The sequence below is a fragment of the Gossypium raimondii genome, chromosome 3 (genome assembly GCF_025698545.1).
Source record: "Gossypium raimondii isolate GPD5lz chromosome 3, ASM2569854v1, whole genome shotgun sequence".
Classification (NCBI taxonomy): Eukaryota; Viridiplantae; Streptophyta; class Magnoliopsida; order Malvales; family Malvaceae; genus Gossypium; species Gossypium raimondii.
The window spans coordinates 5,762,796-5,833,474 of record NC_068567.1 but is presented as its reverse complement, the minus strand read 5'-3'; the positions used below and the strand labels follow the sequence as shown (position 1 = coordinate 5,833,474).

The window sequence follows — 70,679 nt, the reverse complement described above, 5'->3', positions numbered from 1 at the left end:
AATCATTCCTCGTACGTAACCAACTCCTAAACCCATTTCCTAGATTTTTGTAGACCGAAAATGATTTTAATAAATCTAACATTTTATTAAAGTGACAAAGCCTTGAGGTGATCCAATCACACCTAATTAAAAAATATTGGTGGCGACTCTATTTCTATTTTATTTTTTAAAAATAAAAAGTTGATTTCCAAAAAGGTTTTGACAACATTTACTTACGAGTATTATAAACATATGATGCGATATACAACCATTTATGAGTCTTATATGAGCTTATGAAAGCTTTAATGCTAACCCGATGTTGAATTAGGACCAATCTATAATGTTTTTAAAATCACGATTTGACGTCGTGACTTTAGGGGATCCTCATTGCAACGTAACATACTTATTTGATTTCATTGTGACAACAAATGCTCAATGTCGCGACGTGACTATTTGTTTGGCATTAATTCAAATTATACCAATTCAAAATGGCCTAACCATTTGGCCAAGCTCACTTTCAACATGTTAAAGACAAAAAAAATCACATTTTAGTACTTTATACACTACCATAAACTTTTCATTCCAACTAATTCATCAAATTGATCATACAATTAAAGAACTAATCTTAACATATAAATCTATTTATATCATTTGATTCATTCAAACCATAAGCCTTATATAGATATGTCACACCCCAAGTTTTTTCTAATTCACGTTTTGGTCGGTTGACTCATGTATGAGCTAGTCAAATTCGTGAGAAATGAATTGTTTCATTTGGCGAAGTTTCTCTTGTAAAATGTTCTACTAGGTTCTGCCATCTTACGGATTTCCTATTCTGCATTTTGCGAGATTTTCCGTTGTGAACCCGCCATTGGCAAGTTCAATTGTGGTGCATAGATCTATTAATTTACAATCCACAATTAGTAAGACAAGTACAGGAAAAGTGTCAAGTCGTATGTAGGAAAGATGTCATTTTACATGACACTTGTAAAGCCTCGTTAATAGTGATTGATTAGTGGAATCATGTGTGCATGTAAAGTTATTAGTTAACCTGTTACAGTGGAATTGCGAGCTCATTCCTATATAAATAGGAAGAAATCTTAACAGAGAAGGACTTTATTTTCCATTTCTCTGTTCATCATTGTTCTTTCAAAAGAAACTTAGTATGTTCTTTGTTGTGTAAAGAAGGTACTAGCTTTCAGCTTGATTAGTAACTTTCAGCTTGATTAGTAACTAACTTTTTCAAGCCAACTGTTGGTAAATTCTTGAGTCCTTCTTTAGTTTAATATTAGGGAATATTAGGGTGGTAGAAACCATTAGTATAGGTTTCTACCGATGGTCGGAGGGAAGGAAACTTCCTTCTGGTTAACGTTTGCATGTTTTCGAAGGAAATAAACTAGCATACATAGTGCATCATCGGATAAACTGAAGAAATCATACAGACACACAAGGTGCATTACTAGACAAGCTGAATCAATTATACTAGCACATAAGGACATCATCAGATAAACTGAAGGAAATGTACTAGCACATAAATGCATCATCAAATGAACTGAACAAAATATACTGGCATATAAGTGCATCATTAGCTAAACTGAAGTATAAACCCATACACAATATAATCCTATCACATGCCAACTATATTCGGCTCTGCCCGAACAATTAATACAATAACCAACTTTTCAATTTCATCACATAGTTTAATTCACATTCCATCATTCTCAATTCATCATCAATTCACCATTCCAACACATCATATAACATGTTTCAACTCAATTTCATACCAATTATCACATATCAATTAAATCATGCTACTTTCTATTTATTCAATTTAGTCTTCTATCTCAATAAACCATATCAATCACCATAATTTAATTCATATAACCATTATATACTCACACCATTACTAAATAATGGAATTTAACATGAATATAATAATTATATCAGTCACAAATCATATAAATACAAACCAGAAGCTCATGTCACTTATCATTGGCGCTCACATTTCCTTTCCCTCTCGACGGCCCGACGTCGTCTTTTGCTACGAATACTAATTCAATAGATAAACAATATAAAAATCCATCCAATTCATATTAAAAGATAAAACCAAAAACATTATGCAATTTATTCAATTTAGTCCCTAAACCCAAGACAAATATAACTTTAAATTTAAAGGTTCAGATTAAAATATGATTTCACATATATTCATTAGGGAACTTCTACATTCTATTCCTATAAATATTTCATAATATTTTTTCATTTTATTCAATTTGGTCCCTAATGTACGGAACTAACAATTAAGCTTTACAATTTAGTCATTTTCATAATCTAAGCTTAATTTCTATCAAATTCACACCAATTTCATCCATTTCTCAACAATGGCAAGTTTCAAAAATTTTAACAATTTCTCAAATTAGTACACGGGCTAGCTAAATCAATCTCCCATGATTTAATTTCCATAAAAAATTACTGGGGACTTACTTCAATTAAATGGTTGAATACTCTAAGCTTCAAAAATGGCATCCCCTTTTTGTTTTTCTTGTTTTGACCGGTTGGAGAAGATGAGTTTTTCATATCTCCATCCACTAATTTCACTTTTATACTAAGTTTATTATATAATTAATCTTTATTAACCTTTAATTAAACTTTTTCTTTTATTTCAAACCTTAATTAATTAGTTTAATCACCATCCATCATCACATTCCACTATCAACTATTCAAAAGCGTTTTATTAACCACTTTAGACCTTTTGATAATTACTATCTAAGTTCCCAAGGCTTTTCTTAATTAAAAATCTATAATGATTAAACTTTTACAATTTAGTCTCCGGGCCTTAACTAATCAGAATTTCGGCTAAATTACATAATTGAATTTCAATTCATATATATAATAACTCCGTAAATAACCCTATTTAATATTTATGGACTCGATTTATAGAAATGAGGCCCCGAAATTACAATTTTCAACACCACTAAATTTTGAGTCGTTACAATTCTCCCCTTCAAGAAATCTCGTCCCTGAAATTTACTTGAAATGTAAACCGGAATATGTACTATTGAATCGATTTCTATTGTTGACTACCCCTCACAACTAAGCCACCATGAGCAATTCTCCAACCTTTAGCTATAGAAGCAGATCCCAGGGTAGCAATAGAAATATCATTAACACTTCTCAGAAAATTTCAAGTGATATGCTCTAAGGATCCGCATTCAAAACATGCTCATTTTTTCTTCTCATATTCACTTTTTTGTTTTCTGCCACAAAGCTTAAAGCTCGGAATACTTACGTCTTTTTTTTTTACTTCTCAACATTGCCAATAGATATTGATGATTGTTTAACCTGGTCTTTCTCGTATTCGACATTTGATGAAACCGATTTTCAAGAACTTTGAGACTCTCTAGCTCGCTTAGGTAGGGGTTGTGAACCTATAGTTTTAACTTTTTTTCTGAATGCTCGAAGAGTCATGTCTTTCTTATCTAGGCCCAAGGTCTGTTCAACCATTTTTGCTCGTTCAGCTAGATCGACAAATTCCTTAAGCTTATGCGAAACCAACTGAACTCGGAGTTGATCTCGTAATCCCCGATGGAATCACTTATGACTCTCCTCTTCTGTGGGCACTAACTTGAGAAAATACTTGCTGAGTCGCAAGAACTCTTGTTCGTAGTCGACTACTAGCATATTCTCTTACTTCAACATCATAAATTCTAGTTTTTTATCTTCCAAATACAATTCACTAATATACTTCTTCTCAAACTCAAACACACAAATGACACACTTTGGCGGTGAACATTCTAATTGTTAGCCACCATTGATAAGCTTCTTCTTTTAGGAGAGATACCACACAAATGACGCACTTCGGTGGTGAACATTCTAATTGTTGCAAGACCCGTTCGATCGGTTTTAACCAAATTTCGACTGAGGATGAATCGACACCTTTCAATCCTTTAAACTTGGTTGCTCTATATTTTTGCAACTCTTTTATCGAGGTCACCGAACTACAGCTACTGGTGCAACTTACGGAGTAGCTCTCGCTACTTTCTAAAGGATTTCTGCTATCGTGCAGAGAAAATTCTTATCATCTTGACCTTTTTGTCAAGGTCTATCAGCTCTATTCTATTGAGCACCGACTGAATCAACGCCAAGTGCCTCGATTTTAATCTTATTCTTACTCTCAACAGAGTGGTTGTTGCTATTTATATCATCATTAACAACGTTCCTCAATTCTTTTTACATCTTTAGCTATAAAATAGAGGAATTTAAAAATCAGCATCGAAATCTCGAGTTAGACTCAACTTGACTTTGGAATATACCTCTAGACTCAACTTCGAGCTCAATTTAGTTTGAGAATAGGCTAAACCTATAGCTTTGATACCAATAAATGTAACATTTGATACCCGATCGTCAAATCTGAGTTATAATATGCCACATTTGTTGCTAGAGAAACTACTATAAATTACTTTCAATTTTTACCATTAACATTTATTTATGAGTACTATAAACATATGATGCAATATACAACTATTTTTGGTCTTATACGAGCTTAAGAAAGCTCTAATATCCATACCGAATAATTCAATATCAGTAACAATTACCATATGCAATATACAATAGATCTCTCAGTATTCAGTCACGTATCAAAAAATCATAGCTTATATAGTCTAATTCAGTACATACGGAGACCCTATAGAAGGCCTACAATCGTTTCAAACGACACATACCGAGGGAAAATCTAATCTTTGGGCCACACGCCTGTGTGGTTTTACACGGCCTAGCACATGGCTTGGTACACATCCGTTTGCATGCCCGTGTGTCTCCTATGGCCTGACAAACACTTGTATCGTCTGGCCGTGTAGTCCTAAATCACAAACCGTGAGTCACACAACCTAGACACACGCCTGTGTAGTCTCTAGTGGCAAACAGTGAGTCACACGGCCTAGACACACGTCTGTGCCTTTAGCCCATGCGTCTCTAATTCGATAGCCTTATTTTTCGGCGTCTAAAATTCGTAAAAACTTGGGTTTTTGATATGTACCTAAAGTAGTTTTGACACAGAAACAACGTAGAGAAATCCTAAAGCCTAAATTAGCCAACCAGAAACAATTAATTGACTAAAACAACGAAATTCGCACAATTTAACACTTACTGAACTATGTCAAAAACTTCAATAGGAAACCTCTAACGAAACTGACACTTACCAACGAATCAACGACACCCACTCGAATTAGACTATTGGGAAACGCTACTTTCAACACGCACGCCTAAAACAAAGAAACTAGGATCGCTTAACGAAGTGAATTCAACCCACTAACACGAAACTATTTCGACCGTACGAAACTGTTGTTTCTTAGAATTCACAACAGAACTACACAATTAACTTTCAATTAACATCACGGAAATTGTACTTACCCAACCAGAACATGTAACAGCCCGGTTTAAACCCTAGTCGGACAGTGGTTTTGGGACCACAAATCCGAATTGGAAAAATATTTTAATATTATTTTTTGTGTCTATTATGTGTGAATTTTCTTGTGTGAAATTTTCGTGTTTTAATTTTATCGTTTAAGTGTCTGATTAAATGAAAGGATTTAATCGCGTAAAATAAAAATTTAAGGGTTAAATTCAAAAGGGCCGAATAATAGTTGTTCTTTTAATGTGAAGGATTTATGTGGCAAATAGACCATTATTAAAGTTAGTGGGTGGCATTTGACAAGAATGACCTTAGCATATATGTTAAATATTATTATTAAAGGTTAATTGGTAAATGAATTATAATGTATATTATAATAAAACAAATGAAAAAAAAAATGTTAGTGGATTGTTCATCCACCCATCACCGAATATTGAAAGAAAAAGAAAGAGTTGAAGCCTTGTTATATTCGGCCTAGGTTGAGCTTGATTGAGGTATGTTTTTAAATCGATTTTTGATAATTTTTATGTTTTTGAGATCGTTGCTTCGTGTTCTTCAAAACCCATGCTTTAATTTTTGGAATTTATGATGATTTTGTGATGTGCAATTAATGATAGTTTGTGGTTTTTGTAGTTTGATGGTAGAAAATAAAAGATATGTGATAGATTATTATGTTTGTTTTTGAATTTTTGATGGATTTGATTATTTTGAGTTAAATTGTAAGAAATATTAAATAGAGACTAGGGAATATTCGGCCAAACTACATTGTGATTAATTTGGAATATTTTGTGTTTTGTGCAATTTGGACTAAATTGTAAAAATGTTAAATATCAGGGGAAAAATGGTAAATTGCCTATTTATGTGTTTTTGGATAAAATTGAATGAAATTATGTTTGAATGAGTTAAATTTGAATGTGTTTAGATCAAGAATTAAAGAAATCGAACTTGGATCGGGGGAAAAATAAAGTCGTCGATTAATCGTTCTGTTCCGGTTTATCGCTATCCAGGGTAAGTTTATAAGCAAATAGGTGTTATAATCTTTAAATAAATATAATATATATATACATGCTGAAATGAAAATATGCACTTATATATTTATATGTGTGTAGCCGAATGTGTTTAAGCTTGGGAAGTAGAAATAGACGTGGATGTGATTTATCAATATTTAGCACTGAGTGTGCGAGTATAGAATAGCTACGGCTATATGCTTGACACTAAGTATGCGAAATTAAATAATGATGTTGAATAACAAGCACTAAGTGTGCGAAACTAAGTAATGATGTTAAATAACGAGCACTAAGTGTGCGAAACCAAATAATTATGTTAATAACGGGCACTAAGTTGCGGAACCGAGATCAATTTGGTTAAATGAGAGAGAGCACTAATTGTGCAACTTTATTATGGCCTTGATAAATTATTTAGCACAAATTGTACTGATTCGATGAATGATAAATGTGACATATATGTATATGTTAGTATAAGTACGTAATAGTTAATTAATATATGCTATTAAAGTTAGTTGGTTATGTCAATTTTGATACAAATTATTTGATGCAAATGAAAGCATGTGTGTGTGGGAAAAGCTTATATTCGGCCAAAGGGGTAAGTATATGTGAAGTCATAATTATGTTCTATATTCATTTATATATGAATGAGTTCATTCGGTAAAGAGTGGGTATATGATTTGAAGATGAAAAAAATAACTATGTTATTATTTAAAGGTATATTCGGCCAAGCTGAAATTGGTTCATAGTTACATATTTGATATTTAAGTTTTGCAAGCTCGAATGTGTATATATATGAATATGATTGCATTGTTCGGTTTTGTTATTGAATTATTAACGTCATTGAATTGTTTAATTGTTTATGACTTACTAAGTTGTGATAGCTTATTGTGTACGTGTGTTTCCTTCGGTTTTATAGATTTTGGAAGCTAGTTACGGGCTCGGGGATCATCAGCGTAGTCAATCACACTATCGTCCGTCCATCGGTACCTATAAAAGTTAAATTTAAAATCTATGGCATGTATAGGCTATACTTCCCTTTTGAATATATTTTGAATGAAGTGTATATATATAATAGGCCATGCGAAAATGGCTTGTTTATTTTGATATGAATGGTTTAATGCTTTGATTAAATATTATGGTTGAAGATTTGGCTATGTTTCGTAAATGGTTGAGACTAATATAAGTGATGTTATGCTTTGGAAGAATTTTGAATTTTGATAATTATGCATACTGGTTGTGATAGACAAGTAAAGTTGATTGATATGATATGATATAAGTATAAGCTATGTTTGAAATCATGGATGGAAATATCTTAATTTTCAGAATTGAGATTGAATTTGAATTATCATTTACTATGTGAAAGTTGTATATTGATTTACTATGAATATAGAGTAGTTGAAATTGGTAAATTGCATAATGAGCATTGTTTATGGACTTGGTCTTGTAAATGACCTTTGATACATTGAGGGATAAATAATACATAGTAAATATATATATATATAGGATCGGCCTTGGTATGTTATGCATGGAATGGTTTGAGTATTGATGAATTTGACATTGGTTAAAGCATAAGTATTTAAGCTTAATTGTATTCGCTAAAGCTTGAGAAATTGGACATATGAATAGTAACTTTATTTATTTGATGAATAAATATTTGTATGCAATTTGACAAGTAGTTTTGAGTGTTTGAATAATAATAAGTGAATATACTATGAAATTGTACAAATGCTTATGGCATATTCGCCCAATGTTTATATTTGCTTGTATTTATAAGGGTTGATATAGGTACATATGTTAAAATATAATGATTACATGTAAAATAGGTGAAATTTTAAATGTGAGTTTTATATACACATTTGTGTCATTGTTGTTTGTAATTGATTTGTTAGTCAAGTAGGCGAAATGAGGTATGACCAAAAGTGGTGTTTGAAATATTCTGCATAATTTTTAATTATGAGTTATGTGTTTACGAATATGATCGATACATGATATGAAATGACTCGTAATAAGTTGATATTACCTTTTTGATTTAAGACTTGGTTGGCTTAGTAGGTTGAATATGTGTACATCTATGATTTTTTGAATTTGAATTTGGGCCGATAATACCTCGTAACCCTATTCTAGCGACGGTTACGGGTGTTACAGAACAGCAGATAAGGAACAGGAAGTTTGGCGACCGATAAAAGAAAATAAAATAAAAACAAGAAAAACGAAAAAGAAAAGAAAAAGAAATTGAAGAAGGGAGAGGAGAAGAGGAAACATTAAAATTTAATGTTTGAAACACCAATCAGAATTTCGATAATAAGAAAAAATATTCTATAGGCCAAGACTTGAACACAAGACCTAAAAGTATACAAAAACTTAACTATTGAACCAACAAGCTCATTATTGATAGAGATTTACACAAAATTAAACTTAAGTCAACAATTCAAATATAAAGGTTAGTTTAGAATAAATAACAAAACTTTCTAAAGACACAACTCGAACCCTAACCTCAAACACATATATAGAGCCTAAAGCCACATATATAAAGATTTAATTACGCTAGCATTTATTAGTCAAACATTTAATGTTTTGAGTGTTACATAACCTGAAGTAAACAAAATTTACTATTTTAGTAGTTTACCCATGTTAAATAAATATTTTATTTTCTGGCAAAAAAATATTTTATTTATATATGATAAAAAGTGAAGATTAAAATATATTTTAAAATTCTTTTGAATAACATTTTTTTTTGCTAAAGAAATTGTTAATTAACCCCAGGTAAAAAATGATTAATTATGCGGATGAGGATTTTGGTAAACTACGAAACGTAAAAGTAGAAGAGATACCCGCCATTTTTGTTATTTTTACGCAAAAAACGTTCATATAAGAAACGAGCTCCAGCCATCAGCCATGAAAAAGCTGCATCCCCGCCCCCCAAAACAAGGGCAAAAAAATATTATAAAAGCCCTCATTTCTAATCTTTCACTCATCCCCCAAATTTTTCAGTTCGAAGATTTTTTTTTTCTTTTTGTGGTTTACAGCTTGAGATCTAAGAGCAAAGACCCTGTTTTTCATTGGGGTTTTTTGTTTGAAGTTCTTTGGTTGTAAACCTGATTTTGTTTTTTAAAATAATACTTGATTTTTAGTTTTGGGTGAATTTTGAATGTAATAATAATATATCTCTTTTTGATTATTTTGGGATAAATTTTTCGTTAGTTTTTTTTGGGTCTTCGGAATTGGAATTTTTGGGGAATGGAGGTTTCGGTAATTAGGAGTTGTTCTCAAGCAACAAACCCTAAAACAGAATTAGGGTTTAGCGATTCAAGGTTTAGTTTCGGGAAATTTAACGAGAAACTATTTTCTCGGAAACCAAACAGTGTTTCGTTTGAGAGTCCATTAAGGAGGGGAAAATCTGGGCTCAGAATAACAGCGCAAGCTGCCCAATCTGATCGCCTTCCTAAATCGAAGTCTTCTACAAAATCAAAAACTGTAAGGTTTTTTTTTTGGTTTCCTTCCATTGTTTCTGCTTTTAAATTATTATTATTTTAAAATATTAATTTAATTTTGAAATTACTAAAATACATTTATTTAAAAGATAATTGATATTTTTATTAAATATTTTTATCTTGTTATATTTTATATAATCTTCTAATAAAATAATTAAAATTATTATTTAAGAATCCAACCCATGATAAATAAATCTATTAAAATATAATAATTATATATTTTAATAAATATTATTTTAATATAAAAATTTTCGTATATTTACTTCTGATAAAATTTAATATATATAATATATATTAAATAAATGGAATTAAAGTAATCACCATATTTTCTACCATGCTGTTGAAATTGACTTAAAACACATTGATAGGTGTTACATTTTTCACTTGTACGTATTCATAAATTTATTCAAACGCAAAGATTTAGAGAGAATTTAGATAAAATTACGATATAAAAAATGATTTTAAGCAAAAATAGTAGATCGATTAAAATATAAATTGAGTTTGAATTTCAACTTAATCCATTCCATCCTTGTTTATACTTTTGCAACTTTTTTTTACTATTTAATTTATATCATATAAAATTAAATATATGATAATAAAATACTACATAGACAAAAAATTTGTTAGTAACCTGCCTAAATTTAAACTTTTAATAAAAAGTCATTTTAAATATTAAATATTAAATTAAAATTAATATAAGCCAACTTATAACTCCTTGAGTTGGTAATTTATAAATATGGATAAATTTGAATAAATTTAAACATATTTAAAGTTGGATTGGGTTTATGCAAATATAAAATCTACTAATATCATTCATAAACCCGGTTCAAACCTGAACTGACCTAATGTATAAACATCTGGTACAAATTTGACATTTTTGGTAGCAACTAAAAAATGTTATCGAGGTTATTCGGTTGTTTCATTTTGCAGCTTAATAGAATAAGATTATTTGCCGGCCTGCCTCTAGATGTTGTGTCTGGTGGTACAGTCAACCAGTTTCGAGCAATATCAGCGGGGCTTAAAGCTTTGAAACTTCTCGGTTTGGAAGGTGTTGAATTGCCTATATGGTGGGGAGTGGTGGAGCATGAGTCGATGGGAAAGTACAACTGGTCTGGCTACCTTACCATTGCCGAGATGGTTCGGAAAGCAGGTCTCAAACTTAACGTAACACTCTGCTTTCACGCTTCCAGTCAACCTAAGATCCCACTTCCCGAGTGGGTACTTGATATTGGGAAAACCAAGTCCAATATCTTCTTCAAGGATCGAGCCGGAAAGCCTTACCGAGGATGTCTTTCACTGGCTGTTGATGAGCTTGCTGTTCTTAACGGGAAGACTCCAATGGAAGTGTATCAGGATTTCTGTGAAAGCTTCAAGTCGGCTTTTTCGGCTTTCATCGGTTCTACGATCACGGTAGTTGGTTTTGCTTGTCAAATAAGGCAATGTCATTAGACCCTGTTTTGATGTTAATGGCTTCTGTATTGTGATTTTGCAGGGAATCACAATGGGTCTCGGACCAGACGGTGAGCTCCGGTATCCATCTCACCGTGGGTTTGCCAAAAGTGGCACAGTTCCGGGAGCTGGGGAGTTCCAATGTTACGACAAAAACATGCTTCACCTTCTTAAGCAACATGCCGAAGCATGCGGAAAGCCAAAGTGGGGACTAGGTGGCCCTCATAATGCGCCTGCTTACAGCGAGTTGCCAACTGCAAACACCTTCTTCAAGGATCATGGTGGATCTTGGGAAAGTCCTTATGGTGATTTCTTCCTTTCTTGGTACTCAAGCCAGCTCATAGCTCATGGAGACCGTCTACTCTCACTTGCCTCTTCGGTTTTCAGTGATAGTGCGGTGAACATTTTCGGGAAAGTCCCGTTGATGCACTCTTGGCATGGAACCCGCTCACATCCTTCTGAGCTCACAGCTGGCTTCTATAACACTGCCACGAGAAAAGGCTACGAAGAAGTTGCAGAGATGTTTGCAAGGAATTCATGCAAAATCATCTTGCCTGGGATGGACCAGTCAGATAAGTACCAGCTTAAGGAATCTCTCTCAAGCCCTGAATCATTACTTGCTGAAATTGGAACAGCTTGCAATAAGCACGGGGTCGGAATTTCCGGCCAGAACTCGACTGTCGGAGCTCCTGATGGTCTTAAGCAGATCAAGAAGAACATGTTGAGTGAGAATCTTAATGACTCATTCATTTTCCAGAGGATTGGAGCTCAATTCTTCGCACCGGAGCATTTCCCTTTGTTCATTGAGTTTGTCCGGAAACTGAACCAACCTGAACTGTATTCAGGCAATCTGCCTACTAAAGAAGGCACCACCACCACCACAGATTCTGTACATACAAGGTCAAATCTGAGCATCCACGTGCAATCAGCTTAAGTAGAGAGGACAATTATGTGTAGATAGCATCCTTGTAAGGTACCAGAAGTCAGAAGATATTGGATTGGAAAAAAAAAAAAATTGTTCCATTTGACTGAGCACTGCAAAGACATAGCTAAGCAAATATTTACAGTATATACACCAATTCTCTTTTAACTATTCCTTTTATAAAATGAAAATCGAATAAATTTTGGATCGATTTTTATTTATTTTTAATTATTATTGCATATGAATATCGGACATAGATATCTTCATTCACAAGCAACCTTAGTGTCAAAGCTGCTGAGGCAGATGGCAAATGCTTGGAATGCAGAGATTGGATACTGGTAATCCATGGTGAATAAATCTTTCCCAACTTTCCCAAATTGAAGTACGATCTTTCGGTTTTCTGGAGAAGCGACCAACTGAAAGTTTTTAACCGAAGCAACTGTCACTCGTCCATGGAAGTTTAAGCACCAACAATGGAGTTGTTCATTCCACCTTGGAGCCTTGTTTATCAACACCAATGCACCATTCTTTTGACCACACAATGATCCTGATGGAAAATTGCCCATGCTAGCTGGTTCTGAATGAGCAATCGGATTTGATTGGAATATGTCCGTATTGCGGCCAGAAAACTCTGACCGGGCTCGAGCTGGCTCTTCGGGTGGGATCGAAGTGGTTGGGATGGTACCCATGATACATTGCATTCTCCTTGGACCCCTAGAAGTCATATAAAATAAATCTGTATCACCTACGCGGACTTAAAAGCAACTTTGGGTACGGATATGTGTTTGACATATGTATGCTTCGGTTTTTTCATATCTGACACGGGTACTCGAAAGGATAGATATGACAAATAGAATAAGAAATCATCAAATCCTTATGTAAAATAACAAAAAACTCTTACCTCGAACCCAAAACTTCCAATTCATATGAAATATGAGCCATGGAATAGTTGACCAAATGGATTTTAGATGAAGCATGTTTCAAATTTGGTAGCCTAGGAGAGTGATTTTTAGCCATCTTTGAACCAGTATGAGCTGATTGACCAGCAAGGATGGTGTACCTGTTCCCTAAATAATTTGATCTTTGCCAAAAAGAAAAAGAAAAACATAAATTTGTTGTCTATAGCTTACATTGCTCAAACTTTTTTTTTTCTTAAAACATCTGTATTCAACCTCCGCGTTTAACACATATCCAGACATGAATATAAGTTGTGAGCTTTCAAAGAGGTATAAATTGAATATATATCCATGTCAGACACGTATTTGTATATGACACTCACATTAGAGTCGAGTAACTACTCACCTCAATTTCCCAACATAAGAACTGCTCCCCCTTGACATATCCTCAGCCCGTAAAGAGATGATATAATCATTGTGTGTAGGACGCTTATGCTTGCGAGCAGCAAGAAGGAACTTCCCATCATCTGTTAGTGCTGCCACAGAGATATGAAAAGACAATTTAGAACATGACACATATCTAACACACACACCCGAATCCGAGTAAGGCAACAACAATAATCTCACCATTAGTTAAACTAAGGTAAAGGCAATATGTGTGAGTGGATCGGTTCCGTTTTATAAAGCAGTGGAGGAGACCATCCTTAGGACCAGGCTGCAAAGAGATTCCAATTACAGAAGATTGAATACTGCTCACCGTGAAATATATAAATTTAAAAATACTTCCATTCATAATATTACTAACAATTTCATTCATCAAAGGACTTTAATCCAATTTATACAGTAAATATAAAAACCTGTTTAACTGATATGGGAAATGTTAATTTTCCTGAAATTTCAGGAAATTTAACAATCTCTTTAACGATAAGCCTCCAACTACTGCAAACACCGGCACAAGCCACCAAATTTTTTCTTTGAGGCCAATGAGTTTCAGAGTCTTCGATCCTTAAAAGAACTTCTCTTATCAATTCCGGCGGCAGTTTGGCCCAGCAGCAGTCCTCACCGTTGCCGTCGCCGTCAACCGCCGCTTGGTCTGGAACTTCCAGTTGGTCTTGAACAACCACCCGGCTTGACCTTAGCCTTGCTATGAACTCCAATGTCATGAATTAAAATTTAAGCTTTAACAACCAGCTTGAAGATTTTTGTTGGTGATAATTGTCTAGCTGTTTATGTTTTGCATGAAAAACTGAGAAGAAAGATATTTTGAGATTTGGATTTGGATTGAAAATTAAAGTTTGGAAATTTTCGAGGTTTTTTTTTTATTTTCTAATTTTTTGTTACGCAGATAATTATATAAAAGCTAAAATAATAAAAGCTTTTCCTTTTTGACATACGAGGGCGTTACAGGTTTTTTTTTATAATATAAGTATTGAATAGGGATGAGTGTTAATTAAAGATTTTGTCATTTTATAGTTGTTTAAAGTATTTGTTACTTTCTCGGCTCGATTTGTACTGATATTTTTATTAATGTAGAAAGACGAGATTTAAGTACATTGAAATCCATTATATTCTTATTTATAGGTTGAAAAATACTTTAGACATTGTGTTAAAATAAATAAAAGAGGTAAACCAATTTTGGGCTCAATTGAAAATTTGTTTCACGTTGAAATTGAATTAGATAATTGTTCTTTTGGGGTTTAAATCTTTTTATTTAAATTAGTCTTTAAATTTGACAATTATTCTCGGATTTGAATTCTTTTTTTTGTTCAATTTTTAAGAAAATATAAGGACTAACTTGGATAAAAAAAATTTAGGCCCTAATATGAGAACAATTGTCAAATTTATGGACTAACTTGAGCCAAAAAAAAATTCAAGCTCCAATTGAAAATAATTGACAAGTTTGAGCCCAAAAAGTGCAATAACCCAAAGTAAAAACATTTATTTAATACAAATAAAACATAAAAAAAATTATGGGTAAACTTAAAAAGCTATAAGTTTACATTTTGGTTATTTAATTCAAAAGGTTACAAAATGGTCATCGGACTATTCGAAATTTTTTATTTAAGTCATTAGGCTGTTTTTTTTTTTAAGTTCGGCTGGAGAACTCTAAGCGACAATTCGACGATTGGCATAATAGATCAGTACCCATTGTAACACCCTAATCCCGAATACGGAGTACTCAAATACTAAGGCGCTACATCAGGTCACTGGATTTCTTATAAAAAGGTCTAAAATTCACCAAATTAATTCCAACAAAAACCCAATCCCAAAATAAATTTATCCATCGCCAACCCAAGTCAACACTTGAAAGTTGACTCGAGAATTTAGGGCCGTTACATCCATTATCAAATAGAAAAGCATACATTAGATCCAAATTGATCTTATAGTTAATATTGGAGATTGGAGATGAAAGTTGTTTGGATTTGGTTAACAGATTCATGACATTCAAAGTTATTTCATGAAGATATATATATATATAGAAGAAAATGAAAGTAGAGTTTTCAATTGGTGTAGTTGGTGCGAGCCAAAAAGTTATACAATAATAATTTTAACAACTCAGTAACTTAAATGAAAACTTTCAAATAGTTCAATGATAATTTTGTAATTTTTTGAAGTTAAATAATTAAAACATAAACCTAATAATAATTTAGTGACCTTAGTGCAATTTATCCAAAAATATTTTAAAAGTACTTTAAAATAAATAATTAAAATATCTGTTAATATTTTAGTCTTTTTATAAAAAAAAAAAAAAAGGGAAGGCAGTTTGTTTTGGGAAAGATCTTTAAGAGGAAAAGTTTTGTCTGGTTTCCTTTTGTAAAAGATTCTTTCTTTAAAATATAATATTCAAACTTTTTCCTTTCACTTGAGTGATTATTTATTCTGTTTGAATAAAAAATTAAAAGCTACTTTAGCATGTTATTAAGTGTTTATTATTATTATTATTATTTTATTATTAATTTACTATACTCTAAATATAAACGACATAATCCTAAATTTATTTATGAAGTTTTACTTTATTAATCATAGAAAGGAAAATAATTCTTATTATTATTTTGCATTTTTTTAAGGTTGTAATAAAATTCATTTAATTTTGGGAAAATATCTTATTCATATAGATAAGACCTTTTAGATATCATAAATGAGAATAGTGGATATACTGTTTAAGATATTTCAGTTCAATTTGAACCATGAAATAATATTATTAATTACTTTTTTTATTCGGCTTAAAGCAAGAGGATTTCCATTTATTTTATTGGTTACAAAAGTTAATTTTTACTTTTTTTTTAAGAAAAGCTACATAAATATAAGAAATTAAACTAATTCCCCTCACGGGACCTCAAACAATTTATTGAACTCATCCCTCCCACGTGGATCCTCAAGCAATTTTAATCTTGTTCTCCTATCTTGAACTATTTTGATAAGGTTATTTGTGACTTCATTTTCTTCTCTAGGAATATGTTGTAATCTCCATTTCCCTATGGATGTCAAGAGCTGGTAAATTTTTTTGACAAAGTAGATTTGGAATCTCTGAATTCTCCATTCCCCTTTTTTTTTTATTCTTTTAAACAATTTATTTTTATTTCTTTATTTTCCTTTTCTTTTCCCCTTTAGTTTTAACAAATAGAAATTATAAAAAAGTACTCAAAAGATATGGGAAGGAGGAAATAAAAATAATAGAAAATAAAAAAGTTAAAAGAACATAAAAAAAATTGGGACTAATGGTATAATTTAACCTAATATTTTTATTTGAAATGATGATTTAGCGTGATGCGTCACTTATCGTTACACCGTTAAAGACAATTAACGGTTCAGTTACTAAAATGTTATAACACATTAACGTAAGTAACTAAAACATAACATTTTAAACATAAATAATTAAAATGTGACATGAAGTAAACAAAGATTTTCTATAAATAAAAATATATACATTCATTCTGATAAGAAATATAAAATATAAAATAAGTTTAAACAAAATAGTATAAATTTTTGTGATCATTATTATTTTTATTAAATTAATAATCAAAAGGTCTATAAATCTTTATCTTAATCCAGCATAATCAATTAAAAATATATTTTTTGGCTACCGAATTAAAATACATAATCAATTAACAAGTTTGGTAATATGTAACTATTGATATTGGACCCACCCTCAATAATATCTCCTCTCTTATCTTTCCCCCAATGCCCTTCTCCTCCTATATTTTCTCAGATATTTAGAAATTAAAATCTTACTAATTTTAATAAAATAAATAAATAAAAATCTCCTTTATAATTGATATATATAGTAAATGTAAATTTTACCGTGGTTTCCCATTGGATTTTAGTCTAAAATTGTTTTAGATGTGTGATGCGTTTACTTATGATCAGTGTAAAAACAGTGGTGATATTAGATACTGTAGTGATACTGTAGCGTAAGACGAAAAGAAAGTTAAATGTATCGCACGGCAAATAAATACCCATCCAAAATGACCCTAAAATTATTTAATTTTTGTACATATATATTTTTGTTATAAGTTGGATCGTGTTTTATAATGAGTGAAATTGTATTTGTATTTGTAACTTAAAAATAAAAATAATATGATTAATTAAATTTAATTATTCGTACATTCATATGGTATTTATATGGTGAATATATTTGAGAGGTCTCTCTATTATAGGGACATGATCAAATTAGTCCCCAACTAGTAAATGGATCAATTTAGTCATTGTATTATTAAAAAGAATTAAATAAATTCAAATTGGATTAAAGTTAACAGATACTGTTTTAAAAATCATTTACTATTTAGCAAAATTAAAATTTTTAAAATTTTTATGGTTCTATAAATAAAATATTTTATTTGGAATTGAACGAAAATTAAATAATAATAATTTTAAGCCATTTTATACAATTAATGTTAAGCTTATAATAATTTAGACTCATTTAATTTTTTAATAATATAAGGACTAAATTAATTCATTTAATAATAAATGGACTATCTTGATGTAGCCCCTATATAACAGGAACTTATGTGACACATGTTACATACTTAGGGAAAAATACCAAAAAAAGCCGTTTTTTTTCAAAATTTACCGAAATGGGCCGATTTTTTGATTATTTACCGGAATGGGTCATTTTCCGGGAAATCGCGTCCACGTCAGCGCGATGTCAGGGTACGTGTCAGGACATCGCGTCCACGTCAGCACGACCTGCTGACGTGGACACAAATCGCGCCTACGAGGACGTGATTTGCTGACGTGGCATGAACAGTTTATGTTTTTAGCTTGGAAAACTTTGAAAAGCCATAACTTTTGGCTCGGTTGTCCGATTGAGACGAATTTTTTTTGATTTCGAATAAATTTTCGAGATCTACGCGTTGAAAAACAGCCGAAGGCGGTTTGCAGTAGTTTTTGTCGAAAAAAATCCTTTTCTGCCCCTAAATTTCGATTTTTTCGGTTTAAAATTGAATTTTGAAACATTCAAATCATTATTTTCCTTATTTATTTGAAGTAAACACCGGATCTTTTTTTACAGAATTGTCTTATATCATCCTGTTATAGGTATAAGTCAGCTCATTCCACTTTTGAGAAGTTCCCTAAAATTTTCCATTTTATTCAATTTAGTCCCTAAAACCTAAATAGTCATATTTTCAAATCTAAGCTTCGTTTTTCAATTCAAATTCAATTTCAACCTTCCATAACATTCAAATATTCTTAAATACAAAAATTTCATGCTAATTTTGAAATAATTACACTTTAGTCCCTATACTCGTAACTAACAAATTATACTTTACAAATTAGTCCCTATTCATCTCTAAGTAGTTTGTCAGCGCGTAGATCTCGAAAATTAATCCATCGTTCTACATAACTAAAAAGATTTTGGTTCCTAAAAAGCACTAAAAGATTCCCCAGTATATTGTACTTTGTTGACTACATGGCAAAAAGTGTTTAAATTCATTATACTTGAACACTTGCACATTATCTATTTATGCAACAACACCGCCTTACATTGTACTAAGTTCCATAAGACCAAAAAAAAAAAACAATAGTACTAACAAAGAGGAAATTGTTATTCATATGTAAACACGTAAAAATATTTAAAAGTACTTAAATGCTAGAGAGCGAACAGAAGGAGGCAACTTAGCCTCGACAGGCACTAGCCTTCATAGGCTTAATGGACACTAATTATGGTGTAAATTTTTTAGGGACAAAGCCTCTTGATTTTTTTGAACCTTGATTAGTTCTAGAAACTCTTTACAGTTTGATTTTTTTTGACTCAGGCACATAGTCTTCAACTTGAGGCATTTTCTGTTGCCATAAAAAAACTAGATGAACACTCTCGAAGACCTAAGTTGCAGTTTGTAGGTAGTTGCCGAAATAAATCAGACGAGGAAAGACTCCAGAATTTGAAAGACAAAGCAGTGCAATTGAACATTCAAGACGATGTGGAATTCCATAAAAACGTGATGTATAGGTAAGAACAATTACGTATAAGTTTAGTTGGATCCTCTCGCTAAATGAAAATCATCCAAAAATTGATGATCAGCAGATAATCAAGTTTGTCTGCATTTGCGTTACTGCAATATATATGTTTTAACTCTTTGTTTGATCGGTTTCATACACTATGCAGGGACTTGGTAAGTCTTTTGGGCGGGTTGTTGCTGGAATCCACTCAATGATAGACGAGCACTTTGGCATTAGTGTTGTAGAGTACATGGCTGCTGGAGCCATACCCATAGGTGAGCTAGCATGGCAACTGATATTATAATTTCTGATTCGAGCTACTTTTGTTTTCCATTTTAAAAATGTTTTTAAAATGATATTCATTTTGCTTGACCCCCTCAGCTCATAATTCTGCTGGCCCGAAAATGGACATTGTTTTAGATGAAGATGGACAACAAACAGGATTTCTTGCTCAAAATGTAGAAGAATATGCAGATGCAGTCATGAAAATCGTGAAGATGCCCGAGTCTGAAAGACTCAAGATAGCTACAGCAGCAAGGAGAAGAGCTAGCAGATTTTCGGAGCAAAGATTTTACGATGATCTCAAAGCCGCAATCCGACCAATTATATGCGGTTCTTCCTAGTTATAGGATTGCATTAGAAGATCACACTGACATAGAAAACAATAGTTATACTTGTTCTTGTTTATTGGGGTTCTTCACCCTTTCGATCCAGTCATTAGAAAAAGCTTAGTTTAGATTTGTCAACAAAATAGATATATTCTTAATTTTGATTTGAAAACATACTTGAAGGAATTGAGGATCATGTTTGGTTCATTGGATTGCTCATTCAATTACTGCCCTATTTAATATTAATTATTTTAAATTATACAAATTCATATAAGAAAATTTATTATCAAGAATTTTATGAAATCATATATTATTATTAAATTATATTTAATAATAATTATTTTAAATTTTATTAAATCATATATTTTATTAAATTATATTCTATTCCATTACGTCTCTATTCCATTACGCCTCTATTCCAATACAGCGAACCAAACGTAACATTTTTAAGAATATTCGAATTTACTCTTTTAACTTCAAGATCTCATGTAAATTTCATGAGAGTAATCAAATCATAAACAAACTTTATAAGAATTTTCACCATTTTTACAAGAAAGAATATGCAAAAGATTTCATAAATCAAATAGACCTAGCCCACGATATTGAGACTTCATCAATATCTTTTGTCTCAAATAATCTCACTTTATAACTTTCACTTTGTCTAGGGGATTATCCCACCGAATACTATGCTTCACCCAAGGCCATAATCACATTAATCATTAATATATCCTAAATCACATCGCATCAAATCACATAGTCAACCTAACAAGAACCTACACTAAATGACAACCCACCTATTAAATAAGAATATGTAAACTAAATATCTCCCATAAAAACCTCTCCACTTCATGACTAGATACCCAAAACCACCAACTATGTACAACCCCCTCTTCTCTTCCACCTTAAATGCCATTAACGACTCTTGGTTTTTCGAGTGAGTTACTTCCAATATTTCAAGAACACATTTTAGTATCAACAAAATTATACAATAAACATTAAATTAAAATAATTTTTAAATATAAAAATACAACAGACCATTGACACATCTAATAAAAATGCATAATAATATTTTTAATCCAATTGTATATACCTAAAAATCTCTACCGACTAGATTTAGGGTGCGGTGCGGTGCGTTTAGCTTACTTTTTATCTCACGCTACAGTATCGCTACAGTATCTAATCTCACCGCCACTACTGTTTTTACACTAACAGCAGATAAACGCACCGCCCATCCAAATTTAGTTACGGTTGCGCTTACGTGAACTGGACCACCACACTTCAGGTTGTTTGTTGTTCAGACAAGGTAAGTTTTTCAGACAGAAAGCGACAGAAAGCAAAAGTAAACAAACAAGTAGTTATTTTAAAATAATAATAATAATTGATTGCTTAGGTCATTTTCGGCATAATTTAAGTCACGTGTTGTTCTCTCTCCGGTTGGAAATTTTCGGTATTATAACAAGTTAACAACTTGCATCTATGTTGTATTTTAGTAATTGTGTTAAATCAGTACCTACAATGATAACATAAATTAATTACTAATAATTACAAAAAGAAAGAGTTGAATTCTTCAATCAATTCCAAATGTTTAAAGATTCAAAGTAAGAATGTTTTAATAAATTAAAAATTAAGTATAAAATTTTAATATTAAATTTTACACTTATTAATTTTATATTATAAAATTGTTTGATATATTAGCACTGAATATAATTATTTTATTTGATAAAATTAATTATTTCACAATTTTAATCTTACTGATATTGTATGATTTATTTTATTTTAATAGTTTTGGATAAAATTAAATATAAAATTTCAATATTTCAATATTTTAAGAAAATAAAGAAATAATTTATTTTAAAAATAAAATCAACTTAATATTTTTCACATTAAGTGATCTACTTACTTAACATATTCAACATTTTTTGTTGAAATTTTTATATTAAGTAAAAAGGTAATATAATTATCAAACGCAATTAAAAATTAAAGGTTGAAAATTTTTCATTTTCAATTAAATGAAAATTTTAATGGTTTATCAAACACGTTCTAAGTTATTATGTTGTTATAAGTGAAGATTTACTAAAATAAGTATTTTGATAATGATTTATGATAAAAAAATTTTGACTTACTTTGTTTTATGATAAGAGTTTTGATGTTTGTAAATCTTGTTTAAACTTGTAATTCAATCTAATTATTTTATAAAACATTATAATAAATATCATAAACCTATAATTATTTCAAAGCAACAATAAAAGAACTCTATCGTTCTGTGGTTCCATGGCAAATGGTTTGTTAGTGCTCAAATTAATAAAACAGAGAAAATTGAATATCAATTTAAATTAAAATGTTTAAATTTAAATTTCATCAAATTTTATTTTAATTTAAATTATAATTAAATATATTTGATTCGATTTTGACATCATATTTGATATATCACAGTTGTCTGATTTAAAGTAGTATATTAAAGCAATAAATAAGAAAGATATTTATTTAGGAGATAAACAATGATAGCGTTAGGAGATTTTTGAAAATTTTATCAATTAAAAAGTGATTTTAATGTTTGATATATTAAATTTTATTCACTTTCTTTGAAATTTAACTTTTCATTTAGAGGTACTTTACCATGAACATGTCGATGTAATTCCCATTATAAAATGTGGAAGAGTTACTTCCTGTGGATTGGAAAATCAAAAAAATATTAAGATAAAATTAACCCTATTTTATATTACTTTAGGATATTAGTCTTATTAATAAATGTAAAAATAAATTATTGCCTACTTCCTTTGACCTACTACTTGATTTTTTATTATTTCAATAAATTTTTCACAAATATTATATATACATAAGTTTTTTTAATTTATTCGAAAGCAAGTTTTATATATACATGATTTCACAAGCATATTATTTTATATTTAGAAAATATATGTAGGACAATTTTGAAATAATTTTGTTTTCAATTAAAATTATAAATTAAAAAACTAAAATTAAAATTATCAATTAAATTTTATTATAAAATTTAAAACATGAATATATAGAAAATATTTAATGAACCAAACATGATAATGCAATATTTACAAGATTTTAATCAATATCTTTCAATTTATATCAAATATTGTAAAATAATTTTCTCAACAATTACATTCACAATAGTTACATTCTAAAGAATCACATTCTATTAAAATCATAACACGAGAAACTCCACTTTCCTTAAGGTGGAGTCCTAAACAAGGATTATGGTAGTTTAATTTATTCAACCCGGTCCAATATTTTTAATAAAAAATTATTTGGAGGTATTTATAAAATATGCAAATATTAATAGAAAAGAGTTTTATACAGTAAATACTAAATAGAACATGTCATAGACAAATGTAATAAAAAATTGCTCATAATATTTTAATCCAATCTACCGACCCTGATTTAAATTTTTAAGAACCGAGTTACACGCTGACGTAAATTCTAGGTAAACTTCTGCAATTAGACCCTATACTTTATGTAATTTATAGTTTTAGTACCTATACTTTAATTTAAGTCCTTGTATTTTTAAATTTTAAAATTTTAGCCTCGACTAAACAGTGGAAGTTAAATTTGTTTGGTTAAAGTATGTTATTAGTCTTGTATTATACGTAAAGTTATAGATTCAATCCATGTTCCTGATTGGATCATTTTTAGTCGCTATAGTTTTGGATTTCAAAATTTTAGTCTTAATGCAAACAACAGTTAGTAAATCTATTAACTAATTTTTTGTGAGCAATATATGGAAATAGTAAACCGACATGGTATTATACATGTGATAATATGTTTTGCACATCAAATTTTGAAAATAACAAAATTTAATAACTACCATTTGGTCGGGCTAAATTTTAAAATTCTAAATTACAAGTATTGAAAATGACTAAATTAAAATACAAGCGCTAAACACACAATTTACATAAAGTATAGAGTCTAATAGGAGAATTTGACCTAAACTCTACTACCATATTTTGAAGTTGTTTGTTGTTCGCACAAAGTCAACAAATTATTTTCATCAAATTTAAGATTTAGTACTTATACTCTAATTTAATTCATTTTGGCCCTATATTTTTGAATTAATTAATTTTAATTTATGTACTTTTCGTTTGAAATTTTAGTCCTAACCAAATGATAGAAGTAAATTTTGTTTGGTTAAATTATGCTATTAGTTATGTACTATGTGTAAAGTTGTAGATTTAATCCATATTCTCTAATTGTATCATTCTCTCGCTTTGTTTCTTGAAGTTCAAATTTTCAATTCTAACGCAAGCAAAATTGTTAACTTCATTAACTTTTTTTTTGAGAAGTAATATGTGGAAATAAGAAGCTGACATGGCATTACCCATGTGATAATAAGTTTATCGCATTTAATTTTGAATATTGTAGGACTTAATGAATTTAACATTTGTCATTTGATCATGACTAAAATTTTAAATTTTAAAAAGTACAAAGATTGAAAATGGCCAAATTAAGTATAGAGAACAACTTATGCATAGTATAGGGACTACTATTGGAATTTTATCAATTTTTTTGTTAGGGATAAAACAATATTTAGTTCTTAAATCTAGCAAGGTTTTCATTTTGGTTTCAGAGTTTTTTTTTTGTCTATATTAGTTTTGGAATTTGATATATTTTCTTAATTTGATCCTTTAACTTGGATTCTATTAAAATATGAGGATATCATCATCTAATTTTTGTGAAATTATATTTCTTTATAGCCTTCATATTTTTAGATTTTATACACAATTTTAGATAATAAAGTGACGACGTGACACAAATTTAAAGTATCACATAATCGTACTTTAATTGAATTCAAATTCAGAAATCAAATTAATTTTTTTTCAAGTTTTAAATTTAATGTGAATAAGAAAATTAAGAATCAAAATTAAAAATTATCAAATGCAAGCAACAAATGTTATTTGAGAGAAATTGTTATATGTACCCTTCCCACCACATCATTTATAGTCTCTTTTAATTATTTAATGAAATTTAAAAAAATTCATACTATAGACACATAATTTTGGTAATTTATTTACTCTATATTAGGGTTAATAAAAAATCTGTTAGTAGTTGGGGTTAGTTGAGGTTTGTTGTAAAGCAGTTGAGTAACAGTTGTTGTCTTTGCTTTAAATACATGTAGTGTGTATGAGAAGAGATATGAAAAGAAAGATATTCTCTTTTCTATGTGGTTTTTTGTTATCTTAGCACTCTGAACCTCAAATTCAGAATTTTGAATCCTAAACCCCAAACTTTAAATCAAAACTCAGACTTAAACCACAAACATAAACCTTAAACCTCAAATCCCAAATTCAAGTTCAAGGTTTAAGATTTAGGTTTAAGGTTTAGTGTTTGAGATTTAGGGTTCAGGGTATAGATTCAGAGTTTAAGTTCAAGGTCTTGAGTTCGGAGTAAAAAAATTACTAAAATTATATGCCAATAATATAAAAAATTATTGAAATACTATTAAATAATTAAAAAGAAATCATGAATAATGTGGTGGGAAGGATTCATCATTTGTGGAGTTGAATTTTTCAATAATTATAATGATAATTTTAAATGTTGTCCAAGCATGACTTTTATTTTATATGGATTATGTTTTCAAACTTGTTTTTCTCAAGTTAATATTTTATCCAAACTTGGAGAAAAAGATATTTAGATTTATTTTAGCTAAAAATTCAATTGATTTTTAGTAGAATATTAGAAAAATATTTAAAAATATCTTCCATTGACACGTTTTGTCGACAAAATCATAACATGCGTACCTTCATTTATTGGCTCCTTTCCTTTCACGTCCCTCTCCGCTATTCTCTACTCAATCAATGAAGATTCAAAAGGAATTATCGAGTGAACCCAATACCACAGCAACAAAACAATCCTGACCATTTACTTACAATACTTTCTCAATCTAGATTATCGTCAACGGTTAAAATCGTTTTAGGACTTTAAACTGTCTTTTCAAAAGGTCTATTGTACAATTCTGTCTTTTTCCCATCTCTTTGCTTTCCTTTCACTGTCTGCATTGTAGTACTCTGTTATTTTTCTCTGTGATTCACTCATTTATTTTTCCTTTAAGGAAATAAAATATTTCAATTTAAAAAAATTATTCAGCATTTCTTTGCTTAAGTTCTTCCGAATCAGGTTCGGATTGGAGTTTAATGATCCAAATGCTTTATATTCTCAGTTCACAGTTTTGAGATTCGGAACTCGAGTTGAGGTGAGTTGGATTCCGACTCGGTTTCTGTAATATTTTAAGCTTCAACTTAAGCCGTCAAATTAACTCTGTTTGGCTGGCAAGAAAAACTGGAGGAAAAGGAAAATAAGATGCGTTTTCGTTTCTCTGAGGTTTATTTCTGTAAGTTTGAATTATTTCTTCTTCTTCTTTTTTTTTTTTTTGCTTTCTTTCCCTTTTGTTTAACGCTGAAACTTACGGATTTTGAATCTCAATTTCTTACTTTCATTCCCTATTTCTCAGCAGCCAAACTCGAAGCTTTGAAAATATGAGCTATCTTTAATTGACTGTTCCACGCTTCAACTCCGTTTTTTATTTTTTGAATTTTCTACAGATTTTCGGTGAGGTTAGCATCTGGAACTAGAAAATTCAGCATTTCTTTGCTTACGTTCTCCCGAGTCAGGTTCCGGTTGAAGTTTTATGATCCATATCCGTCTTATTCTTAGTTTACAGTTTTGAGATTCAGAACTCGAGTTGAGGTGAGTTGGATTCTGACTCTGTTTCTATTTTTTTTAAGCTTTTAACTTGAGCTGTCGAGTTAACTCTTTTGGCTGGCAATTAAAAGAGGAGGAAAAAGAAAAGGAAAATTATATATGTTTTAGCTTCTTTGACTTTGAGGTTTATTTCTGTAAGTTTGAATTATTATTATTATTATTATTATTATTATTATTATTATTTTGCTTTCTTTTCCTGAAACTTACGGATCTTGAATCTCAATCCCTGTTTCTCAGCAACCAAACTAGAAACTTAAGAGAATGAGCTATTGTTAATTAACTGATCCAAAGCTTCAACTATATATATATTTTTATTTTGAACAGATTTTCAGTGAGGTTGGCAGCTGAAACTGGAAGTCTCTGGAACGAGAGTTTTCGGATCCAAAATCAAATACTTAAGGGAAATTGAATAATAACAATAATAAAATCAAGCTCTAAGTTATTATATAGTTAAATTCTAGCTCGCACTTCAAAATAACAGATTCGTGATTATTAGTGGTATACCATGGCGATCGGGATCTTAAACTCTCTTTTAGCCTCTGATCATAGCTCCATAGTTTCAATGAACTTATTCGTGGCGCTTCTTTGCGGTTGTATTGTGATTGGTCATTTACTAGAGGAAAGCAGATGGATGAACGAGTCCATTACTGCTCTTGTCATTGTAAGTTGCACTTTTGCATATTTACATATATATATATATGTATTATATTGCTCAAGAGGAAAAAGGCATTAATTTTCATAATTTTGGTTTTCTTTGATGGCAGGGGGTGTGCACTGGAGTTGTAATTTTGCTTACAACGGGAGGAAAAAGCTCTCACCTGTTAGTTTTCAGTGAAGACTTGTTCTTCATTTATTTGCTTCCTCCTATTATTTTTAATGCGGGGTAAGTTATTGATGTTTGCAGTTAATCTCTATTTATATTTGTTTTCCATTTACTTTATGAGGACATTTAGGTTGCCCTTAGTTAAAGTGCATTAACTTTTTTTTTCTTGGGTTTTACTTTCAATTTTGTTTAGGTTCTTGTACGGAGATAATACTTGAAAGGAAAATGTTAAATCTTTGCCTGATTATTCGTACTTAATGAAAAAAAAATACAATTAATACATTTTTATCTTCAATTTAATAAAAATGATGCATTAAATGCAAAAAGAGTTCCTAAAATAGCAATTAAGGAATCATCAACTGTACCTATAGGCTTTGAGTAACCCGGTCCTACTTAAAACAACAATGATTGATTTTTTTTTCTTCTTTTTACCAGATTCCAAGTGAAGAAGAAGCAATTTTTCCGCAACTTTATGACTATCATGCTGTTTGGTGCAGTTGGTACTTTAATATCATTTGGCATCATATCTGCAGGTATGTTTAATGTTTTGATAACTTTTGTATGTTTCAACTCATTATTGGGTTAGTTCAAGGTGGATGGTTTATGAAATACATTGTTTTCAAATTATTGGTAAAAATTTGGGAAAGGTGCTCTGATTTTATAAGTTCTGTAGAAGTGCAATGTATGTTGCTCCGACTCTTCATTTTTCTTGAAGTTACCCTTGTTTGACACCTGTGTTCGACATATATCCACATGAGTATAGGGATATAACCATCCAGAAAAACTTAAAAGTATTGACCAAATCCATTTCAAACATATACACGTCTAACATTCACACCTGAATCTAAGTAACATAACTTGTGATTATAGTCATTGTTGGCTGCACAAACATGCACATTTAGTGACAAGCACACATACTGAATTACTAGCTGATTGGCCTTATCTCTTAGAGTAAGGTTTTATTTCTATGGTTAAAAAAAAATTACTAATTGCTAATTTTTTCCCTAATATCTACTATTTCTTTTCTTATTTACTGGGAGCTAGGTGCCATACAGTTTTTCAAGGAATTGCATATTGGTGATCTGCAGATAGGGGACTATCTTGGTGACATTCATGCCTCGCTAACTCCTTTTCCTATATATTGTTGAATTTTATGTTTGTCTTTTGCTAATTCTCCTCACTACTCTGAACTGCAGCAATTGGGGCAATATTTTCTGCAACAGATTCTGTTTGCACTTTGCAAGTATGTATGTTCGAGATCTAGGTTCCCATTAAAATTGTTAAACAGTAACTGCGCCAATCAATTTATCCTCTGCTTGTTTGTCTCAGGTTCTTAATCAGGACGAGACACCTTTGTTGTACAGTCTGGTTTTTGGGGAGGGAGTTGTGAATGATGCCACATCAGTGGTTCTTTTCAATGCAATCCAGAGCTTTGACCTTACTCACATCAACTCTACCATTGCCTTGAAATTTGTCGGAAATTTTTTTTATTTGTTCATCTCAAGTACTTTGCTAGGAGTTGTGGTGAGGCTTTCTTTCTATTCTCAGTTTTAAAATACCCTTGATTGTGGTTGGATATTATTCCTAGTGATCATTTTTGTTTATCTTCTACAGACTGGACTGCTCAGTGCTTTCATTATTAAAAAGCTGTATTTCGGAAGGTTTGTATTAAAGTCCAATTTTCATATGTTTGCCTCATTTAACTAGCCGAGGATAAAAGCACAGTGCACTTGAACTTGCTCAACCGTAATCTATGTTTCTCATACTCGAGTGTGAGTGTCAGATATGGACATGTGTACAGCATGGGGATATTGAACTTTTTTCTAAGTTTTTCTATATATTAATAGGATTTTTGGAAGGCCATATTCTCATGTCTATATATATGGGACATGGGTGGTCACTTTCAATAGTGGTGTTAATTTTACATAATAATGAAGGCAAGGAGTTCTGGTTTGTTTACTATACGGTCTTCATATCATTTTTCTTCTTGCAAAAACAGGCATTCAACTGATCGCGAGGTTGCTCTTATGATCCTCATGGCTTACCTCTCATACATGCTCGCTGAAGTAAGGTTTCTTAGAACTTGCAGGCCTCCTTGTCAATGACTGTTTTTCTTTTCTATTAATGACAATATTGGAACGTTTGTCTTGCAGCTTTTCTATTTAAGCGGAATTCTTACAGTATTCTTTTGTGGGATTGTTATGTCTCACTATACATGGCATAATGTTACAGAAAGTTCAAGAGTGACAACAAAGTATGTTCAATCTCCAAAATCTGTTATTTTGAACTGTTAAATCAGTTTTCCACCTGCCAACCTTTCATGTTATCGTATCTCATCACTCCCGCATATTATTGCAGGCATGCTTTTGCTACTCTATCATTTGTTGCTGAGATCTTTATCTTCCTCTATGTTGGTATGGATGCTTTGGACATCGAGAAGTGGAGAGTTATCAGTGATAGGTGAGGCCAATAATACACTGTTTTTATATCTTACTATTAACTCAAAATTCATATTTTTCTATTACGAGTTAACAGAACTTTTTTTTCTCAGCCCCGGAAAATCAGTTGGGGTGAGTTCGATTCTACTGGGCTTGATTCTTGTTGGAAGAGCAGCCTTTGTTTTCCCCTTGTCGTTCATATCCAACTTGACAAAGAAAGCTCCTCATGAGAAAATTGAATTCAAACAGCAAGTATGTGTTTCGAACCATTCTAACACATATCTTTCGTAGGCTCGGGATCAATAAATTTTTACCTCTCTGTGGACTTATATTTTGCAGGTTACCATTTGGTGGGCTGGTCTTATGCGCGGTGCTGTCTCAATGGCACTTGCTTATAATCAGGTATAATGATTCAACTTGTTTTTTCTTTCATGTAATCCAACATTATATATCATTAGTAGGATCTTTCAATACACAGAAGTACTCCTAAGTCTTATATACAATCTTTCAGGGCAAAATAATAGATTTTAACTTATTTAAATTTATATACAGTTAAATTCTATATAAAATATTCAATCGATAATTTAAGGGTTCTGACAGAAAACTTGTGTATAATTGCAAATTTTTTGTTTTCTTCCTGAATTTGCAGGACTAGTAAAGAAAAAAATGTGTAATGACGAGTCTAATATTCGTTCTTTTGCAGTTTACTAGTTTAGGGCATACTCAAGTGCGAGGGAATGCGATGATGATAACCAGCACAATCACGGTTGTTCTTTTCAGCACAGTGGTAAGACATAAGTCATCCCTTTAATTATTCGATAGATCTTGATTATGACCTCTTACCTTTGTTCTCATACCTCCAATTTTTTACCAAACACCACAGTTTTCAAATTGCAAGGAAGGTTGTAAATGAGACATTTATGTTTGTAAGCTACTTGGGTTGACTAGAAAAATATTCTAGTTTAGTTTGAACATCGTTGAGTCAAGCACAAGCTGTCGAGTAAGCCAAACTGAGTATCTTAATGCTTTACCTGAGTGGCTCACAAGCTTAATTGAACATTCTTTTTAGATAATTCTTAATTCAAACTTAAGCTTGAGCATAAATAAATTGAGTTCTACGTTGAGGATAGGAATTGAGCTTGTTTTTAACTTGGTGAACAAGGTAGATTGTCTAATCAAGCCAACTTGGTTGTTTGAGTTTTAGCTCGAATTATGGTTGAATTTTAAAAGCGAAACTCAATAAAGGTTGAGCCATGTTTTGGGCTCTAAATTTGGAGCTGAATTCTGCTCAGCTCGGTCATAGCTCTAATTGTAGCATGGCAGTCGTAATGTGCTTTTAACTGTTGCACTTCATTCCACATCTCTTTTATGTTTCCTTTTACTCGAGGAGGTAAAATAAATATAGTAGAAATTTGGAACTCAATTAAGTTTATGTTTGTTGAAACTATGCAGGTTTTCGGATTGATGACTAAACCATTAGTTAGGATCTTGCTTCCTTCTCCAAAACATCTCTCGAGAATGCTTTCGTCCGAGCCAACTACTCCTAAATCATTCTTCCTACCACTTCTCAACAATGGGCAAGGATCTGAGGCTGAACAAGGCAACCGAAGCGTGATCCGGCCGTCCAGCTTAAGAATGCTCTTGACCACTCCTTCCCACACCGTGCACTATTATTGGAGAAAATTCGATGATGCCTTCATGCGACCTGTATTCGGTGGAAGGGGTTTCGTACCATTTGTTCCCGGATCACCCACTGAACAAAACGGTCCTCAGTGGCAATGAAAAAGGAACTCGAAGCTGATATGGCAGGTACAAGAAGTCTAGAATGCTATACCGATTTCCTAAAATCATGGCGAACCCGGCTCAACAGCTGGACATTTCAGTGTGAAGTTTTGTGTTAATATTAGTGAGAGTTTTGCAGGTTGATTAGAACAGCAATTTTGTCCAGCACTAGCTGATTATTAATTTTGATTGTATATTTATTGTTGTCTCAATGGTGAGAGTATTCTCTTGATGTCATGTTGTTTGCTTTTAGAGTTCTATTTATTATGTATAACATTACTCTGTTACTTTGTGTACCTAAAATCCTATGAGAATTAAGAACTCAGAGAGTTAAGAAATTGGATTATACCAATCCTTGGACATAAATTCGTAATGATATAAAATATTTTTATATTATTTTGAATAATGTTTTGGGCTTTTGGCCGACTAAGAAACCGTTAATTTTAGTAAGACAAAAATGTTATCTTGTGGACTGACTCGCGTCACTCAATGATATTAAAAATACTAACATGAAAAACTGAATTGAATTTTTAAAAAATTATCAATTACATAATAAAAATACATGTAAGTGTAATAATCATAAATTTTTAAAATTTATAAATATATTATAAATTATAAGGGTAAGGATAAAATTCAAAACAAGTGATATATATAATAAATGAATGGTTAAAATATGTTCCAACTTCAGATATTTTTATGCATTTGAAATTTAATCGTTCTATTTTTATTTTCAGGAATTTAATTTTGTTACTTTTTAATTTTAAAATTTAGATTTAATTGTTGGCACTGCTAAAGTTCTTTTGTTAAATTCACTAATTTGACATTTTGAAATGAAAAAAGTACTACTTTAATAATCGTATAACAAGAAAATGACATTATAATGACCGAATTTAATAGAAAAATTGTAACAGTGTTAATAATTAGACTTATGCTTTTAAATAAAGAATAAGACTAAATTGTATTAAATAAAAGTAAAAGAACTAAATTCCAAATGTATAAAAGCTCAAAACTCAAAAGATATTTTAATTTAAATGAAATTCAAGGTGAAATTTTCAAATTTATATTTTCAAACATTATACTAAAAATAGCTCTTACTAATAAAATAATATCTCAAAATAAAACCAAACTTGAAATTCACAACAACAAAAATAGATATAAAAATTGTTGCCTTTTAATGTAATAAGCAACATGCTAGAAATATTGTTGTATAGTTGCTTAAAATTTTATTAGTAACTAACATAAATAAAATGGTTGCTTATGCAACTTAACTTTTGTGTTACGTAATTGTTGCCTCAATAATATATATAATTTCGTCATATAAATATTTTAACATAAGAATTAATGAACCTTACTCTTTTGTTATCTCTAATGCACCTAACTATTAATATATAATACATCCAATTACACATTAATACATAGATAATAATTAAGCACCTAAAACAACTGTTAATTAATACACACATATATAGCTATACAAACATATATTAATTAATCATTAATGCAAAATAATATTAACTATGGTTTTCAAAATATAATTCTCTAGTTTTCAATAAAGATCATCTAACTAAAATTTATTTTATATATATAAATGAATATAAAGCTCTTACATAATAATATTAATTCATGAAATGAGTTGCATACAATTTTACATAAATTTTAAAATGTAACTAGACCACTAGTCTATAAAGATAAATAAATAAGAATATGTGTTAATTTATTAATTAACTCATTAATGTAGTAGCAAGGGAGTTGTTTCCAATGCCTAACTCCAAGTTCACACACTATACAACAGTTTCTCCCTCCACTTCAGAAAACAGAAATCGAAATCATAGTACTCATCTTATAATATTATTATATAAATAAGTAGTCGTTTTGCAATTATTAATTATTCTTTTTCTACAAAAAAAAAAACATTGCAACTATTGAAAAACGTTTTATGGTTTTAAAATAATGTTGAAAGATATTTTACAAAAACGTTACAATAACTATGAAAAGCATTATCTTGCATTTAACTAGATAAAAAACTGTTACTTAAAACATCAATTGCAACATTAAAATAAACCATTGTTTTTGAGTTTAAGCAACAGTGACACTGACACCATAATCACGAAACTATTGCATAAATTGTATTTTTCTTTTAAATAAATAAATGTTGCATTGAAGTATAAAATTTAAAGCAAAAATTCGCTGTTTAGACAACACATACACAACTACCATAAAATTATTTCATAACGAAACAATTTACAGAACCCAACCTAATATATTCGTATACAGTTGACTAATAAATAAGATTTGACAAAAGAAATGCAAAAAAATAAAGGCTCAACAGTTTCTTTTTCGAATAAAGCATTGAAGGAACGAAAAGAACTTAAATTGAATATATGATATTATATCAATTATCCAACAAAAAGAAAAAGATATTATATCAATGATGGTACGAAACGAAGCATGCATGGTTTATACATTTGCAGGCCAAGAGCAGTACTTAACAAAATATAACTCACCTCTCTAACATGGATTATTTTGACCCTCCAGAACTCCATAAATATGTTCCATGTCGTTTCATCATTGCCTGTAACGCGCAAGTAAATCTCAGAATGTATTAATCTATAAAGGATAGCATTCAAAAAAAGAGCAGAAATTATGATAAAGGGAAAGAGCAATATTACATAAATGAAATTGAAAAGTGAACCGATCAAATTTTCGGTTTTCATTTTAATCAGTTCAACCAAATTAGTTTTTTAATGTTTAAACATGAACGTAATGTAAAATAACTATCATATAATTGTCGGACTGAACATAACATTGGTTCCCTGTCAACCAGTCCGGTACCGTTTATCCTTGCGAAAGAAATTCAGCATGACTAGCTATTCATAGAAGTGATATACCTGAAATGAAGTTCAAATGCGACGAGGCAGCCGCTGCAACTCCGAGAAAACAACGGAAGCAACATTAGCCAATCCAGGTATACTGGAGCTTTTCAACTCAGAAACGATGCCTTGAATCCGTGTAATTTCAGCTGCAGATATTGATAGTATCATAGCATGTGATAAGTATTGCCTACAAGAATAACCAACAGCCTGCAGTAACCGGTTCAAGAGCAAGTGAGAGATGCCCTTGCTGCGCCAGGACTCGAGGATTGAACCAGCCTTTGAGAGATTAGTTAGGAACCCAGTTGTGGCTTCCCTTGGAGCTGCCTTGAGCAATAAGACAACACATTCAGAGGCTACATCAGCAATGTTCGGTTCATGAGATGCACTTAAATCCAATAGCACTCCAACATTGCTGCCAAAGTCCATTATATCTCTAATGCATTGCTGCTGATTGACTGAGCCACTTGACTCGAATGAACCATCAAGTAACTGTGTGGGTTCTTTTGTGTAAACGAAACCATTTCCACTAGAGCGGAGAAGAAAAGCCTTAAACAAGCCAAGAGTTGGCTCAAGAAAGTCTTCCATATCCTTTGCACATACAAGCTCCAAAAGATTACCAATTTTTCGAACCACTTTTAGCTGCGAAAGTAACTTGGAATCCATCTCAGGAGCAGAAGCCAGAGCTAAACACAGTTTGACATTGTTTACATTTGCATTTGTTAGATCGCCAAGCAAAAATCCAAAACATTTTGAGACCATTTTCGGATCTAAAATATCAGGGATTTTGATATAATCAAACTCAATTAGCATCACTAGAAGCTTCTGTGCATACATGGGAATGGGATCCTCATCTTCAATCAAGGTGGGATAGAGTGGAAGAAAATGAGAATTAGATATCAATCTTAGATCCTCTGAACTTTGATCTTTTAATGAAGGTTCATTCAAGAAGATGACCATCACATCGAACATGATTTTCAGGCACAAAAATCTGGCATTACCATCTTTGTTGCCCTTGTAAAGAACAGCAAGACTAGGAAGAATTCCTTGGGTAAAAATATTAGGGCTTTCAAGAATTACAGGAGATTCCTCAAGTATGGATTCCAGAACTCGTAACAATGTTATTTGGAAATCATCCCGTCCCTGGTCAATGAAAAAGATGACCGGTATTAGTATTTGTAAGGAATATTTGTCTTACTGATATATTGTAAGGAATATTTGTCTTACTGATATTTTCTTTATTTTCGACATAACTATCCAACAGTCACACCAAGTCCAAATAATTATATTATGTGCACTAAAATAAAGAAAATGATCTGAAAAATTTATAATCAGTGATGAGAACAAAGGATGGCTCAGATAAAACTACTTACTTGAAATGGTGTCTCAACAACTTGGATAAGATTTGCCAACTGCCGCAAGATCTGATGAGTCACCAATCTGCTTTTAAATGATGAACTCTCAATAAGATGAAGAACTACAGGGAACAAATTAACATTATTCTTTGCAGCAGCACGACTGGTAAGGGCAGAGTTCTGCCCATGTCGTCGTCCTCCCATCATTTGCTGGATATCTCCGGTTATACTATCAAGTAAGCCGGGAACTGTAGATGCCACTTCATGAAGAAATGAATCTAGACATTGCTGTAGATAGTTATCCTTCTCTTTTGCCAATCTGTCCACTGTGTGGAGTAACCTTGCATTGCAAAAGAATTGCAGTAACCATCTCTTACCATTCTTACAAAGAAGAGCCACTGAAAGAAGTGCTTTGCCCCGTAGGGTTTCAGTTCCTTGTTCTATGAGAGACACTAGGCTAGGCACCAGATTCTTGTCCTCTACCAACGGTTGAAGGTACCTTCCTATATTTGAGAACAAATGGCTCCCAAGCAGTACCATATTTAGAAGATTTAAGCAGATTTGCTGCTCGCGCGGACTGCCCTTGTTAAGAGCAGATGCAATATCCTTGAGTGAAAGTTTATCTATAACAGATTGAGTGATATGGGGATTGAAACGAACAAGGCGGACCAAACAAGACCCTGCAGTTAGCCTCATGCTCTCTTGCTTCCCCACAGCCCTGTAAATGTAGCACAGGTTACTAATCACGTCCTGGCTGGTGAAACGAGATGCCCAATATCCTCCTTGGCTGCAAATGTTTTCAATTGTCCTAACTGCATAAAGCTGAGTCATATCATCCTCTCCTTTACGTAAAACTGATGACACCAATGAAACCAATGAATTTGGGACCTGCCAATAAAGAGGAGAATAATGGAACATATATGAAAATCAGCAGGGAAAGAAACAAATAGGCATTACATCAATACTGGCAGTTTCTGACTTGTTTAAAACATGAAACCTTGAAAGCAACATCATTAAAAATCAAGATTCCACTTATCAGGTTTACCATCTAAAAAGTTAGAGCAATGGCATATGAAACAGACCTGCCAGCCAGATACAGGCTTGTTGTTTTTTGATGGAGATTCAAGTGGGTTGTTATCTTTTGCTTGCTCATTTTGAGTGGAAATATAGAACAGTAATTCACCTAAAGCAGCCATAGAAAATCTTCTAACTTTTTCCTGGTAGTCTCTAAGACCATCACTAAGTGCAATTAAAATTCCTGAATTTGACAAATCATCTTCAATGAAAGTAGAATGTCGGATCAGCAAGCCAATCAGTGAAGCAAGTTGTACACGGAAAGCAGAAGTCTTGGACAGCCTGAGCATTTTGACAAGCATGAGCATTATCGGACCATTAGTCAAGATATTGGCTGCTTCTGCGTTATTACTAAGCATCTCAAGGTATCTAATCACATTTTGCTTCTCACCGGTGCCAGCACTTCCAAATATTGATATGATTCTATTGTTGAGTGCATCCAATTTTTCCTTCGACATTCTTACAAAATCAGACGGATGCAATGCCTCAAATGGTAGTGAAGGAAGTGCCTCTGACATTTTATCAGATTTTCTGCTTGGCATTACAGGTCTTACAGAAAGATCAGAAGTATGCCAGAGAACTTTGGAGATACTATTGGATGTTTTTGACCATTCAGACTCAAGGGCAGCCCCTGGACTTTCCTTAATTCTCTGGTTTCTGTGTTGAGAACTGACACTAGGTGGGGTTGCAGCCACTTCAACATGATCTGAAGATGATTCCTGATCACATGTTTTTGATTCATCAGAGGCAGGCAAATTACTCCCAGCTTGGCTGTCTGCTCTGTCAACGTTATTATCCCCCAATTCCACTTTGAATTGTTCCTGATTCTGACTTGAAATCTTCTCTTCAGTCGTACAAGTGGGGACATCTGACCCATCTGATTCATCATGCACTTCCTCTTCAGTGTTCTCATCAAAATCAAGTTCCATATCGGTGTTCTCAATTTTAACTTCAGATTCATTCTCAGAGCTATTAGGGACAGGCCTCCGGTAATTTTCCTTCTCATTCTCCTTCTGTAAGTTTGTTTTGGCTATTCTAGATAATCTCAAGAGATTCACACGCTTAATAGCACTAGAATGATCTTTATGCTTCTCCTCCGCTCCTCTGCCAGAAGCCTTTGGTTGAGTTTTACGGCCAACTGGTGTACCCTTAACTGGTGTCTCATGACCTCTTGAACCCGCCAGAGAATTCTCATCTTTCCTTGAAGCCCCCTTTGGATCTTTTTCCCTATATATAGGAGGGGTCTTGCTTTGAGAAGATCGGTCACCATTACGCTCTGAGAGACATGGTTTAGCATATAACTCAATCATGTTTTCAAAAGCGGGCTGAGGTGGTAAAGATACTTGAGAAAATTTATTCCTCCAAAAGGCATGCACACAAAGCTCAGGCCACTTTATTCTCTCAGCTGGATCTTTAATCAGAAGAGAATTAACAATATTGACAAAAGAAGGGCTTGGACTTCCTTCAAGTGGAGGAGGCGGATCTGAGAGGATGGATTTTACAAGTTGAGTGAACTCCCTGCCAACAAAAGGAGGCTTTCCTGCATAACACTCGTATAGCACACAACCTAGTGCCCAAAAATCAGATGCATAAGAATGGACACCTCCATCCTCAAACAATTCAGGAGCCATATAACAGGGAGTTCCGCGTTTTGCTTGTGGCAGCTAAGCAGTAGAAAGCAGAACAATGAACAAGTTAGAAACAAGAAAAAGAAAGGTAAAAGGATTACTTAAAGAACTTGATTAAATTGGCAATTTAATTCTGTCTTGGGTGCACAGAATGTTACAATGGTTACATGAACCTACCATGGAAGAAGGCGTTTTAGATATATCACTCAACTTTCTTGCAAGTGCAAAGTCACATAGCTGCATCAAATTAATACACAAATGTGAAAGCTCAATTGCGTAGGAAGTAGGATGATAGCAACTCGATCTTATGAAAAAGTTATTTTATGCTGAATAGGTACCTTTGTATGCCCATTCTCATCCAAAAGGATGTTTGATGGTTTTAAATCACAGTAAATGATTCCTTTTGAATGTAAATATCTAATAACAACAACCAACATTTCCATTAGTAATTCACAAAAGCTATATTACTCCAACTTTTTTTTTTTTTTGAAATATCTATATTCGACACATTTACAAACATGTATATAGAGATATGGCATTCCAAGGACCCTCCTAATACATAAAAAAATCTTGAAAGAAGTTGAAAGTAATCCTTTTGGACTCATACATATCCAACACCCACATTTGAATCTGAGTAACATAGAGAGATAAAAAGATTAAAAGACATACAAGACACTAACTGCAAATTGAATAGGAAATAGAACATATATTCTTACTGCAAAGCTTTGACAAGATCATAGGCCAAGAAATGAATTGAATCTTCTGGCAGCTTACCATCCTGAAATTCATCATTAAAAAGATTGAAAATGTAACCCAAACGTATATTTCTAAACAAGCATACCCACATTCGAGATCCTTGAATCTGTCTCAGTTAATCAGACCAATAAAATTTCACAGTTGCTTTCATGCTTTAAAAGAAATGAAAAACAGGAGGTAACCTGTAAGTACCTGCCGTAACAAGGTCATGAGATCTCCACCGGTACAGAATTCCAAAACCAACCACAAATGTGCAGAAGTTTCGTACCTTGACACACAAGTAACGAAATTGAGAAATTTTGAAAATATGCCAAAAATTTAGAAGTAAAGATCTAAATTGGAAAATAAACATACCATGAGTGAAACTTAAGTATATTTGGATCATTTAAAGAGTGAAGTATCCTAACCTGAAAATATATGGAAAAGATCATGTAAAAACAGTAAAATATAAGCTAATGTTGTATTAGCATTAGTAATTAAACATTAGTATTGTGGTTAAACTATTACACACACACACACAAAGAAACCAGCTCTCGCTTCTATAAAGATCATAAATAATAAAATTTCAGGCTAAAATTACATAAATGGCATCTTAATTTTCAATCTTAGTAATAAATCATTCAAATCAGCTCAATTTTTTTAAAAAGAAAAACTCGATGTTATTCTTGCTGAACTTTGCTCCGCTGTGAATTAAGCATAAATATCGAGGTTACAAAATTATCTCAAATATTCAAAAGAAAAAAAAAAACAGCTCTAACATCCATAAAGGTCATACATAGTATAAGTACAAGCTAAAATCAAATCAATAACATCTAAATTTTCAATATTAGTAATTGATCATTCCAATCATATCAAAAAATTCGAAAAAAAGAAGTCGATGTTACTTCTTGAAGAACTTTGCTCCGCTGTGATTTCTCGACACTTTTGATTGCAAAATACTCAATCGTCTTCTTCTTCCGTCCTTTATACACACTCTAACAAAAACATTGAGATTAAGAAAAAGAAAATGAAGTAAAATAAGCGATGAAAAATTTTGTCGAAATCTGAGAGAAATGAGGAGATATTACCGAATATTTTCCACGACCGATGGCTTCGTAGATGTGATAATGGTTCATGGTGAAGATGTTAGGGTTCTGATTCGAAAATTGAAAGAGCTGAGGAGGGTGTTTTGGGAATAATATTTTGTTGGGAGCTTTCTGAAAAAAAGAAGATAGCGAGACTCTTGAGAAACCCAAATTTTGGCTTTAGCGTCTTATCAGATGAAGAGAGAGAGAGAAAAAAAAAGATAAAAAAAGAAGGAACTGTGAAATGAGCGGGAAATTAATTTAAATTGAAAATCAAAAGAACGAAAAAAAGTTATGTAAATGTCGGGCTTACGTGGCGGATCAAATCGAAATCACGTGATTTAAACGTGACAAGCGTTGTCCTAAGTGTGTCTTAAACTAAATTCAGGGAAAAAAGCAACATTTACCCCTAAACTTTGCAATTCTTTAATTTAGTTTTTGAATTTTTTTTGTTCACATTAGTTCTGAAATTTTCTCCCATGTGACGACGTAACACTCTGATATTATGTCACGCTATCACAAGGACTAAAATAGAAAAATTTTGTTAAATTCAATGATTAATGTGAATTAAAAAATTTAAAGACCAAATTAAAAAATTATTAAATTTAAAATTTAAATGTTGTCTTATCCTAAATTTTAATCTTTAGACCATAATATTTAAGCTCCAAACGTTCAAGTTCAACTTAAAGTTTCTTTAAATTAATATATGGATGAATTTTTTATATTTTAATTTTTAGTAGAATAAATCACCTTTAAACGAATACATTAAGACAACACATTAACTCTTCATAGAATCAATATAATACGTTTGAATTAAATTCTGCACTGAACATGAGGTTCTTCAAACAATTAGACTCTTGTGAAACATGTGACAGTAAACTTAATTATACAGTTTATGACTACGTTCTAAACTTTAGAAATATTTTTAAAATTTAATGTTAGTAAGTTGGTGATACGTATTAGAGTGCATATTATTAACAAAACTTTATTTTCAAACTAATGGAGTTGAAAATTACTAAATAACAAAACTTTATTAAAAGAGTGAAGTAAGTAATTTAATTAATTTCAATAATAAATTAAAAAAAACTCCCTAAAGATTTAAACTTGGTGCACAAAGTTTTAAAATTTTAATTTATCAACCCACCCAAAACTTTATTAACAGGATTATTTATATTTTTATTACTTTATCGATAGTTATTAAATTTTGAAAAAAATAAAAAGTAAGTGTATCAAGTGATTACAATATAAACGTAAAATATATCATAAGTTTATGTATTATTCAATTATGAAATTTAATTCTTATATTTTATTTTAATAATTTAATTTCTATACTTTTTATATTTTAAAAATCAATTCTAATTATTAACATTATTAAATTTATTATTGAAGGAAAAAATACTCACTTAGTAATAATATAACTAAAATAACATTATAATAAATCTGAATTTAATAAAATAATTTAAAAATATTAATATTAATTTAATATAAACTTTAAATTTTAAAAAGTATAAAGACATATGGCATTAACTTTAAACAAAAATAAAACAATATTGGCTAGAAATTGAAACACCCGTAAGAAAAAAATTTAATTTATGATAAAGTAAAACAATAAAAAGTTGTTAATGCAATGTCGGTAGTGATTACAATGGTTGAGGGTACCTTAAACATTTAGGTTCCAAGTATTATCATGCATAAATAACATGTGTCGATTCACACACATAATATTTTAAGTTGAAATATTATTTATAATGGTTTAGGTTTAGATATATTTTAATTTTAATTAATTGTTTTTGTATTGAATTGATTTTAAATAGAGTGGTAGGTATATATCTAATATATTTGCATATATACTAAAGTAATATAAAGACATAAATTTGGCAAATTGTATTTATTGGCATTGTTATATATTTGTCATTTGGCACCATAAAATTAAGACACTTGAAATCTAAATAAATAACTGGTAACTTTACATATTTACACTAATAAAAAACACATTATTTCTCCTATTTTAATCAATGGTCGAAGGTTCGATTATTATCTTTAAGTATAGAGTAATTTTAAAACTCGTGGTCAAGATTCACCTCTTAATAGATTGGCGCAATAAAAATTGAAATTACCTTAAATATTCAATTTTGATTTTTAATAATGATTATTACTTAGGAAAGGTATTGTATAAAATATCAAATCTATGGTATTAGTCAAAAGTACAAAAGGATATTATTGATGTAATAAGAACTAAAATTATGGGTTATTTTGTTTATATGTAAGAAGTTTTACGGAAAAATATTTTCTGCATTTTCCCGTGTTTGTTTCACAAAAAATAACTTGGTCAACGAAAAATGACTTACAGATCAACGTAAAATAAGTCATTTTTCCTGTAAAATAGCTTACTCTTTTGAAAAGTGTAAGTCATTTTCCGAAAAAGAGTTCCTCTATAATTAAATTTATTTTTATATCAAAATTAACTTAAATCAAGCTTAATATTATTATATTGATAATAAATTTTATTTTTATTTTTAAAATATTAAAATAATATATAATATTTTTCAATATTATTAAACATACATATTTAATTTAATTAGTTATATTTAGTCATGTAATAAATTTATTAAATTAATAAATTATTTAATATTTCAATTTTGTTTTAATAGTAAAATTTAAAAATAATGATTTTAAATAATATTCATCACATATTATTGAAATTATTCAATATTAATATTTTAATAATAAATATATTAATAATAAATGTTATGTAGTATAAATGTTAAAATATGTCATAAGTCCATGTATTTTTAAAACTTTGTACTTTTATTTTCAATAATTTAGTCCTCTACTTTTCATATTTGAAAATTAAATCCATTTGTTGATATTGTTATGTTTTTTTTTGACAATTTTGTTGATGTCACGTTTTTAAATAAAAATACCCACTTGATAGTCACGTAACTAAAAAATGATGTTGTGATGAAATTGAATATAACAAAATATTTTTAATATATTAAAAACAATATAAAATATAAATTTATAGATAGAAAATAAACTCAAATAAATAATAAAAATATAAGAAAATATCAAATGTATGCTTGTTTTTGAAAACAACTTTTATGAAACATTTTAAAAATTTGTCAAACAATAGAAAATATTTTACACAAATTCATCCAAATACCAAAAAATATAATTTTTCCAAAATCATTTTTGAAAGTCATTTTCCACAAAATTTACATTGAATATACAAATTTAATATAATTTTAGGATTTGAAATCAGTCAAAACCATTCCTGTATACACATTAAATTTATTATGTTCGTCATATTTTAGAAATATACGTGGAAGAAGATGTTAATATTAACGATTCATGTTCAATTTGAATCTCTATCAACAAATTTCAACTTCATTTAAATATTTTAAAACTGGAATAGATGTTTACCCATTATTTTAAATAATTTAATATATCTGTTTCTACTTATTTCAACGCAATTTAGTGTAAATAACGTGAGATGGTACAATTAGGTTCAGTAATAGAAACTTAAGCTTTTTCAAATTTTATATTGTAACCAAAATTCATAATTTAATTTAAGTCCGTGCATCACACGAGATAGACAAATTGGTTAGCATTATAAAAAAGTGAAAATCTATACAAAAATATGTATTTAAAAATCAAATAAAATTTTAGTTAAAACGGTAAAATTGAGGTTTTAAGATTATGGTGGCTTAAATTTGAAGTCCCAATATGCAATTTTCTAGATTTATTTTAGGTTGCTCTTAACAATTCTATATTAGAAAACACCTAATCGTATCTCTATTATTTTCTAAAAATAAAATTTGCTTAAATTTTAAGTGAATTTATGTCTCATTAACTACTAACACTAATTTAATAAAAATTACAAATAAATATAGATATCCACAACGAGTAAGAAGTGAAAAAAGAGAGGACAAAAATACATGAAACGTGGATAGTTTTATAATTTGTAAAATATGAAATTATTAACAATATATTTGAAATTTCATGCTAATATTTTTTTTTATTTTATATAAAACAAACAAAGGTTTTCTTTAATTTAAATATCAAATATCACTTATAATCTCAAACACAAGTAACCACTTTACAATAATATAGATAAACATCTGAAGCCATCAACTGATAAGTATTGTCATCTGAATCGAACTATACCGACTGGACTAAAAATCGGTTTAGAGAAAGGTATTAGATTGGTTAACTTAAAAATCGACACCAACTAGATGAATCGAACTAAAATTTGATTGAATCGAGTATTTAATTGGTTGAATCTATTTTAAAAATATTTTTTAATAATTTATTTAGCCGAATTGAATGAACTACCGAACTAGACAAATTAGTTGGACCGCTAAATCGATAACTTGATCAGTTCAATAATTGGTTCGATTTTGAAAAACTTACCAACAAATAATTGGAAGAGGTGAAATTAGACTTCCTCCCCCAAGCATTTGGATGAGATTTTAATCCTGAAATCATAATTGTTGACAGAACTTTATTTGAATATCATTCCGACCCGAATACAACTAGACTCAAACCATAAAACGAACAACAACTCCTGCCAAATATTTATGTATATATAAGCACAATATTCTTCTTCCCTTTTTCCACAACTGTCCTTAATTTGGTTGCTATTGTCACAATTACTCCACTTACCCCCCAATTGATTATCTTTTGTCACAATTGCCCTCAATTAATTAAGTCTTTACCAAATTACCCTCAATTATTTCCCCTTCTTTTATTTTCTAAATTACCCCTTCGTTTGCTCTTATTTTCTAAATTACTTCTTTCACATATAAATTTTAAGATACGTATAAGATGTGACAGAAATACAATTTGTATTTCTTCGGATTATGATGAATTTAGAAATTAAAACAAATACCTTCAGGAAAAAAAAAACCCTAAACTAAATTCTAGTTATATTGTCAACTAGTTATTGATAATAGTGGTAAATGAATTGCATTTCTAAGTTCAACCAATAAACGATACCTTCCCCTTATCTAGAGGTGCCAATTGGACAGGTCTAGATCAGGTTGTTTCGGGTTTAAATTTGTTCAGATTTAGATCTATTTAGGTACAATTTTTTTCTAGTTCAAGTTGTTTTGAGTTTGATCTCGAATTTAGTTTAAGTTTATTTTATATTAATATATAAATATTTATTAGATCTAAAACATCTAAATTAGAGAATAAATAATCCGTATAAATTTATATTACAATAATTAGAAGCCAAATGCAATAACAAATAATTAAAGAAAACAACTTGAAAATTAAGTACTAATATCACAAACTTTTTGTTTGTGTGATGTGTGGTAATCTCATTTTCAAGAAAAATATTTGAATAAAATTAATAACTGATTTTTTTTATAAAAATATTTAATCATAGTTGGATTATTTTTTAATTATTAAAATTGGATTCTGGCCTAGATCAATCTCAAGTTTGAGTTTTTTTTTAAGTTTGAATTTTCGACTTTTTAATTAAATCTAGTTTAAATAAATTTAGGTTCAGGTGCTAAGACTCAAACTCATTTTGCCACCTCTACCCTTGCCCCTAATAAAATTTTTTTCCTATTCATGATCTAATGAAGTTAAACAGTTAAAAGTTGATTAAGTCGATTAAGACCTAAATTGACAAGTTAACTTGGTTACGTCTATTAAGACCTAATTCGGCCATTTAACTGATTTAAGTATCAACTTTTCGATTTTTTTAGTTGAATCAACCGAATTAACCGATTGCTCTCTCTTAATTCGATCGATACAAAGAACAATCCTAATACTGAAAATTTTTGAAAATACAAGGGCATTTTAGTAAATCACATCCCAAAAATGCCCCTGAAGTTGACCAGAATCACAATTATGTCCAGATTTGAAACACAAAAACAGTGGCAATTGAGAAATTAAGTCATACTCAGATACTTTGTGTTCTTCCCCAAATCCGTAGTCCCCTCCCCGGTTCCTGTCTCGCTCTCAAAGCCCTAAATTTTTTTCCTTTTTTTTTTTTTTTTTGTTGTTGAGACTTTTCTCTCTTCCCTTTTGGAATTCTTAAAACAGGCAAGTTCCCTTTCCCTGCTTCTTCACTTCATCGGTTTTTCAAGTTTTAGGGTTTGTGTTTTTTTAAAAAAAAACTTGACTTACGTTATTCTGCGTTTTGCGTCACCGAAATGTTGATACGTTTTCTTGGTCGTTTATGTTTGTTAGTGGGTCTTATGGATTTGGTTTATTTTTGTTTTCATAAACGTTGGTTCTTTTCTGGGGGGGGGGTAGAATTTAGGATTTAATTTGGGTTTTAGGTTTACATTCCTGTTTAGTTGTTTTACGGGTTTGAAATTTCTTAACAACTAGGGTTTTAGGTTTTAATGCGAGAAAGATAGAGGGAATTTATTTGGTTTTCTCTTATCATGGTAACAATGTCAAAGGAAATGATTACTTTATAACTCGTATTGATATGCATGGTTTTGTAATTTTCGTTTTGTCATTGAATTATTCTTATTCTTTGGTGTGTTCCATGGACTATGGTCTCGGTTTGGTTTTTTTTTTTAAGTTTCAATGTGATGATATTTTCGAGATATTTAGTTATAATTTCCGGCGTGAAATTTGGTTTGGTTGGTTTTTGTTAATGACAATTATAAAGACTTATTTCTTTGAAGCCTTTAATTGAAAAAGTTGAACATTTAATTACTTATACTGTGGTATTATCTTTTAAATTCATGTCAGAGAGTGCTACAAGTACATTGTTTTTTTTACCCCTTTTAGTTTATGCTTAATTTTTCGTAGAGACTTTACACGACTGAATTCATGCACGCAAATAAAATTTTCTATGTTAAATGTGACATTGGTTATGATATATAATATTTTGATTTCTTGGGATTCCTGGATTTGTCAAATTGGGTTCTTAATTGTTGTAAATAAACTATTACAGGGCCCATGAGGAGGTGGGAGATGAGTTTCTTGTCCGATGGATGAGAGATCATCCATCTCGGAGGACGAGTACTGGATTCTGTTGTAATTTAATTAAACTAGCTTATCAAAGCAAACGTTAGTACTTTTGTGTCTGAAGCGTATTCAACCATCTCCAGTCTGGATTTTATTGGTGATGGAATGCAACAAGGAAGAGGCCCTAAGGGCCAAAGGCATCGCGGAGAAGAAGATGCAGAATCAGGATTTTTCAGGGGCTCTTAAAGTTGCAATCAAGGCCCAACAACTTTTCCAGGAGCTGGAGAATATTTCTCAAATGATAATGGTGTGTGATGTACATTGTGCTGCTGAGAAACCATTGTTTGGTAATGAGAAGGACTGGTATGCCATACTTAAGGTTGAGCCGACAGCTGATGAGGCTACAATCAAGAAGCAGTATAGAAAATTTGCCCTGCAACTTCACCCGGATAAGAATAAGTTTCCTGGTGCTGAAGCTGCTTTTAAGTTGATTGGGGATGCTCAAAGGACTCTTTTGGATCAAGGCAAAAGATCTGCACATGACATGAAACGCAGAGTGACTGTTAATAGACCGGCTCCAGCAGCAGCATGTCGTCCCCCGCAGAATCCAAGTTGGCACCCATACCCGGCTACTCAAAATAATTTCCATACCAACTTTTCTGGAATGAATTCTCAACAGCAGCGACAACCAACTCAAGCAGGGGTCTCTAATGGCCAGCGCACTTTCTGGACCAAGTGTCCGTACTGTACAGTTAGGTACCAGTATTATACAGAAGTACTTAACAGATCTCTTCGTTGTCAAGCTTGCCACAAGAACTTCGTTGCGTATGATTCAGGTGCAGTTCCGCAGGCGAGTAACGTGACTCAGTCAAATTTACCTCGACAAGGAGTTGCGCATAATCAGAATGCTTCCAGAGTTGATCCAGGAACTCAGAGGAAGTTTAATTCTGAGAGTGTTTTTACATCCTTTACTCCTAAGGCAGCTGGTACTTCAGATGCCAGAACTGAAAAAGTGAACGGGAAAAGAGGAAGGAAGCAAACTGTTGAATCCAGTGAAAGCTGTGACAGTGAAAGCAGCCTTGAGTCTGAGGAGGATGAGGTGATTGATGGCAATGGTGAAGTTTTATCTAAAAAGAAGTTTGATTCTCAAGGAGAGCAGAATGTGCGGAGATCTGAGAGGCGTAAGCAACATGTTTCTTACAAGGAAAATTTAAGTGATGATGAGGACACGGTAAATCCTGCTAAAAGGGCCAAGGGAAGTGAATTGCCCTCTGAAACTGAAGAAACAGGTAATGAAGATGAAGCGAAGAACCACAAAGTGGGTAAACGTTTTGAGGCAAGCCAATCCAATGGTAAGAAGGAAAGTGGGAAAGGAGATGATCTTAAGAAAACTAGGGAAGCTTCTGCTGATGGTGTTAAGGGAAATTCAAACCCCACCATTGATGATCCTGTGTCGGATACAAGTTGCAAAGAAACAAAAGAGTCGGAGGTTTTTGCATACCCTGATCCTGAGTTTAATGACTTCGACAAAGAGAAGAAAGAAGGGTGTTTTGCAGTGGGGCAGATTTGGGCATTGTACGATACACAGGATGCCATGCCTAGATTCTATGCTCGGATCAGAAAAGTCTTCTACTCTGGGTTCAAGGTGAGGATCACGTGGCTAGAACCAGATCCAGATGATGAGAATGCAGTACGATGGGTTAGTGAAGGTTTACCTGTTTCTTGTGGTAGGTTCAAGCATGGGGAGCCTGAGAGCATTGAAGATCGTCTTATGTTTTCCCATTTGATAAGTTGGGAAAAAGGACCATATAGAGATACCTATAAGATATATCCAAGAAAAGGAGAGGTTTGGGCCCTTTTTAAGAACTGGAATGTCAACCGGAAGTCGAGGACCGAGAAACATGGATATGAATTTGTTGAGATCTTATCAGAGAATGGTGAAGGTGTAGGTATACATGTTGCTTACTTGACTAAGGTCAAAGGCTTTGTGAGTGTCTTCTGTCCAATGAGTAAGGATGGAGTTAATACAATTCTAATTCCGCCCAATGAACTACTCAGGTTTTCTCACAAGGTTCCATCCTTTGTGCTGACCGGTAAAGAGAGAAAGGGGGTGCCAAAAGGTTCTTTTGAACTTGATCCAGCTTCTTTACCTGAAGAAGTTTTTGTTCCCAAGGGCTTGAAGGAGGAAGGTGATGGCAGAGATCCTAGTGTTTCAGAAATGGAGGATCCAATGGCAGGATCAAATGATCCTGATCCTTCAACTTCGGCTCCAAAATCCTTTGAAATTCCAGAATCAGAATTCTACGATTTCGACGCTGACAAAACCGAGGAGAAGTTCCGTGTTGGTCAGATCTGGGCACTGTATGGTGATGAGGATGGCTTGCCAAAGTATTATGGTGAGATCAAGAAAGTCGAGTCCTCCCCTGTTTTCAAAGTACATGTGAGATGGCTTTTTTCTTGCCCATTAGAAACCACGACTCAGTGGCAAGATTCAGACATGCCAACTTGTTGCGGTAGATTCGGGATTAGAAGGGGTTCCCAGACCTACACCTCCACTGATTCCTTTTCTCATTTGTTAAAAGCCGAGCCTACAGATACGAAGGGCAAATACAACATCATACCTAGAAAAGGTGAGGTATGGGGATTGTATCGGAACTGGACCCCCAATATCAAATGTTCCGACTTGGAGAACTGGGAATATGACATAGTGCAGGTTTTGGAGGAAACTTATTTCCTCATCAAGGTTGTAGTTTTAGATCGCGTCGAAGGCTTCAATTCTGTTTTCAAGCCCCGAGTAAAAGGAGGATCAAATGTTACAATCGAAATCCCTCGGGTGGATCAGATTCGGTTCTCTCATCAGATTCCGTATTTCCAGCTAACTCATGAGAGAAAGGGCAGCCTAAGAGGATGTTTGGAGCTAGATCCTGCAGCACTGCCACCACATTATTTTTCGTTCTAGCATTTTGAGTAGCAAGATTATTAAGTTTAATGCCGTCGGTTTTTGTTCCTTACATTTTATATGTGTACTTTACATGATGATGATAATGCTTTTTCAGGACAGTGGTTCTAAAACAGGACAAGTTTGGTTAATGTCTTTTAACTACTTTAGGTGTAACTGGATGCTTATGTTCTTTAATCTCATTGAATCTTGTTTTTGCTATACCAGAAAATGTAACATCAAATATGATCTGGTAATTGCAGATCAGTTGCTTTTATGTCCAGTTACTGTTTGAACATTTTTCAGTGTTGTTGAAATTGAACTGGTGTATTGGATTGAATTGGAAATCCATGATTTAACTAGCTTGGTAGTATGAAATGATAAAAGTATAGTTGAATTTATGTTTAGTTATGTTAATTATTTATTATATTTAAACAAATTTAATATTAAAATTGTTTTTTAAAGCAAATAAGTTTAATCGATACAATTAAAACGATGTGTTTAATTAAAAGTAGTAGTTAAATTAATTTAATCAAATGATGTGTTTAATTATATTTTTACCACATTTCACGCTCTGTTGTGACACGTGATGGCTTTACCTAAAAAAATCGGGGTGGTTAACTTTAATGGTCAACGATTAAAGTTAATGGTTAAAGGATTTTTTTGATGCATTTTATAATTTTTTTTGTAATATTTATAAAATTTTACAATTTTTTATTCTTTTATGGTTTTTATAATTTTTAATAAATTTTTAATATTTTTTAAAATTTACTAATTTTTATAACTTTTATTTATTTTTATTTATTATAATTTTTTTGCCACCTGTCACGCTGTGGTTGTGACACGATATAACTTTAACTGAAAAAAATTAGGAACAGTTAACTTTAACGGTCAACTGTTAAAGTTAATGGTCAAATAACATTTTTGATGTATTTTAACAGTTTAAGTACCCGACTGAATGTAAAAAAAAAGAGCAATGACTTAATTGTTCTTTTTTAAAAGTTTGAGGGTCTTTTTGATGCATCTTGACAGTTCAAGTACTCAACTAAGTGCAAAAGAAAGAAGAAGCAAGAGTTTAGTTACCTTTTTTGAAAAAGTTTGCGGATTTTTTTGATGCATTTTGAAATTTTAAGTACTCAATTGAGTGCAAAAAAAAACAGGGGCTTAATTGCTTTTTCTGAAAAAGTCTGAGGGTTTTTTTGATGCATTTTGAAAGTTCAAGTACCCAATTGAGTGCGAAGAAAAAAAGAGAAAGAAAAAGTAAGGGCTTAACTGTTTTTTTAGGGCTTTTTACACCCTTAAGCGTTTAAGTAAGTGTCATTTTAATTTGGATAATAAGTACTTATTTTTTTGTATAATGTTTTCGTTTTAAATATGACGAATTAGAGTCGTCATTTGTTATGACGGTCAAATTTGTGACACCGATATTGGATTCGATTTTGTACCAGCCTAATCTATAGAATTGACATTCAACCGGAGCATAAAATTGAACGAGCTTCAGTCAATAATTAAAAGGAAAGTGTTGACTTCAAACTGGAGGAAAATCACGAGCTTGAAATATAGATATCTAATGTCACTAAACCCTATTAGATATCATATATTTGAGGTCAAGGGTGACATGGATGTCGAGGTGAAGCTCAATAGGCATTGCTTTAGTGAAAATGTTATACTAGAGTTGTATGTCCATTTTGTCGATGTTGAGGAAAGTGGTCCGAGTTCAACAACAGTTCTAGTAAATTTATTTTGGGAACAAGAAGTAGAAAGTTGAACCACACAGTTGTGCAATGGTTTCATAGTGTTGTTACAAAGCTCCTATCAAGAAATAGCAGAATCATCAATGGGAAGACATTCATTAATTTTAGCCCTCGATTTCAACTTTGGCGTATAGTCGGGGTTAGTTGGTAACGCGAACTTGGAAACCTAACATGAGATTCTGTGAGTGCTTTTGATTTCAACTTCCGAATGCTGATGTTCTATGTTAGAAACACTTATGCGGGTATGCCATCAAGTTACACTAGTGGACAATCTGCAAGTAGTGTTGGTTTTAACATAAGGTTTACAAGAACAAATTATATACTCCCTACAACCTACACCGGTGAAGGGACATGCAATTGGATTGATAACGAAAAGGGACCTAAGAACAAAGAGAACGAATATAGAGTTGAGAATGAAAAGGGATTTGAAACCAATGATGATTCAATCCGAGAGTCAGGGCTGGATAGTTTGGAAATTGCCTTATTTTCTGAACCAGAGGCTATTCCTACTTAAGCAGAAGGGAGTGGTTCTAACTGTGAAGGTTCAAACAAGGTTGGAAGAACCCGTCCAGATTTTACAACATATACACCTCCACCTCACATGCTTAATGTCGGCTTTGATGCTGAAGGTGGGTTAGAATTTCCAAAACTTCCTCATAGAAGAATGAGCCATGCTAGTTCTTCTACAAATTTTGACAATTTACAAGTTGGAACGAAGTTTTCCTCCAAAGATGCTTTTGTTGCTGTAGTGAAATGGTATAGCATACAACGTGGGGTCAACTTCCATGTTATAAAATATTGAGTCGAAAAATATGAGGCCAAGTGCGCAATGCATGACAGTAGATGCCCATGAAAAATCATGACATCTCTGAAAAAGAAGACGTGGTTGTAGACAACAAAGAAATATAACGATCCACGTACTTGTGTTTACGTCATAAGATCATTTGAAATTGGATTCTAACCTGATATCTGATATTGTCTTACGTATGGTGAAATACTTGTGTTGTTGCAAGTATGTCATAAAATCATTCGAAATTGGATTCTGACATGATTTTTGACATTATCTTACCTATGGTGAAAGCGAGTTTTAAGATTCCAGTGCCGATTTTGATTGCCAATATCCGTAGTTAATACGATTACACTGTATTGTACTACAATGCATGGGTTGTAAAACAGAAGACTATGAACATGATGCATAAGGGGTGAGATAAATCATATAATGATTTGTGGAAATGATGTAAGGTACTGAATTAGTACGTACTAGGTACTGTTTTTGATCTGCAAATGGAACCTGTGTATAATAACAGTCTAATGGCCCAAGGGAAAAATAATTTTCCATTGTTTTTTTTTACATTCAAGCAAGTGGAAAAATATTTGGATAGATAAAAGGCAACCACATTTGGTGTGAGGAAGTGATGAAAAGTATTATAGAAATTGCAGAAAGAGCAAACTCTATATCTGTAATGTGTCACTCACGCCCAAATAAAATATTTCAGGTTACGAAGTTCCATAAACCCAGCGAAGGTTATTATTAGGGGATTGTACCATGTATACCTGAGACACATGACTTGTGATTATGGGATATTTCAAACACTTCGCTTTCTATACGCGCATACAATTGTTGCATGCACTTCGACACATCTGGACTGCATGAGCTATGCTGATGAAGTGTACAAACTAAAATGCATATATAAGGTATGAAAATCTGAGTTTCCACCGGTCCCAAACGAAAGTACGTGGCGGCCTACTTCGAGTATTTCATTCGAGTTGCTACTAGATATTGCGTTGTGTTGAAAGCCAAAAAATCAAACGAATTCTAGTCAAGTACGCAACAATATGGATATTCTGGAGAAGATAGACCAACGGAGGTTATGCGGTTATTGTAAGAACCCTAGGCATAGTAAGACAACATGTCTACACTTGAAGGGAACACTGAGAAGATGACCGAATTAAAAAAAATTATTCATTTTTTATAGACATACGAAAACAAACAATTTGCTCATTTTTTCATTTTTGGGTAAATTATAAATAAGTATATTTTTAGTGTAAAAATACAATAGAATACAATATAAACAATTTTTTTAATTTTTTTCTTAAATTGTAAATAAGTATATTATTGATTTAAAAAAATAAACAAACACTTTTTTGATAAAATGTGAATTAGTATATTATGGATGGAAAATTTTAATACAAACTAAATGATGATTTACATGACAAAAATTTAAAATGAAAAAATAATCTCTGTTGTTGGCCCAAATGTGTGCCATAAATCGGTGGATGTTGGTTACGAGGAGGATTTCTTCATGGTTGGAGTTTCAGCTCATCATTATCATCTTCACTTCCATCTCCATCTCTACCTTGATCTTCATATTCATCTCCAACACTGTCTTCATATTCATCTTGTTCTTTCATGCTAGGATGCATTTGCATCCTAGGTTCCCATCGTATATCGTTAGTGGTATTAATAAGGGTTACAAAGATGACCCACCTCTAAAGAACAGTGATATTGGGAGTGTTTGCGAATCGGCGGAGAAGTATATGGTGTTGAATAACCCAATTGTGGACAGAATGCTGGAATCATATGCGATGGTGGATACATTGATGTTGTTGACAATAGTGACGTGTAATATGCTCTTAGGGATGGAGGTGGTGCAAAAAATATTCCTAGAGAAGGTGTTCATACATGATATGATGGTGCATAATGTGGTGTTTGTGTGAAAAATATGAGGTTAGTAAAAGCATTAGAAAAATATGAACCATATTGATCAGGAGGTGGTGTACCTATCTGTATAGTATTTGGGGTTGGAGTTGATGATGATGAAATCGACACATGTACTCTCGATCGTGGCCTCATGTGGGGTCGTGTTAGCCTTATACGATGAATTTGTCTACTCCTTTCTATTGGAAAAATCCGGTTTGAAAATGATTTTCTTGTACAGCGAAAAATTAAAATTTTGAAAACCGACTCGATTTGTGATATTTATAGCAATAAACCTTGAACCGAAATCATATTTGTGTTTTTAGATAAGCGGATTCTTAATGTTTTTTGACTTTCAACAAAATAATTTTCTCCGTTATTCTCGTACCACAAGCTAGTTCGAGTGTGGACTCGAACCAATCAAATTAAAACACAGAACTAAAATTTTTTTTCTTTACTTTTAGGGTGAAAATGAAAATTCTCTCTTCAAAATAGAAACAGACAAAATTGCTATCCCAGAAATATATATAATAGTTGAGAATAAATTCTCTCTATTTTTCGGTAGAGTAACAATATTTTCAAGTTATGTCAATAGCTCTACTGTTGTCATCTATTTATAAGGAGAGAAGGTAAAATCATTGTTGAACTGTAGATGATTATTTCAAATAGAAAAACAACTTCCTAGTCCAACTAGGAGAGGGAGGGGCTAATAGGGTGTGCTTTCCCTTATATGTATTATAATGGGGATTCAGACCTCTCATTGTATTGAGTCCAATTATATGTGCTTTCTAGACTTTTAACTCAATACTTTATAATTTAATCTAACCCAATACATATTTTTCTATTTTCTAAAATAAAAATCAATTTTCCAATTAAATAATTTTCTAATCCCAATTTTACCCCTGATAAAATTATGACAATGTCACCCCTAGTAAAATTTTTAATAATATATATTTAATATTTCACAACTCAACTTGTTTATTATGATCGAATAGTTTATTTTCATTTTTGAGTTCTAAACAACTCAAAAACATAAACTCATTCTATAAGTAATCCATGTACATTTGCAAATGAATCATTTCTCATTTCCATTTTGAGAAAACCAAATTCATTTCTAAATGATCCTATTTTTCATTTCGGAGAAAACCATAATCATTTCTGAATGTTTTCCATTTCTCTATTTCTATTCATCTTGTTTATTTAGATTCAAGCACACAATTCGTTTTTAATTTCAACGAGCTAGCGGAGGGATCGATTGGGCATATGCAATTAGGTCTCAAATGATTTATAAATGAATTTCGACTTTTCGCCTATTAATTATAAACCCATTTAGTCACGAAGTCATTCCACTATAGTATCATGATTGAACTCTCCTTAACGACATACCATTACGAATGCATGAACTTAGTGCTCGTACAATATCATTGTCATAAGTGTGTTACCCTCATAGGATATCCTTAATCTCTTTGGGATAATATCTGCTATCCCAATATGATCCTATTTTATCTCATGGTAACAATTACATCTTCTTTAATGAAAAGTCAATTACTTTTAAATAGTAATCAAGTCGATCATCACAAAGACGAATGACTCATGGGAACGTTTACTTTTCATCAACCATGTGATGCCTATGAGAGGATATCATTTACCCATGTCATTTACTGCAGAAATCGTACGCCTAACGCACCAACTTTCGGTTCTTTATCTTTTCGAGCTTAGGCTTTTACTTACTTAAAAGTGTATGAGTCACACATACATAATCTACTATCCACTTAAGATTTAGGTATGCCACACTATGAACGTCACAAGTGAATAAATCTGTAAACGGATTCATGATCTATTCTTCTTGGGTCTAGTCTGATTTACTGTCAGTCCAATCAGTCACATCTGTTTTTATCTTCTGGGAGTTATTCACTCCAATGATCAAAACAAGATATCTCCCCAATTGGATTTGATAGACGACATATTAGTCTTTCAATCGGCTTGCTCATTTCTGATTAGACTAATGACATGTTTAGGTTCATCTATTAATACAAGCTGTCTTTTTGTATTACGATCTAACCACGTAATACCGCTTAGTACCAGTTAAACATTAGACAACCAATAAGCAACATTTGCTTCCATTTTGATTTGCATGCAAAAATAATGTAAGGACAATATACAAAGTATTAATGTAATTTATGAATAATTTTATTAACGAATCTATTCGGAAAAATTACAAGCGTACTTAGATGAAAATACTATACTTAGGGCACCAGATCTAACATTCTCCTCCTCCAGCTATAAATATGGCTTATTGTGAAATCTAAACTATATTATGTAATCCGAAGACGTCGCCAAATTTGGTCAGACAATTGGTTCGCTCATAAGTATGAAATCAACCTATGTTCCCAGATGTAGATATATTTGGCATGAAATTTAGACTATTCTTCATCGGTTCTCCACTGTAAGTCGATCTTGTGAAGTTCATTGAGCTCTTGGGGTGATGGCGAAATACTTTGTACAAACCCAAAATGGCACATCACTCGATCATATTTGTGTATCTCAACCATTGCAAAAACTATCAATGACATTTTGAAATGCCAAATATTGTGATTCGCCAAAAATTTAGTCGGGATGCATTCTCAAATTTTCGGATTAGAGTATGACATCTATTCAAACTACACTACAAAATTATAAATTTTATTACGTACTTAATATTAGATTTTAAATTCTTACGTAAATATTATATAATTGAAAAATTCAAACTAACCTTAGCTTTTGATCGTTGATCTAACAACAGCTGTATATCTCCGAGGTCGTTTGGTATACCCACATAACTCGCGTCATTATTCTATTTTCTCAAATAATATATTATTTAAAAAATATAATAATGAAAAAATAATATGATAATTATATTATTAACTGAATCTTACTTTATTACGAGTGAGAATTGATAAGGGAAATTTACTCGGAGACGTAAAAATGGTAAGTGGTATTATGCCCATGACTGAATAAGGAGTATATAACTACTGATTTTAATTTTGTGCTTTTGTTGCCCAACACATCTCTCGATACAATATAGTCAAGACAACTAATCCCAAATGAGTCACCCGACTTCTTTTAAGTCGACTAGTTGTAGGAGCCACCTTAAATGTACTAGATTTTGAGATTTATCTAGCATTAGATGACCCCTGATTAACCTCAGTGCGAATGCTTGAGCGAATTGTTGCCTTTCAATCGCATTAGAGGAGTTGTCGAGATGTGAGAAATTATATTCTAACCATTTAATTTTTATCCGACTACCACTAAACTTGACCGACACCTTGCCTAATAGTTAGTAGCAAATTCCGCTCCAATCGTTAATGCGTACTACTTCGTAACGACTGACCCATCAATCGAGTTGTAATACTACATCATTGAGTGTAATTGTACATTCACCGCACGAAATATGAAATATGTGTGACTTGGGTCTCCATTTTTTCAGCAAAGTGCTAATAAGTGCGGGCTCCAATTTGGTTCCTCCGAGCATACGAGATACGTGCAAGAATCCCGCTTCTTCCAAGTGTTTTTCAATAACGCGCGGTGCCCTTGCACTTAAATTGTGTATATACGTCTCGATAATCCGACATTTAGTCTAATTATATAAATATAAAAAAATTTAAAATATTAATAATATTAACAAGTTAAGAATTATATTAATTAAAATAATTGAGAGAATAGATGAATAAGAGCCTAAGAGGGAGCCTAAGAGGCAAGCGACATTCTCAATACCTTTCCTAATTTAACTAAAATAATAATTAATTTTTTTCTTTTAAATATTTTCATCACATAATTTTTTTGTTCAGTCAGGGTGTTATTATTATAATTATTATTTACAAATAAACTGGAAAAGCAAAATGAATATTCATTCTGTCGCTCACTTTGCAACACTCAACACAACAATAAAAGCTAATGTTAAAATATGGTGTTGAATTGTCTCCCCCCTTTTTTCCCTAACGTGAAAAGTGTGCTTTTTAGGGATTTGATGTCGTTTTGGCTTTTCTTTAACAAATTGACAGATGAATTGAAGTGAAAAATGGGCAGTATTGGAGACACGAAAGGGGAATTCAAACCCTCTGATATTAACCCAAGCACCGATTTTGCAGATGGCGAGACTCAGCCTTTTGAATTTGACTCACAGTTTCCCGTCTCTCCATTTTGTGGTATGTTATCTTAATCTTTGACTTTTCACTTAATATTCTAGTATTAGTTATTTACGCTTTAAACCATGCGAAATTAATGTGAATTATTGGTTTGGAAAAAAAAAAGGTTACAGAGATGATAATGAGGATGATGATGAATTAAACTATCCACAAGATACGGTTCCTTTAGATGATAATAATGTAGCAGTCGAGGATGGTTTAGAGATCCAAATTCTAAACCTTGGTGAGGAAACTCAAGTGTTGGACTTTGGTGGCGAAACACAAGTGTTGGATGATTTAGATTGCTGTGAAAATATAGAGACCCAATTGTTGGATGCATTTGATGTCAGTGTTGTTCTTGATAGTGAAGGTGAAGGAACCGATGGAACTGAGGTTTTCGATGATGGTGATGAGGTCTCAGATGATGAGGTTGTAATTGGAGATTGTGGTCGATCAATTGGCCATGAGGAGAAGGAATCTTTAGAGCAATGTAGAGCATCAACCGATGAATGCAGGAGTTCGGGTTTGTTATTCTCCGAGTTTTGGCTAATATTGTTGTATTGGCTATGAATTTCTGTATGTTATGTATGCCAGGAAGTTGATCTTGTTGTCTGAACTGAAGTTATGGTGTTGTGCTTGTGTTTCTTCAGGAATCCATGTTCCTACAGCAACACCAGATGTCAAAGCTGTGTCGGAAGGGAAACCTGGTATGTTTTCTATGGCCTGTTCATGGTTGGGAATGCATGACTTTCTCGATACTTTGTGGCTCTATTTAAATCAACTCCTCGTTGTTGTCTTAGGTGATTACTTTGACAATTTGATTAGCGGTCCAATAAACTTTGAAGCACTTCTGCTTATCCTTTGTGTTCGTCCTGCATATGTCTTCGTAAAATTTGTTTGCAAGATTAAACTACCATCATTAGTCAATGCCCTTAGGAAAATTGCTGTGATAAGTTCTTTTTTTCATTGAATGTGATGACGAGTTCCAGATGTTGATAAATTAACATTCTCTTTTGAAAGCACTTCTTAGAGCAATTTATTTTCTGTAGTTAATTCGCATTTGCAAGCATTATCGTTTCATCTTTAAATATTATAGGATGGCAGGAACAAATGATTGGTCAATTGTATTAGGTACGTGGTCTTTCAATTTCTCGATTAATGTAGCTTGTTTTCCGTAGGATCTGTCCAAAGGTTTACTTCAGTTCGTGCAGCGTCCCTGCGGGCCTCTGGTCTTGCAGCTCGTAATGCGGCATTACGGGAAATGAACAACGAATCTTGTTCTAACCAGACAGATAGCCGGTTTTCAAACCAGTGCACAGTCGATAGTAAGGGTTTAAATCTGAAAGTTGTGGAGAACATTAGTCAGCGACAAGATCAGAACTCGATCAATTTCAGGATTGGTTGTCCAACTGCAAGAAAACTTTTTGCTGAGGATTGTTTTACTGAAAATAAAGAACTTTCTAGGAACAGTGAAGTTGCGGATGCAAGAGAAGATTTGCTTGAGGCTCCTGATTGCGATGGTCCATTAGCAGGTTTAAGTTATATAGACTCTCAAGAACCTGGGGAGTTATCACAAGCTAATGCACTTGATTTCGTGGAAAGATTTGTAAATGACAAATTGATGGAACTTGATAACGAAGTTGATTTTGGAAAGAGTACAGGGGGAAATTCGAAACTTATTTCGTGTGCAAAAGGGCTGCAAAGTTTGGCCAAGAGAACTATCGAAAGAAGCACTGCCGGTGAAGCAGGGAATTTTGAATGGGATGATTTTCGGGAGGACGAAGGAGGGGGTGACATCTATCGGAGAATGAAGGAAGAATTCTATGGTAATAGAAGCCAAGCACGGAAATCTTCTACCAACCTACGGAAGCCTAAAGGAAAGAAACTAAATGAATCTTGTAATGTAGACCAACCAAAGTCCGGTGATAAAAGGATGGTTCATTCTGAGTCAAAATTATTGTTGTGCAAGTTGAAAGATAATGACATGACCTTACAAGAAGGTCAAATGAATTTTAGAAAAAATCTTTCCAATGAGTTTGATGAACAGTTTAACTCAGATTCCTCGAGAGGACAATTGGAACCTACTGGGGCTAAGACAGGTGCTGCTGAAGAACTAAATGATGTAGGTTTTGACACCCAGATTGCTGCTGAAGCTATAGAAGCCTTATTCAATGGGGAGGCGGCTACTGAACCAAAAGCTAATCAAGGTGTCCAAAGCATATCTAAGGGCTCCTCTAAAGCTTCATTTAGAGGAAAAGCGGGAAAGAGAATTTCTTCTACATCCAGAAAGGGTGTTTCTTGTTCTGATGCTACTCGATTTACAAGACAATCCAAGAGAAGTAAGTTGAATGAAGATTCTTCAGTTTTGCTGGAGAAACATTCCAAGAATGTCAGGAAGGAATCCTCGGTCACAACTCCAGTCAGTGATTCTAAAAAAGGTAGAAAACGGATTAAAGAGGTTGATTTCCTTCAAGAAAGTAGAATTGGGAGTACGGATGTTAAGTTATCTGGAATGTCAAATGCTAATGGGCAGCTTTCTATATTGCATTCTGATCAATCTGGAGAACATGGAAATGGAAATGGAAATGTCAAATTAAGTATCGATGTTCATTTGGAACTGATTTCTAAGAGTATTGGCAATCATGTACCAAGTTATCCCAGAGAAAGAAGATCCTCTCGGAAAATGCCTGTTGGCCTTGGTGAGTCTGATAAAATGGAAGCACAGTCCCGAAAACCTGCTCAGCCTGATGACAATGGAAAACCAACTGCTATGCAGAAAAGGTCGAGAGGGAACAATAGAAGCACATGCATTCCATCATCCACTAGGAGGACTGCACGATCATCTGTGAATACTTGCCCACTTCCGTATTTTTCAGACCAGAATTCAGAAGGGAAATTGTCTCGTCAAAGTTTGGATAAACAGGGTTCAGATGCGGATGAACTTAATTGCAATTTTTCTGACAAGAATGGGAGAATGATATCAAAAAGAAAAATTGGGCCCAAGGCAGCAAAGGCAATCACACATGCTGGTGGAAATCCTGATGCAATTTCTTTGTCAAATGCAGAAAATTTAACCGTGAATGTTGATTCTGATAAATCACCAAAAGAGAAATCGAGATCACCTGGTTCTCTATGCACTACTCCAACTAACCATCTGACACCCATCAATGCTGCATCGCCTGTTTGTATGGGTGAAGAATATTATAAAATGTCATGCAAGAAGAACCTGTTAAAAGCTTCACTTATTAAAGAACTCAGAAGTTTATGCCCGAATGAGGCTGAACCAATTTCCCCTTTGAAAGATATGAGGAAAAGAAGGAATTTGGCCGATGTTCGAGTCTTGTTCAGCAACCACCTAGATGAGGATATACTTAAACAGCAGAAAAAGGTACTAGCTTTTTTGTTATTTCGTTAGACCTGTAAAGCTATAAATGCTCGTTTAACTATATCTTATTTCTCGATTTTGTCATCAGATCTTGGCCCGCCTAGGTATTCATGAGGCATCAACTATTTTAGATGCGACGCACTTTATAACCGATAAATTTGTCCGCACTAGGAATATGTTAGAAGCGATTGCTTCTGGCAAATCAGTTGTCTCACATTTATGGCTTGAAAGCATCGGACAAGTTAATATTCACATCGATGAAGAAGCTTATATATTGAGGGATATCAAAAAAGAGAAAGAGCTTGGCTTTTGCATGCCGGTTTCTTTAGCACGTGCACGCAAGCGGCCCTTATTACAGGTGAGGTTTTCTAGGTTTACCTATTGCATTGGTCTTTTGTTCCATCTCGATTTTCACACAATAGTGGAAGCTATGCAGGGCCGAAGAGTTTTAATCACCCCAAAAACAAAGCCAGGTAAAGAAACAATCTCACGATTGGTGACTGCAGTTCATGGTCAGGTATTTGGGCAGTTCCCTCAGAAATACATATCCATGGATGTTTTATCATGAGAATTTATTTCCTCTTCTATGTTTAATCAACAATTCCAGGCAATTGAGAGAACTGGCAAATCCTCTATGAAGGATGACAAAATCCCAGATGATTTGTTGGTTCTATCATGTGAAGAAGATTACGAAATTTGTGTTCCTTTCCTTGAAAAAGGTTATAAGGTTTCTTAAATTAGCTCCGTCTTCTTTTTTCTTGTAAAACTCAGTTTTTATTCAAATTTCTCACTATTATGCTTTCAGGGGCAGCCGTTTACAGTTCAGAGCTGCTACTGAATGGAATAGTTACTCAGAAGCTGGATTACCAAAGGTTCGTATTATATCATCATGAAATATTGTTCTCTTTGATTCTTTCATTATGCTTTTGTTACAATGGAGCATGGCTTTTAATTATTATTTTGCTCTGACTCTTTTTTTTTTTAAAGTACTCGTGTTTGATACATATCCGGACATAGTTATTAGGATCTAAACCCTCCAAAACATGACATACATGTGTACCATGTAACATAGTCAGATACAGAAATTCTTGATCTGGACCCAAAAGGTTGTCAAGATAATTGTGCTAGCGATTTTATCTGATGATTTCTTCCTAGTGGGTTTTCTTCATTGTTCCATATCGGCTATAAGAGATGATGAGCTTTTTTCTTTCGTAACATATATGCATTTATCGGCAGGCATCGTCTCTTCGAAGATCATGTTAGACGAACCCGATCGACCGTATGGATGAAGAAAGACAATAAGTTCCACCCTGTGACAAAAGCTTAAATGAAGCTTTCTGGTTTCTTACTTTTGTTTCTAGCTTCCTCTGAATTTTCGTCGTGTGTTTTCCGATTTCTTCGGCACATCGTTTTTGTAGGCGTCAAATTTAGAACACACGGTGATCTGTACATGTCTTAGAAGTAGTTTAGCTGTGTAAATGCTTAAGATGTATGTTTCATTTTCTTTTCTCTTCAATTTTGTTCATAAATTTGACATCATGTTATATTTTGGTGTTTATTTGCTGATCCATGTACTTGGGGTCAAGCAAATCGGTTCAAGCCACCACCTTCCAGGGAGATAGTGTTTGAGTTTCAACATTTACAATATTTTTCTTCAAGTTGCATATATATATATATATATTTAAAATAAGTAATAGTGTAAAACATGACGTAATATAAAAGAATACATCAAATATTCTAAATATAAAATATTTTAAACATAATGCAAAAAATAATATTTTAAACATAATTATGACTCAATAGGATAGAATGCTTACAATGAAAAGATATGAATTGTCGTTTTGTTTTTGTTTTTTTTCAATTTTAATAATGGTTTTTATAATTTAATAATATATATATATCGACTCAATAAACCAACCTTACACTACTTAATCCTATATTTATTGATTTAACAAATTAATCTTATTTAGTGCAAGGATTCTTGAGTATAATAATCCCTTGCAATGCTTACAACAATGATATTCGAGGGTCAAGAATTGTATCCATAATCATAGAATTATTTAACAATATTTATAAAAAAATGTCAATATGAATTCATATAATGTATTTTTAATAAAATTTTTAAGGATAATCGAGGAATTATGGGTTGATTTAATGGCTTCAATTAATATGATAAATTAAATATTTTTATATCTTACATTCTACAATTTTAGAAAATAAGTAAAAATAAATTTTAAAAAATTTAATTCTAAAGAATATATTAAATATGCTATTTTTTCCAGAAAAAGAAAAAAAAAATTTTACAATTTTTTTAATATGTAAAAATTGAAAACATTTTAATTTTTCGTTTCTCTTTCTGTTTACAGCTTAGTCCCAACATCGCTGATTTAGAGGCCCAGCTCGTCAATTCATTAGCATCGCCGACGAGGGATCAATCGTCGTCGGCGGCGGCGGCGCAGCCTCAATTTGCAGTTTCTGGTTTCCGAGATTACTCCTGTTCAATCCTCTTTCTCAAAGCCACACAAGGTCACTTCAATTTTCCTTTTAAACTTCTTTTTTAATGATTTGAAGTTTTAGTGAAGTATTAGATATCAGTGTTCGTAGTTTTATATTTCTATACTTAGTACAATTTAGCTGGATCAGAAATTAAGTCTTTTGTTATTTTGAACATCTAACTAAGCAGAGAAGAAACTATTTGCAGCTAAAAGAAAAAATGGCAATGAAGTTTCTTGATTGGTATTTGAAGATTGCAATTGGGTCAGCTATAATTGGAGGTTCCATGGAGTTATTCATGATCAAGACTGGCTTCTGTGTGAGAACTCTCCATTTCCCCCCATTTCATTTATGCATTTTATGATTTTGTTCTTCAAAACCCTAGAAAGGGTAGTTATTGTTTTTTCCTTTCTTCGGTTGCTTTTGAACTTGTCTTTGAGATTCATAAAATTCCGGTTGAATGTCTGATACATGTATCCAGCTTATTTTAATATATTCGGAGGATTATATCCTATATAATGTCGGAATTTTTGTAAAAATAATGAGTAGGAGCAACACCCGATATTAGTTTCATGTTATCATTGTTAATTGGTGGATTTTTCTTGGAGTTACTTTGATTGTCTCAAATCTTAATGCCAATCAAATAAACTTTTAGACTCCATTGGTGATTTTCTTTTGATCATTTTCAAAGTTTTCTCTTTGTAGTGTATGGTTAATTTTAAATTCTAGGTCATATAAATGGATATCGAAAGCCGGTTTCATCTGTGAAATCGTAAATATGGATCTAATATTCTTATTTCCAAGTGCTAATTTCTTAAATTTATGTTAAGAGCAGGGCTAATTTCATAGTCTTAATAAGATAAAGCAGTGTCTTACTGCTATTAGCCTATGATTGTATGATTAGTGACAACAAGCATTAGTGAATGTTAGTCTCGATGGATGCTTAATGATAGGTTGAAATAGATCTGGTTTGAACTGTTATCTTCAATCCTTACTAATCAACATAGAGGAAGCTGGATAAGGTATCTAACTAGGTCGAGGAAACATAAGGGCTCGACTATGGCCAGCAAATGGTTGTACAAACCACTTGGTATGTTTGTAATGCCATGTTGATGTGTTTTGTGTATTACTCTTGATTGAACCTTTACTTTTCTTATGTTGTAGATGACAAAGTGACTGTTCTAGAGTCGGAGAAGCGAGCTTGGGAGAATTCCCCTGAAGCTCAGGCAATGAGAGAAGCTCTTAATCCTTGGAGAAATCATGATGCACAAGAAAGAAAAAGTTCCTAATGGAGGCCACCTGTAGGGACAGATTCTTGATGCTGTTTGATTTGTTTTGAATAATAGATGTACCTGGCAAGAAGTTTGACGCACAACTAAATATGTTCACTGGCATTGATAACGAACTGATCCTTCCGAGTTTTGATCCCTTGTCTGAAATTATTTCTGTTAGAAATTTTCTTACTACCTGTCTTGTAGGTTAGTTTTATTTATTGATAGGCTAAATTTTGGAATGAATCATGAAGGTTGATTTCCGCTTTCTTCATATTTTTGGCTATGATCTTTATCTGAGAGACTACTTATACTACTTTGTTTGGTTTCTTTTGTTCGTACTTAGATTCAGCATGTGTTTGACACAAGTATGTTCGATTTTTTCTGACACTGATCCCCGAATCTTGAGTAACCGTTAGTCAATTACCATAGTTAAGAACATTACAATCTATTTTCAGCAAGAGAGTTGGCAATGGCATCCATAGACTATGAGACAATTATAACTAACCAAGGAAAAGAACATTGAAAAAAATACATCCTTGCACTTCTGTTTATGTATAAACATTGCATGGCTGTATAATTTAACTTCTTGTTGCAAGTAAAACTACTTAGCTTAGCTGGTTCATGTAAATGTCAGGGTTCAACTCACATGTGTCTGCCCGAGCATGAGGCTCACACAACAGGTTCAGTACATGGATATGGGTTACAGGTTTCTTGACATTAGGACTGACCCACTAACTGAAGTGTTCTAGAAGGTTTTGGAAGACAACTTACCTAGAGTTTCTAGAAGCCTAGATGCCAAGTCATATATAGTTCTACATCCTATTTAGTTTTGAGCTTCCTAGGAATCTATGGTCCAGAGATTAAGTTTCTTTCTAGAGGTTCTGTAGATTAAGTGTTATATCTTCCGTACACTTGTAACGATATGGGTTAAGGGGATTCAACTATAAATAACTAACGGTCTTCCGGTCCTCGTTCAAGCAGTTACTGGATTGAGACACAGTCACCCTTAAGAGAATGCCGACATGATCATGTTACAGTGCAAAGTAGGAATTTCTTCTAGACAAGTATGTGATTATGAAGGTGTAGTGTGTTTTTTTTTTCAAGTGGACAATGAATACTCGTTTGTTTCTTTTGGTATTGTCTCTCAAAAGGTGTCTAGTCATGGTTTGTTGGTTGCTTGTGGCATCGTGTTTGTGTTTGCCTGTGTATTTTGTTTTGTTAAAATCGTGTTTAAAATATCCTTTTAAAAATATTTTGTATTATTATATAAATACTAACCATTTCTTTTGAAAGCTGCATAATGATTTATTTGGTCTTCCAACTTAAAAAAAAGTTATTTTAGCATTCTATTTAGGTTTTCGACTTTTTTAGCTCTTAAAATTTGAGTTTTTTTGTTAAATCATCCCAAAATGAATGAAATGAATAAAAACTATTTTATAAATTAAAATCATTAAAATTATTTAAAATATAACTTTTAAATATTTTTAAAATTTTAAACAATTAATTAAATGCTGATATGTTATGTATGTGGCAATCTATATATAGGTTACGTTAGCAAAATTAATAAATGTTAGCTTTTCCATCATTTTAGATGATCCGCAAAAATACAAATTCAAAAGCTAAAAGAGGCGAAAAATAAATGGAGGGCAAAAATGATTTTTTTTATAAAGTTGGAGTGCAAAAAATGTCATTATAACTTGAAATAATAACCCCTAAGTTGTGGTCTATTGGTTGATGGTTCCTCTATCTTAAGAATAGTCTAGGTTCGAATTATCGTTGAACATGCTTATCTTCTTGCAAAGATGATCATCATTATAACCCAAATAAAAGAAGATCGAGAATTTACCCATATAAACAAAATTAAAATTTAATTTTATTTAATTTATACTTAATTTTAATTTTTAACTATGCAAAAATAAATATATTTTGTTTAAAATAACTTTTTTAAAGAAATTTTGTAGAAGGATTTGAAAATTTATGTCCAAAGGTCATTAAACCGAATTTATTAAGTTAAAATAAAATCTACAAAATTCTATGAATCTGATGTTTGTGGATGTTCGTCGGTAGAACCCAATAGCTAATATATTAACTGTTTTGTGAAGTATTTCAGCCACCTTTATATTGATTTCAACATTATCTTCACTTTTATTATTAAAATCATGGTTCGATGGCCCCAAAAAAGTTGTTTTTGCGATCTAATAATTTTAATTTCTCTAGAACATTGTTCGATAATGCCAAATATTTTTTTTTGAAAAAAAATAGTTTATTAATTTGTATATTTTATTTTTAGTGTCGGATCTAGAAATATAATTTAGGGTAGAGACTAAGTCAGAAATTTGGGGGGCGAGAATTAAATTATACAATTTTATTATAGTAAAAATGTAATTTTACTATTTTAATAAGTCAAAGTACAATTTTATCATTACTAATTTAAAATTTTATAAATTATAAAGAACTTAAATGAAAGTTTTTCTATTTTAGGGGGGCCGAAGTCCCTGCCAAACCTGTTAGATTCACCCCTTATTGGGGGATAACGGTTCATTCGGATCGGTTTTGTAAATAATAACGATTTTTCTTGTGATTCAAAAACCAAACTGAATTGAATAAATTTAAGTTTTAACGAAACCGAACTCGAACCAAACATTATGGTTTGATTTTTCCAAATTTTTGTTCTGACTCTAATTTTTAAGTCAAAACATAAATTAAAATTAAAATTTTATTAGAATAATATTCGGTTATATTAAACAAAATAACTAAAATACAAGCAATAGGCTGAGTCATCCTAGCATCATATTAGTAGAAGATTTACAAAGTGAACTGAAGCAGAGAAGATTTGCAGTAAGTTGGAAATTTGGTTTCATTGAATAGGGTGGAAATAGACAGGTTTGGAAGTGATTAATTAGTGGATTATAACCTTGTTTAATGGAGATGGTCAATAAGATAATCCTATATCTTTAAATAAAATTGGATTGCCTCACTTATTAGGCAAGAACATATGTTCCAAGTGGATTTGCTTCACCTAACAAAAAAACCCAGGGTTCTGTTCCCTTTGGACTTTTTGACGGTAAGAAGGACGACAAAAGTGGAAACGTGGGTCGTCACCTCTTCCAGATGATAGTAGGTAGCTGTAATTTTTGTAAAATCAAATATGAATATAAGTGTTATTGAGTTATATTAAACCTGCACCGGAATTCGACTCGTAATCTGATTCGAATTTCTAAAGACTCTTTTGAGGGGGGTCTGTTAGGGAGACATTTTGATTTTGATTTTTCCTTGTTTCTCCCTGCTCTAACCATTTATGTCATTGGGGTGAGTAAAATTTGATTCGATTGGAAAAAAATTAAAAAGAATTTCAAATTTCGAGTTATTCGAATTATTTGAGTCAACTCGAATAATTCGATTTGAGTTTTGAGTTCGAGTTGAGTTAAGTTGAATTTCACAATTCGAATAACTTGAATAATTTGAATAACAGATTAGTGTAAATATCCTTTTGGTTCCTGTCAACTTTGAAAATAAGCAAATTGGTATCTCTCTCAACAAAAATTACAAAAAAAATCAAAATAATTTCCAAAAATTCAAAATAATTTTACAATTCAAAATATTTATAAAAATTTAAAATTTTATATTTAAAGAAAATCTAAAATTTTTAAAAAATTCTAAAAATATATAAAAATTTAAAATTTTAAAAATTTTCTAAAATAATAATTTTGGGACCTAATTAATGATTCAAATTTATCATACTATAATAATATTTTTATTTGACATGTTTAATTTTTTAAATTTAACTCGAGCAATTTTACTTGATTTGACTCAAGTCGAATTTCATTTTACTTGACTCAATTTGAAAAAAATTTCAAATTGAGTTAGAATGACAAAATAGGACTTGTGAACTCAATTAACTTGAAATCTTTTACTCAATTCGATCGAACGTTAACCCCTATATGCAAAAAAAAAAAGATGAACCGACTAACGGAGCGACCAACTAAATCTTGTACCAACAATAAGTACGTATATTTGTTCTAAAATCCAATTCCATTTGTTATCTATATTAAATTTGAGTGGATTATTTGAATGAATTAATGAATTTATTTTTCAAATATTTGAATATATTTAATAGGTATAAAAATATGTTTAAATGTTGATTGAGTTTTAACTTAGTTGATATTAATATTGTTGTCAATGCAAGAGGACATAGATTCGGATGTGCTAAAACATATTTATCCTCATTTTAAAGGTTGAAAAGGATCATTCTAAACCTTGTCTAAAAATAAAGTGAATAATAGATTCGGATATTGATTCGTTATTTAAATTTACATCTA

The 70,679-nt window shown here is 31.9% G+C and overlaps 7 protein-coding genes and 1 pseudogene across 12 annotated transcripts; 6 read left to right on the top strand and 2 right to left on the bottom strand.

Annotated features, from left to right (window-relative positions):
• The first annotated feature begins 9,311 nt into the window (after positions 1–9,311).
• Positions 9,312–12,476, top strand: LOC105796809 (inactive beta-amylase 9). Its single transcript, XM_012626629.2, has 3 exons — positions 9,312–9,867; positions 10,815–11,294; positions 11,377–12,476. Exons 1-3 carry the CDS (start codon positions 9,631–9,633, stop codon positions 12,265–12,267), a joined length of 1,608 nt encoding a protein of 535 aa, XP_012482083.1. The 5' UTR covers positions 9,312–9,630; the 3' UTR covers positions 12,268–12,476.
• On the bottom strand, positions 12,447–14,505 carry LOC105796810 (tubby-like F-box protein 3). The gene is made up of 5 exons (XM_012626631.2): positions 14,009–14,505; positions 13,779–13,866; positions 13,558–13,687; positions 13,157–13,336; positions 12,447–12,969 (listed from the first exon to the last, which is right to left on the bottom strand). The coding sequence occupies exons 1-5, from the start codon at positions 14,312–14,314 to the stop codon at positions 12,519–12,521; spliced, it is 1,155 nt and encodes a 384-aa protein (XP_012482085.1). The 5' UTR covers positions 14,315–14,505; the 3' UTR covers positions 12,447–12,518.
• Positions 14,506–19,402: 4,897 nt separating this feature from the next.
• LOC105795625 (GDP-Man:Man(3)GlcNAc(2)-PP-Dol alpha-1,2-mannosyltransferase-like) lies at positions 19,403–20,424 on the top strand (annotated as a pseudogene).
• Positions 20,425–26,250: 5,826 nt separating this feature from the next.
• LOC105796807 (sodium/hydrogen exchanger 1) lies at positions 26,251–32,315 on the top strand. Of its 3 annotated transcripts, none has more exons than XM_012626623.2 (16): positions 26,251–26,417; positions 26,767–26,911; positions 27,251–27,587; positions 27,691–27,809; positions 28,185–28,282; positions 28,794–28,853; positions 28,946–28,992; positions 29,079–29,273; positions 29,364–29,410; positions 29,749–29,815; positions 29,903–30,003; positions 30,108–30,209; positions 30,301–30,439; positions 30,527–30,589; positions 30,891–30,974; positions 31,640–32,315. In XM_012626623.2, exons 3-16 carry the CDS (start codon positions 27,432–27,434, stop codon positions 31,967–31,969), a joined length of 1,608 nt encoding a protein of 535 aa, XP_012482077.1. In that variant the 5' UTR covers positions 26,251–26,417; positions 26,767–26,911; positions 27,251–27,431; the 3' UTR covers positions 31,970–32,315. The 3 variants fall into 3 exon arrangements, with proteins under 3 accessions (XP_012482077.1, XP_012482076.1, XP_052484003.1); XM_012626622.2 differs by having other exon boundaries at positions 26,253–26,555; XM_052628043.1 differs by lacking the exon at positions 26,767–26,911 and having other exon boundaries at positions 26,255–26,417.
• A 2,003-nt stretch (positions 32,316–34,318) lies between these two features.
• Positions 34,319–40,923, bottom strand: LOC105796806 (serine/threonine-protein kinase RUNKEL). 2 transcript variants are annotated; one of them, XM_012626621.2, is made up of 11 exons: positions 40,720–40,923; positions 40,537–40,626; positions 40,007–40,059; positions 39,845–39,920; positions 39,613–39,674; positions 39,235–39,313; positions 39,074–39,133; positions 37,277–38,932; positions 36,213–37,082; positions 34,858–35,982; positions 34,319–34,541 (listed from the first exon to the last, which is right to left on the bottom strand). In XM_012626621.2, the coding sequence occupies exons 1-10, from the start codon at positions 40,765–40,767 to the stop codon at positions 34,870–34,872; spliced, it is 4,107 nt and encodes a 1,368-aa protein (XP_012482075.1). In that variant the 5' UTR covers positions 40,768–40,923; the 3' UTR covers positions 34,319–34,541; positions 34,858–34,869. The 2 variants fall into 2 exon arrangements, with proteins under 2 accessions (XP_012482075.1, XP_052484002.1); XM_052628042.1 differs by having other exon boundaries at positions 40,537–40,613; positions 40,720–40,887.
• A 6,720-nt stretch (positions 40,924–47,643) lies between these two features.
• Positions 47,644–50,940, top strand: LOC105796805 (uncharacterized). Its single transcript, XM_012626620.2, has one exon. It carries the CDS (start codon positions 47,816–47,818, stop codon positions 50,612–50,614), a length of 2,799 nt encoding a protein of 932 aa, XP_012482074.1. The 5' UTR covers positions 47,644–47,815; the 3' UTR covers positions 50,615–50,940.
• Positions 50,941–58,922: 7,982 nt separating this feature from the next.
• Positions 58,923–64,238, top strand: LOC105796804 (uncharacterized). Of its 2 annotated transcripts, XM_012626618.2 has the most exons (9): positions 58,924–59,229; positions 59,336–59,731; positions 59,859–59,915; positions 60,387–62,596; positions 62,682–62,951; positions 63,030–63,110; positions 63,201–63,312; positions 63,399–63,465; positions 63,830–64,238. In XM_012626618.2, exons 1-9 carry the CDS (start codon positions 59,103–59,105, stop codon positions 63,918–63,920), a joined length of 3,411 nt encoding a protein of 1,136 aa, XP_012482072.1. In that variant the 5' UTR covers positions 58,924–59,102; the 3' UTR covers positions 63,921–64,238. The 2 variants fall into 2 exon arrangements, with proteins under 2 accessions (XP_012482073.1, XP_012482072.1); XM_012626619.2 differs by lacking the exon at positions 63,201–63,312 and having other exon boundaries at positions 58,923–59,229.
• A 695-nt stretch (positions 64,239–64,933) lies between these two features.
• LOC105796803 (uncharacterized) lies at positions 64,934–66,673 on the top strand. 2 transcript variants are annotated; one of them, XM_052628041.1, is made up of 3 exons: positions 64,934–65,119; positions 65,277–65,403; positions 66,251–66,673. In XM_052628041.1, exons 2-3 carry the CDS (start codon positions 65,307–65,309, stop codon positions 66,373–66,375), a joined length of 222 nt encoding a protein of 73 aa, XP_052484001.1. In that variant the 5' UTR covers positions 64,934–65,119; positions 65,277–65,306; the 3' UTR covers positions 66,376–66,673. The 2 variants fall into 2 exon arrangements, with proteins under 2 accessions (XP_052484001.1, XP_052484000.1); XM_052628040.1 differs by having other exon boundaries at positions 64,936–65,119; positions 65,295–65,403.
• Positions 66,674–70,679: the final 4,006 nt, after the last annotated feature.

Excerpts from the sequence above, each read along its gene's own strand:
- LOC105796809 (XM_012626629.2), top strand. The coding sequence starts at position 9,631 with ATGGAGGTTTCGGTAATTAGGAGTTGTTCTCAAGCAACAAACCCTAAA. Across the intron at positions 9,868-10,814 it reads CTTCTACAAAATCAAAAACT|CTTAATAGAATAAGATTATT; the intron begins GTAAGGTTTTTT and ends TTCATTTTGCAG. Across the intron at positions 11,295-11,376 it reads TCATCGGTTCTACGATCACG|GGAATCACAATGGGTCTCGG; the intron begins GTAGTTGGTTTT and ends GTGATTTTGCAG.
- LOC105796810 (XM_012626631.2), bottom strand. The coding sequence starts at position 14,314 with ATGACATTGGAGTTCATAGCAAGGCTAAGGTCAAGCCGGGTGGTTGTT. Across the intron at positions 13,867-14,008 it reads TTCCCATATCAGTTAAACAG|CCTGGTCCTAAGGATGGTCT; the intron begins GTTTTTATATTT and ends ATCTCTTTGCAG. Across the intron at positions 12,970-13,156 it reads TTGGAAGTTTTGGGTTCGAG|GGGTCCAAGGAGAATGCAAT; the intron begins GTAAGAGTTTTT and ends TATGACTTCTAG.
- LOC105796807 (XM_012626623.2), top strand. The coding sequence starts at position 27,432 with ATGGCGATCGGGATCTTAAACTCTCTTTTAGCCTCTGATCATAGCTCC. Across the intron at positions 28,993-29,078 it reads ATTCTGTTTGCACTTTGCAA|GTTCTTAATCAGGACGAGAC; the intron begins GTATGTATGTTC and ends TGTTTGTCTCAG. Across the intron at positions 30,590-30,890 it reads TGGCACTTGCTTATAATCAG|TTTACTAGTTTAGGGCATAC; the intron begins GTATAATGATTC and ends GTTCTTTTGCAG.
- LOC105796806 (XM_012626621.2), bottom strand. The coding sequence starts at position 40,767 with ATGAACCATTATCACATCTACGAAGCCATCGGTCGTGGAAAATATTCG. Across the intron at positions 39,921-40,006 it reads ATACTTAAGTTTCACTCATG|GTACGAAACTTCTGCACATT; the intron begins GTATGTTTATTT and ends TTGTGTGTCAAG. Across the intron at positions 35,983-36,212 it reads TTGTTGAGACACCATTTCAA|GGACGGGATGATTTCCAAAT; the intron begins GTAAGTAGTTTT and ends TTCATTGACCAG.
- LOC105796805 (XM_012626620.2), top strand. The coding sequence starts at position 47,816 with ATGGAATGCAACAAGGAAGAGGCCCTAAGGGCCAAAGGCATCGCGGAG.
- LOC105796804 (XM_012626618.2), top strand. The coding sequence starts at position 59,103 with ATGGGCAGTATTGGAGACACGAAAGGGGAATTCAAACCCTCTGATATT. Across the intron at positions 59,916-60,386 it reads TGTGTCGGAAGGGAAACCTG|GATCTGTCCAAAGGTTTACT; the intron begins GTATGTTTTCTA and ends TGTTTTCCGTAG. Across the intron at positions 63,313-63,398 it reads TGTTCCTTTCCTTGAAAAAG|GGGCAGCCGTTTACAGTTCA; the intron begins GTTATAAGGTTT and ends TTATGCTTTCAG.
- LOC105796803 (XM_052628041.1), top strand. The coding sequence starts at position 65,307 with ATGGCAATGAAGTTTCTTGATTGGTATTTGAAGATTGCAATTGGGTCA. Across the intron at positions 65,404-66,250 it reads CATGATCAAGACTGGCTTCT|ATGACAAAGTGACTGTTCTA; the intron begins GTGTGAGAACTC and ends CTTATGTTGTAG.